Genomic DNA, 71,444 nt, shown 5'->3' on the forward strand with positions numbered 1-71,444 from the left:
TGTCTTGGTAAATGTCCCCCAGTCACCAGTGGGCTCTGATCTCTCCAGCACCTAATAATTCAAACAGCCTGGGGCAGTGAGCAGCTAATCAGCTGGACAGGCCTTGCAGCTGCACGATGAGGTTGAGGGAAAAGGGGGTGCTTCTCTTCTTAGGGTCTCATTCCACAACCTGATGGCCGTGGCAGACGCCCCTGTCCGCCAGCCCAGGGGTGAGGTTAATTCTCTCAAGGACCCGTGTGGGGATGTGCCTGGCTGTGGTGGCCGTTACGCAGTTTGAATCATGGCTGTCCCGGCCAGGCCATCGGGTGGAAATTAAAATTTAATTTAGACAGTCCCGTCTCTGCGGCCCTGGTGGCCGTCGTCTGGGTGATTGACTGGCTGGTTTCTTTCACCTTTGCACGCCTTGGGTTTTTACTGGCGGAGGAAATGAAGGCTGAACTGGGGCAGGAAATTCCATGTACACAGGTGTTTCTGGTTAGCCCCATGCACCTCACCCAGGGGCACAACTGGGGGCCAGAGATGCCTGTGTGAGCCTGGGGGCCTCTGTGGTGCAGCAGCTGTGGCAGCTTCGCATCTAGAGAAGGCTGGGCAGGATGATCAGGGCCACAGGGCAGACAGAGGTATTCACAAATGGGCCCCCAACTGGTCCTAGGAGCCCAAAGACTGCCTGCCACTGCCATGAGATCGCATCAGCACCTTGGTGAGAGTCACCCCGGCCCCTGTGCCTGCAGTGGGTGGCTGGTGGCACCAGGCCCTGACCTGGGAGATTAGCAGTGCCCTGAGGTGGTGTTTACACGTTGTAGCCAGCACTTCATGTGGCTGACCTGCCCCCATTTTCACATCTTCTGAAGGGCTTAGAGATCCAAAAAGCATGCCTTCCCTTGCTTAAAGGGTCCCCGGAGGGATTGAGGAGGGCGGCCTTGGGCTTGGTCAGACACAGCCATCTGCAGGCTTCTTTCAGAGGCTGAAGAAGTGGTGTTCTTCGTCCCATAATTATCTCCATTCTGCCATCTGGACACTTCCACCATTACTCATTCATCACCCTGGGTAAAGGCACTCAGGGCTCCTGTTAAACTCAGAGTGCCCCAGGGGGGAGGAAAGCACATGCTGGGAAATGACACGGGGAGATACCCACCCTGCACCTCAGTTTTCACAACTGTAAAACGAGAATTAGACCCGGGGTCTTCTGCTGGGTTGGCACATAGATAAATAAGAGGCCATTCATAGAACATCAGGCCCACAGTGGGTAACTAGCGCACAGAGAATATTCACACCACTTTCAACTGGGCTCTAGCCCCTGGGAACATGTCCAAGGGAATCATTCAAAAGGAAAATTATTTTATAAATAGTTTAGGGTATTATCTTCTTAAGTCATGAAATTAAAAGACACTTGCTCCTTGAAAGAAAAGCTATGACAAACCTAGACAGCATATTAAAAAGCAGAGATATCATTTTCCCAGCAAAGGTCCATATAGTCAAAGCTGTGGTCTTTCCAGTAGTCATATATGGATGTGAGAGTTGGACCATAAAGAAGATTGAGCACTGAAGAATTTATGCTTTTGAACTGTGGAATTGGAGAAGACTCTTGAGTATCCCTTGGACAGCAAGGAGGTCAAACCAGTCAATCCTAAAGGAAATCAACCCTGAATATTTACTGGAAGAACTGATGCTGAAGGTCCAATACTTTGGCCACCTGATGCAAAGATGCAACTCATTGGAAAAATCCTGACGCTGGGAAAGATTGAGGGCAGGAGGAGAAGCGGACACCAGAGGATGAGATGGTTGGATGGCATCACCGACTCAGTAGACATGAATTTGAGCAAACTCAAGGAGACAGTGAAGGACTGGGAAGTCTGGCCTGCTGTAATTAATGGGGTTGCAAAGAGTTGGACATGATTTAGCAACTGAACAACAATACTTACTTTAAGCACACACACACACAAATGTAACCAATGAAAATACCCATCACTGGTTATACACTGAGGTATGTCATTAATGAACAGCCAATAAGATCAGTATGACAAGTATGAAGCCAAGTCAAATGCTCAGGAAATAGCTGAAGAAAGCAAATCTACACCGCTAATTATGACTGTGGGAAAATGCATGACAAGTATGAAGAAGACTGGAGGGAGATGTGAGTAATTGCTTATTTAAATATATTTAAGTCATTCAATATTTAAATGCATAATAAAAATGAAAATGAAATGAGAACAGAGATAGATATGAATGTGTCTACGTTATCGAGTTTCTTCTAGTATGAGAGCCCTCCTCAGGAGTCCAGGACACAAAGTATGTGATCACAAAGGCTGGAGAAAAGCTTGCAGCTGGGGTCTTGCCCACACAGAGGACACAAAAGCAGGTTCATCAGAATGTGTGTGGCCACCCGCATGAGCTTCCAGGGTTAGGCAGGGAGTCCTGAGGGAAATGGGGCTGAGCCCTCATCAGTCAGCCTCCTTTCACAGCCCAGGATCCCCACATACACCCCCTGCCCCTGTCGCTTAGAGAGGGTCCTGGGCCCGGTCCTCAAGATTCCGACCGACGCGCGGCTGCCCCTGGAGGTAGGGTGGGGGAACTGCATTTTCATTGCTTTTCGGCGTTCCCGGTCTGGGCACTATTATGGAAAGGACCTTGCTGTTTTGAGTGAAGCATAAATGAATGGCTGCTGTGTGGGACCAAGAGGATTGGAAGCTGGAGGGAGCCTAAACTGAGAGCTCCCTGCCTTATCTTCCGGCCCCTGCCTGGTGAGCTGCAAGGCACAGAGGGTGGGCGTCTCTCTATCTCAACAGACTTCCCGTAGTTCAAGTCACAGTTTCACCCTCCTAGCAGAAACCTGACCAGTCCAGTCCTTGTTGTCTGAGCTCAGAGCCCTTCTAGAATCTGGCTGTGGTCCTGGGTCCCTCACCCTTTCTCTGTTACACCTCCCTATCCCTCCAGGCTTTCATAATGGACTTCAGTTCATTCTTATTGAATTGCCTTGGATGCAAAATAATGGTTGGAATACCAGCAACCAGCAATGGTTGTGAATTTCAATTCCTCTTCTAAAACCACTTGTAAATATTTCTGCAGCTTTCCTCCCCTCTCCCTCCCACCCCTTCTTCCCCACCCCACTCCACCCCACCCAACAGACAGGAATTACAAGACAGTAATTCACAACCCCTCCCTTTGTATCTCCTGCTTCTTGTGGTTATCAGGATGGTTACTGCAGGGAGTAAGCCTGGCTCTGACCTACCTTCCAGACCTCAGACCCCACAAGCACCATCAGATAGGAGGCTTGTCATCTTGAAAAGAAAGGCAAAAAAAGATAACTTCCAAATGTTGAGCACTTGCTGTAAGTCAAGTATCTAAGTATGCTAAGTGCCACATCCACCCATTTCCTCCTCCCAAACACCTTAGGAGACAGGTATTTCTGCTTCACAGATGGAAGAAACTGAGGTTGGGAGAGGTAGTAAGTGGTAGAGCTGAGATCCATATGTTGGCTATCTGACTCCAGAGTCTAGGCTTTTCTTTGCTCTAAATCCCTTCACTGAACCTTCTCTTTTGTCTGTGGAATTCTAGGAAGTGTCGGTTCTGTTTCTCATCAGCAGGGCCTCCCGCTCCCCATGAAGCAGGGTCTCTGGGCATTTGCGCATCATCCCTAGAGGGGAACCTTGGGTGTGCAGAGCCTCGTCTCAGGATCCAAAATGTCCAGAACTAGCTGGAGTCAGAGGCCTTCTGGCCTCTCTCCCCACCACATGGAAATGTCATTTGTAGTCAGCGGCTGTAGTTGGAGAACTGCCTTTTAGGTGCAGTGAGTCAAAGGACCACATGGAATCACTTTAGCCTGAGCCGGCGCTGGAGAAGCCCTGGCTCATGGCCACGAGTGGCGGCATGTCCAATAATCCTGAACTCCAGGCGTGAGTGTTGCCAAGAAACCAGGGGGGGTTGGAGACTGACCAGCTCTCCCATTGCATGCCAAGGTCCTGCATGGTGCTGGGAGTGTAGGTACTCAGGAACATAGCTTCCTGTTCTCTGTTAGGGAAGGGCCTTGGTCCTGTGGGCTGAGGGTCTTCGTGATATTAATAAAATGCCCTGTACTATAACCATCTTGGGGGATGGAGGGTCTTAATCATGGACCATAGGCCTCTGTGACTGTATGGAGCTTTATGTAGGTTTCTGTGTCCGAAGAGGAGCCACAGCTTTCTCTGCATTTTCAGAGGTATCCAAGACCCACAAGAGGCCAAAGACCACACTGTCCAAAAAGACTGTAGTAGGAACAAGGGGATTACACCATTCAGCATGCTCAAATGTATAAGCCCATCCCCGGCACTGCTAGTGGGGGGAGATGTGCCAAGCTGGTGCAAGTATGTGAGGATGGGGAGTGGGTACCCAGGTCAGGTTGGCTCCCTGAGCAGAATGGAGCTCCTCCTGACTCCCTTCCCACGCTGACCACACAGGCTGCAGACAGCATACCCACCCCCCAGGCCTTTGGGGAAGATGGCCTCCCCCACCATCATCTGTGAACCTCATCTCCAAGCTTAGGGCTTCCTCCCCCGGTGGGGTTGCCCCCTCTCTGAGCTCCAATTTCCCCACCAGCCTGGGGCCGTATATCTTCTCCTCCTTTCTCCTGGCTGCTTTATAGCTTGCTGGAAACACCTTCCCTTAGCACTTCGAAATGTATCACTTGAAAGCATCTTAACGTTAACCAATGTGATTCTTTTTTAATTTGAAGGGGCTTATTTCTCCGAATGGCTTTCCTGATCATATAGGAGGGCATGCTCCCTAATATTAAACTTTTTCTTTATAAAGAGCAAAAAAATGACTCACATCTGTTTGATATTTAATTCAAATTGAATGGCAGGACAGGAACAAAATTACACTGCAAAAGGCCATAAAGCGTGATGTTTAAAAAGGCCAAACATACCAAACCTACATGTCAGAAAATTTGAAATGACACAGGATTGAGGGGATATGGCCTGGGCAATGGGGTGTCTCCTACCCAAAAGCCAGAGAGGTGGTAGCCAAGCTGGGAGAAGGTGAGAGGTGGGAGAAGCTCATGATGCACTGGAGGATTTTGTAGGGACAGGTTTCTAGCCACATATGAGTTTGGAGGTCTTGATGCCATCTCGAAACCACTGCTAGTTGTTCTGGGTTGACGGGTGGCCTGTCTGGAGCCTCCCAAGGGGCTGCTGGGTAATGCTCACACACTGCCTAGGGGACCAACCAGGCACTGCCCCACTGTCAGCATCCAGAAGGCCTTGGGGTTTGCCTACAGCTCAGAGACTGAGTGGGAAACCCCTATGCTGATCAGTAAACCAGAGGCTCCAGTATCCTTTGTCTAAAGGGGATGAGAAATGGGGTGGGGCCCAGAGAGCTGTGCTTTCCTTCCTCTAAATACCAGGCAATCTGTCACCACCCCAGACTCTTAAAGAGTTCCCAGGAAAGAAGTGAGCGTGGTCTCCTACTTATCACCCCCGTTGCAGAGCCCCAGCACAAGCAGTCCAGTTGTGAACCATCTGGTGACATCTGTGAGATGGGCATTGACAATGGGGCTCTGCTACCCGAGCTTGACCGGAGCAGATTTGGTGCCCCTTAATGAGTGTACACAGAGAAGGCAATGGCACCCCACTCCAGTACTCTTGCCTGGAAAATCCCATGGACGGAGGAGCCTGGTAGGCTGCAGTCCATGGGGTCACTAAGAGACGGACACAACTGAGCGACTTCACTTTCACTTTTCACTTTCATGCATCGGAGAAGGAAATGGCAACCCACTCCAGTATTCTTGCTTGGAGAATCCCAGGGACGGTGGAGCCTGTTGGGCTGCCAGTCTATGGGGTTGCACAGAGTCGGACATGACTGAAGCGACTTAGCAGCAGCAGCAGCAGCAGCAATGAGTGTACATGGAGGAAGGGGGTGGGGAGAAGAGTAAGGATCTAGAAGAAATCAGATGCTGGCTCCCTCACTGACCAGCTGAAGTCACTTGGGCATGCATCTCCTCTCTTAGCCTTGGTTTCTTAATCTGTTGCATGGAATGGTTTAACATCTTCATAAGGTTATTTTGAATATCTAATGTTTTAAATCTAAACACACATTCACTTTTTTTTGGGGGGGCAGCTGTATCTAAATCCTTCATTCTTTCTGTTTAGATTATTTCTTTGACTCTCACACAGAATCCAACAGTGCTGTACAGAAACTACACATTTTAAATCAATGAACAGATATTAAAGTTTTGCTCTTGTATTTTTTAACCTGTCTTTACAACCTGCATTTTACTGATTTTTTACTGATATATCTGTGGGTGTAGCTATAGTAGAAGCATCTATCTCTATGTTACCTTTTTTTCTTTGTTGTGTTTTCAAACATTCATGCTTTTAAGTACCAAAGCATTGTACGACTTTCTTAGAATAGTTACTCTAACCCCTCTACGGCTTTTGTACAGTAGCACCTTTATTTCCAAGGCGTTTTCACGTCAGTTATTTTGTGTCTCTGGCCCACAGTTGAGCACAAGAGGCTGGCACTTTTTTCACACAATGGTGTGCTGGAGCTGTCTCATGCTGTCTTCCAAGAGATAATTGTTACACAAGTCACTATTAAAAATTCAATTGTATGAACTCACAGTTAAATAAACCATATTATATACAAAGTTAATAAATAATGAAAACTCAGCTTCCTAATTATTTTACTGTATTTTAGTATACCTATGCTCTTGTAAATTGTATCTGTATGATGGAAATTCTATGAAAGGGTGTGCTCACTGTGCATCTCTTTCCAAATTCAAGTTCAGTGATGTCATCTTGATACCTTGAAACTGACCACAGTTGGAGAATGTACGCCATGGAAATCAGAGAGTGGTCAACACTATACCCAGACTTCACGAACCACTCAGAGAGCCGATTGTTGAACATTAACCAGCACATCCCCGATTGTTGAGATTGGCAAAGTGAGGCATGTGGAGCTTTTGGTGACTCTAACGGCCACAGTGAAAGTCCTCCTCTCAACCCACTGCTTTCTCCATCAGACTTAGCTCTTCAGCATTCCCAGGACCACGTATCCAGGGTGTACTGCTGCTGCTGCTGCTGCTGCTAAGTCGCTTCAGTCGTATCTGACTCTGTGCGACCCCATAGACCGGCAGCCCACCAGGCTCCCCTGTCCCTGGGATTCTCCAGGCAAGAACATTGGAGTGGGTTGCCATTTCCTTCTCCAATGCATGAAAGTGAAAAGTGAAAGTGAAGTCACTCAGTCGTGCCCGACTCTTAGCGACCCCATGGACTGCAGCCTACCAGGCTCCTCTGTCCATGGGATTTTCCAGGCAAGAGTACTGGAGTGGGGTCCCATTGCCTTCTCCGATCCAGGGCGTACAGCATTTCGTTATCCAGAACACTATGATCTTTTCCGAATGTCCCCTACCATTCCTCTTACGAGATCTCCTTGGCTTCTCAATTTCTCCTGAACTGAGCCAAAACATCCACTCTAGTTTGTAAAGCATGCTGAGACTCTCAAGTGAAGGCATTTTCTCTTTCTTTAACTGAAAGGAGCAAAACTCACAACTCATCATCACCCCCTCAGTTTTCTAACCAACACATTACCTGAAGCGCTTGACAAAGCCCAGAGGCAGGCGTATGCGTGTGAGTATATGTGCGTGCGTGCGTGTGTGTGTGTGTGTTGGGGAAGGAGAAGTCAGACCACAGGAGGCTTTCCTGATGATGCAGCTTGAAGTCTGCACAGCAACCGCAGACCCAGGGGAAGAGGAATGTAAAACCGAAAGATGAAGCCCCCTGACGACTAGCTTCCCTCTCTAGCCTCCAGCGAGTGCCACGGGGGACCATGTGTTCCTCAGTAATGAGGCCCAGCACTGGTTCTGGAAGCCTCCAACGTCAAGCGTCCAGCTTGCCTGCTTCCAGGGTTCCTGGGTCAGAGCTCCAGCGTGGGAGCCCTGCACTGTATGTGTATGTTTCCGAGAAGCAAAAGGCTTAGTGGTCTCTTTGCACCACAGACGCTTCTAGAAACAGAAAAACCTGTTGGACTCTTCTCATTCTGATCAATTAGTTGTTAAAATGCATGTTAACCTTTTAACCAGCATCTTTGTTGTGGTTTGACCTGTTTCTCAAAGCCTCATTCCCTAAAAGTCTGCTTTTACCCCATGCAAATTCTTGAAGTTTAAAGGCACTTACCAAGGACCTACTGTGTGCCAGTTGCTGTCAGGGCTCTGCTGGGGGTGGTGCCAGCATGTACACAGCAAGTACACATGCCCTGCTGAGGAAATACCTTTTGTTCAGTGGATCTCACCTGGAAATCCCCTCTGAGTGTCCCAACACTGTCTTGGAACTGGGAGGGAGCTGGCTTTTTGTGGAGAAAAGTCAAGGAGGCTTTTGGGAGGGAAGAATGTTTAGGGATCAGTGGTGGTTCATGTTGAATAAGAAATGGCTGGTATTTACTGAGCATTTCCAAGGAAGGTGTGAGATCTTGTACAGACTGTGTATCAGTCTTCACAGAGGTGGAGTAGGTACCAACAGTGTCCCCACGTTATACATGAAGGAAAATGGCCTGGGGAAGGAAGGCAGTTTCAGGGTCAGTAAGTGGAGGGCGTGGGGGTCTGGACCCTGCTCTACTGCCCTGCCTCTCAGGTGGGAGAGGAGGGGCATGTCAAACCAGACACCCCGGCAGGACTGTGTGCTCCAAGCCAGGCCACATCTGTTGCCCTGGACATGTCCTTTGTGCTTTCCACCTTCCTTTCTTGCAGACTCTGAAGGTCACACACATTGGGGTGACAGTGGTGGAGGGGGATTTGTATTTGCCAGTTGCCTTCAAGATGTCCCTGGGAGCCCTCTGTGCTGTGCCCCCACCCCCATCTCCTCTCCATTTTTGGTGGCCACCCTAGGGCTCTAGGGCTTCCCTGGTGGCTCACATAGTAAAGAATCTGCCTGCAAAGGGGGAGACCCACGTTCTATCCCTGGGTTGGGAAGATCCCCCTGGAGAAAGGAATGGTTACCCACTCCAGTATTCTTGCCTGGAGAATTCTACGAACAGAGGAGCCTGGTGGGCGTCCATGGGATTGCAGAGTTGGACACGACTGAGTGACTAACACTCTCACTTTCACTAGGGCTTCAGGGTGGGGGGCTGAGGGAACTGTGATGGGTACACTCCTTGATCGAGCTTTCTTGCTCCCCCTTCCCTCCTCTGCTCTGTCCTGCAGGGGAGCGGACCCTGCAGGCTGCAAATCCTAGGCTACTCATTAGCCTCTGGTCTCCCATAGGAGAGGGAGAAGCCCGCATGCTTTGCACTTTCTCTGGACACCTTGGGGAAGAGTATCTGGCGGGGGCTTCAGCTTCCTCTGGACAACTTCTGTCTCCAAGTTCCCAGCTTCTCGTGCAGTTCTAGCTCCGTGCTGCACGGCACCCTCTCTGGTAACACGGTCTCTTGCAGGTGACCATGCAGCCCCAGGATGGGGGCTAGCAGCAGTAGCACTTCCTGTTCCTGTTGATCTCTGAACTGCAGTGCCTATGTGGCATTTTGGCCATTCCACTCCCCGTGTGCCCAATGTCCTGATTCAATTCTTTTAAATACTCAAGAGTGTTTTTTGTTTTTTGTTACTATTTTCTTGACTGGATCCTGACTGATACCATCCCTAGCACTCTCTCCCCACCTCCCCCACAAGCAAGGTGAACATAAGGGTCCATCTTCCCAGCCCATGTGAGCAAGAGGCCAATGAATGAAAGAATATCACAGCATCCTCATCCCTCAGAGAAGCAATTACGGAAACCCTGTGGCTGGCTGCCTAGCTGAGCTTTCTCTCCAAAGGCCCCTGTCTCTGCTTTTATTCTGAAGATTCCCCACCCGCTACCCCCTGCCCCCACATCTTTAAAGGAAAGTGAGGCAGACAGCCCAGCTGGGGTTCCTTGCAGCAGTTGGAGCGCTTGGCTCAGAGCCGGGGCGTCCTGACGGCGTTGCCCAGTACCTGCTCTATGTAAGCTTTGTGTCAGGTAACACTGAGGGGATCAGATGACCAACAGAGGGGGAAGGAAAGCCCCCTCCACAACTCCAGATCCCACGGTTTCTCCCTCCCTTCCGGATTGTGGTTTGATTTTGACTCATAAGTGCCCTTTCTCGGATCTCTTCTTTCTTGTTCCCCAGTGACTGGCACTGAGCCCCTTAAACAAGCTGGCATCGTGGGGAAATGGAGGCAGAGATAGGAACAGCTCGATTGTGCTGACATTGCTGCAGGAACACACATTTTTGTGGCTCAAGCCCCCCTTGCCAAATGGCAATATAAAGCCCTTTCAACTCACGTGCGTAAAGAAGAAAATAATTAAACTCTTCTGTCGAGGATCACCTGGCTCCCCCCATCCATTCACTTAGGATGTTTTGTTCCCACTGGAGCGTATGATTGGAAAACAAAGGTAAATGAGAGCAATTTATTCCCGGATCACTCCCCCCCCCCCGCTGCAGGATTAAAGCTGCCTCAGCCATAAAGAGTTTACAAACTCTAAAGAAAGATAATAACTTCCCTTCTCACGGCCCGGTCACGGGGAGGTAACGCATGTTTCCAATCAGCTGAGAATGGAACTCAAATGGTAGATTTTATTTCACTTTAATCCGCCTGTGAGTTCACTTTCAAGGTAAGAGGGACCACAACCTGCAATGTGAACAGAGTTTATTAACTTCGAAGTCTCCTCCTAAAGGTGGAGGAGCCAGCTTAGTTTACTCCTCGCCCCAAAGCCTTGCCTGGCTTGGGGGCCTGGTGTGGTTGGTGCCTGCCTGGGGCACAGGGTGAGTGCTGAGCAGGTAGAGGGGCCTCAGCGATTCAGAGCCCAGCCTACCTGATGGCAGCATCAGCACCGCCAAAGGTCATGGAGGTGACAACAAGCCATTCCAGCGGCATGGAGCTTACTTGCTTCAGCACGTCTGTTTGCTGCCTACAGGACAGCCTGGCCGCTTGGTAGGCTGCTGTGGGAAGAAGCCATTCTCAGGTCCTGTCTCAACTCTCTCTGGTCACATGGCAAGCTTGACCTAGCCCCCTGCCCTGTCTTACTTCACACATTTACGAAGTCATCGTCCATTGGAAGGGAAAAGGAGCTGTTTCCTTGATTGGCCTACTGTGGAACCTTTAATGGGTAAGGTTACCACTGGAAAGCCCTGCCCTCCCCAATTCTTCCCTTGACAACGTAGATGCCTCCAGCAGGGAAAGATCTTAGGAGGCTTCCCTGACTCAGATGGTAAAGAATCTGCCTGCAATATGGGAGACCCGGGTTCCATCCCTGGATCAGGAAGATCCCCTGAAGAAGGAACTGGCAACCCACTCCAGTATTCTTGCCTGGAGACTCTCCATGGACAGAGGAGCCTGGAAGACTAGAGTCCATGGGGTCACAAAAAGTTGGGTACGACTGAGCAACTAACACACACTCAGACACACACACACACACACACACTACAGGGAATCTCTTTATGACACAATCTGGCCCGTGAGGAGTCTTGCTTCAGGGAGGCCGTGTTTCCTAGTGTATGTTTGGGGAAGGAGGTCTGTGTGGACCCCAGGCCCAGACTCAATCCAGCCTGCCCAACCCCTGACTGCTATGGTGCGGTGGTTGGGTGCCCACCCAGGGTGTCTCCTGGGGGCACCCACATGCCCTGTTTGGGGCAGGAAGTGCTAACTGAGAGCTATCTGCTGGTGATCTGGGGCCCTGTCAAATCAGTCAACTTTCTCTGTAGTCATCACACAGAGTTCCAACAACCCAGAGTCTGGGTTAAGTTTGGGCACAGAGGCTCAAGAACTAGGCAGAAGATCCAGCCTTGTCCTGTCCCAGCCAGAGGGTCTGGGCTGCCCAAGGCAGACCCTCTCACCAGCCTCGCAGGTGAGACTTACTGTCTGCTCTCAGCTTTGTGGCCTTCCTGCCCCAGCCCTACCCACTGCAGGCCTTGGGCCTGCCCTCCCTGGCCCTGAGAGGCTCAAGCCCTAGCACCGTCAAGGTGACTGCTTTCCTGACCACGTCTGCCTGTCTGCCCACACCTCCCTGCCTGGCTCTATGATGGCCATCAGGAAATCAGCAGCAACAACCCAGGGTTCTTGTCTGCACGGAGCTTGGGCTCTCACAGGAGAGAGAGCTGTGGACTCCGTGGGCACAGCACTCTGCTGCTGGGAGGGAATGGCCGTGCTGGGCCATGGCCGGGACCACACTGTCTGCTGCATTTGCTGCCACGACAACGTCCCAGGCTTCTTCGTGGCGCGGAGCCCCAGCCTGGGGCTGTTTATGGAGACTTCTGCTCCCTCTTGTGTCATCCCTCCTCGAGGCGGCGCAGTGACTCACAGATGGGTTGAGGAGACTCTCATTTTTGGAAAAGCAGAGGAATGTAGGGGTTACAGTGCCTGAAAGGGCACAAGGAATTATTTCTAAATTTCCAGATGTCTTAGAGAATTGTAGCACTCTGGGATACACCTGAATGTAATTGATGTAGCACTTTGTATGTGTGTGTGTGTGTGTGTGTGTGTGTGTAAGCTGAGTCCATGGTTCCACATGCATTCCATTCATTTCACTAGATCGAACGTTGAAAGCCATCTTATCGAGCACTTCCTGTGTGCCAGACACTGCCCTAGGTGCTTTGTATGCTGTGCCTCACTTTACCTTCTCAGAGCTGTCATTTTCCCCATCTTACAGAAAAAGAAACTGAGGTACCAGGCGATTCAGTCACTTGTTCACGATCACAGCGGTGGTAAGTGTGGAGCAAGAATTCTCACCCAGACAACAGCCTGACTGCAGAGCCCCAGCTTGGACCCAGCACAGTGTGAGTGTGTGTGTGTGTGTGTGCGCGCACGCTCATGCATGCCTCTGAGCCATGTGGGCTGCCCTGTGTATGGAAGATGAGAGAATGCAGAGGACACTGTTGAGAGGGACTCACCACCCTGCTCAGTCTGAGCAGCAAAGAGAAGGGGTATCACGTTCATGGACCAGGGCCTGAAGCCAACCTGATAGCTCTAACTAGTTGGATGAGATAGCTAGCTTAGATAGCTAGATGAGAAAGGGGGTGGGTGTCGGGCTCTAGTGATTGAAATGGTTTCTACCCAAGAAAAGTGGAGGCTTGCATGGAGTGGAGCTTTGCTGTCTTGGAAACATGCTAGGAGGCAGGCAGTTTCTGGAAGGGACTTCACGAACAGGTGGGGTCTGAAAACAACAAGCTGCATGTTTCTTGGCTCCCTTCCACCCTGTCTCTGGTCTTGCCCTCCTCCGGCCTGCTGTGTCATCTGTACTGGGGCCCAGAGGGCCTCACGGACTTCACTACAATTCAGAAACTCCTGAAGGGAGGAGGCAGGGGGACTCTGCTAGGCCTCCAGCTGCGATGGGTTCACTTCTTCCTGGAGGGCAGAGGACTCTCCATGTTCAGCAAAGGTTCCTTGGTGGAGCAGGGGAGCTGCACCCTGGGGCCTCTGGGGAGCCACCGGCCAGCTTCTGCTCTTCTTCCGCCTTTGATGTTCAGTCTCCAGGCAGTGGCTTCTCAGTTCTGCACAAGAGGGGCTGCTGCTCCCTAATGCATAGTTTGAGGGACACTTTGGTCTCCGGAGGGATTGTTGTGTAAAAAATAAAGGCAGCTCCAAAACAGTGGGCTTCGTCAGACCACACCACACATGGCTTCTGCTGCTCACCAGCCTTGACCCTTGTGTTTCCCATTCTACAAACTCCAAAGAGTGGGCCTTCTGGTGCCAACATTTATGATAGTCAACCCAGTCCTGACTGCCCACTAGTCCATGGCTAAGACAAAATTTTTCACTAGGGAATCACAGAATATGGATAAGTCCTCAGGCTCTGGTGCCAGTCTGCCCAGCTCCCAAATTTCTCCCACTCCATGTACCTATTTAAGTGAGCCCCGGGTCAGCACCTATGTTGCCCTCTCTCGGGTCTCGCAATAGAAGCTAATGCTTACTGAGCGCCCACTGTGTGCCCGGTGCTGCCCTAAAGGCTTTATGCATGCCACCTCCTAACACCTTCGCAACAGCTCCAGCAGGGAGGTGCTATCATCTTACCCATTTTCCAGGATAAATGGAGAGACAAAAGTAGGCTAAGTCATTTGCCTGAGATCACATAGCTTGTGAGTGGCGTGATGTTGAGCAAGATATTTCACCTTCCTGAGCTTCAGCTTCCTCATTTGTACAGTGTGTCTGTCTGGGTGTTGTGAAGATTGAATGGGGGAATGCACATAGCACCTAGCAGAGTGCTGAGCACATAGCAAGTACTCACCAGACACGGTCACTTAAGCGTAGAGCTGAGGTTAATAACCCCAGTGTGAAGAGAGAGAAAACACGATGTCTCTAGCATTGCCTACAGTGAGTTAACTCCAGAATGCATGTCTTTACTGAGTCCCCTGTAAACTCCTTGAGGGCAGGGGCTTGGTCAGCCTGTTCATCGCTGGTTCCTGGGGCTTTGCACAGCATCTGACGCAAGGTAGGTGCTTGGTGAAAGTCTGATGAATGACTGAGTGAAGGACTGCTTTGCGAGCCCCCTGGGCCATTCACAGCTTTGGACAGCCCCTTTCTCTTACACCACTCATCCTCTCCTGCTTTGTGGGTGTGACTTGAGTGTATCTGCCTCACTCCCTGTAAAATAGAATCTTCCCAAGTCAGAGCAGCCTGGGTCCTGCCCACTGCTATCTTTCCCAAGGAGACGATGTCAGACCTGGCAGTGCAGTGGAAATTCCTTGCAGCCTGGGTGCAAAAGGATCTCTCTTCTTGGGCAGGAAGTGGAGAATGTTGAAAACCTTGTTGAAGGTGGTTACAGACTTGGAATGTGAGCCAGCCAATGGGCAGCTTCAGGGCCTTGGATATCACAGAGCAGGGTCTAGGCTGATGGCAACCATCTGGGTCTGAGGCCCCTCCTTTCATTACACAGGTGAACATGGTTTCTAAACCACACTCCCCATCCCCATGGCATGGAGTGTGGCTGCTTATGCTCTGCTCCCCAGCACTTGCTTCCCAACATTTGCTGAGAAAATGAGCCCATGCTTGATCCCCTGCTAGTCCACCCGCATGGGCACATGAGCCACCCTTGAGTGAAGTAACCGCTGCACTGCATTCTACCAAAACCTCCCACCTCGCCTTCTCATAGAGTTAGTCCTGGAAGAGCCCATTGCTGTGTGAAGCCACCTTCCCCTGAAGACCTCTGCTCTCTGGTCCTCCAAGACTTCGATCCACAGGTGAGAGTGAGGGACCATGAGGATGAGGCGGTTACACTGACAGTGAATTCCCAAGCAGGCCCAGCCCCCAGCTCCCCATCCCCAGGAAACCCTGGACTCTACCTTCGTTCTTTCCAGAGATGTGAGCCCCCACCTCTCCAATTTCCTCTTACACCTCTTCTCTATTTCCCACCCCCACCTCTGCGTGACGATGTGGCGTGCATGCGGCCCATCTGGGGGATCAGGGAATCCTGTCGGGCATGCCAGCTTAATGAAATACTTGCAGTTTATTAAACACAGGCTTCCCTAAGCCCCGAGAGCCTGTGGGTATTTGAAAGCCCAAGGTAACCCCGAGCTACCACAAACGTAATTGTTACATGTGTCCCTGCATTCCTGGTGCAACCTCAAACTCCAACTCTTAAACAGCACACAAAATTAGCGACATAAAGTAACTCCTAGTCAGAGGAGAGGGGGAAATGTGGGGAAACACTGAGGGAGGCTCCCAGAATCCCTCAGGGCCTTTAAAAGTATATGAAGTTCCTGTTACCTCGCATAGCTGTGGCCATGAAGGGCGCTCCCCTCACCCCCGGCCATTCATGTTTGCAGAATCAGTTCATTATTATGTGGGCCTGGCCTGTCAACCTGGCATGATGTAGCTTGAATATTTCAAGTCCTGTTTCAGCCGAGGCGTGCTCCAGGGTGGCCGGCGGGGCTAGCTGAGCGAACCGTCTAGGGGCTCCCTCTGGAGCGGTATTTCTGGCACTCCTCCAGGGCTGGGCTGGAGAGGGCTGTGGAGAAACCCCAGGTGATCTGGAGCCCCATGCCCGGAACCTGGGGGAGGCTGCTCCTGGGGCACGCTTTCCCGTTCGTCCGTCTCCTCGGCGCGGAGCCTGTAAATCAGAGGCGAGGGGCTGAGATGGAAGCAGCAGACAAAGGCCTCCAGGGAGGTGCCTCCCTCGATGCGGACCACCATCTGGACGCCAGAGAAGGCCACTCTGTTGACGGCACCCAGGGGCACCTGCTCCAGGAACCTCAGCGTCAGCCCGTTGACCCACACGCTGCCCTTGCGGCTCAGGGCCTTCAAGCTGAAGGCCAGCCGGGTGCCGCCCTTCTCCAGGTAGGGCTCCAGTGACAGGTGCTGGCGGGAGAGGCGAGGGAGCTGCAGCCGGAGGTGGGCGTCCGGGCCCCTGCCCACCAGCAGTGGGCTGGCGTCGTGTTCCAGCTGAGGAGGGACATAAGCAAAGGTGGCAGAGCCCGGCGTGGGGTGGTGCAGGCTCACCCGAAGGACTGTGAGGGGCCTCTCCATGGACAGGAGCCTGGGAAAGATGGAACACAGATGCACAGGCCTGAGTGGTGGCAGTCACTCCCTCTGTGACTCCTTGAGCCTAGACATGCTTGCTGCCCTCAGGGATCCCTGGTCACCTCCAGCCAAGCAGAGCCGGGCACTGAACGTGGATGTGGTCACTCTGCTCCAGCCAGGCTGCAGCCATGGGCAGAGCTGGTGAAGCTCAGGCCCACTGTTTCTAGCCTCAACTTCATCCCTAACACACTCTGTGAGTTAGTGGGAAATGCCACTCACTCTCTAAATTTTAGTTCTCTTTAACATAACATAGGTACATCCATCCTTGTCTTTGCAAAGTCCAAGGCACACCAGCCTGTGTGGTGGGGTTTTGGTGGCATATTGGCATCTGGGGACAATTTGCCTGGCTTCCTGGGAAAGGAAGAATGGAAGACAGGACCCACCTTCCTTGTATCCGACAGTCACATGACAAACGCTTGCTGAGCCCTCCTCTGAGCCAGGCACTGACCAGCTGCTGGGACGAGCAAATCAACAGGAGCACCCAGCTGCATAAGGAGAAGGGGCTTCCAGTTCCCAGCATTAAGGAGGGACCCAGAAGAGGGAAGCCCTGCCCGCTTCTGGGAGATGGGAAAGGCTGCCTGGACACACCAAGGAAGAACAAAGACACCTAGCACATTCCAGAGGACGAGATGGTTGGGTGGCATCACTGAGTCAATGGATGTGAGTTTAAGCAGGCTCCGGGAATTGGTGAAGGACAGGGAAGCCTGATGTGCTGCAGTCCATGAGATCTCAAAGAGTTGGACAGGACTGAGCGCCTGAACAGCAGCAACAAGCACATTCCAAGTGCTCCTATGGATGCTAATGCTGCGAACATCTGCTCCTCACTGCCTAGGGCAGAAGACGGGTCCTGAGGATGCACTTGGCAAGAGCTGAGATCTCTCTCAGAACTGATAGGGGCTCCCTGGAGGTCGACTGGCCATACCCATGTGCAATGCACACGTCCCTTGCCCCAGCAACTTCATTGCCAGAAATTTGTCCTTCAGAATCTAACTGGAACATGCAGGGAGTCTCTGTTCCCCCATGGAGCTGAGGAACATAAACTCCCTGGCATGTGTACCAACCCCAGATGGCCCAGGACCTGCCACCACCTTCTGCAGGAACTGAGGGCTGAGTGGATCTGAATAGCTAACTGTATGCTTTTTCCAGCTCCAGGCTTTTGCTTACAGTACTTTCTTTCCTGAAAACGCATCTTCCATCCCAAACTGCTTATCTTTAAAGGCCTGGTTCATGTGTGACCTCTCCCATGCAGCTCTTTTCCTCTGTTTACACTCTGACCCTCAAACAAGAAGACTCCCCCGGGGCTGCCCCCTTTCCACTGTGTATCAGTGATGTGGGTCCTTGTCCCATCTTCTCTGTCGTTCCTGAGACCTCCTGAGGGTAGAATTGCCTCCACGCCCTGAGTCCCACTGCCCAGTACAGACAGGACCAGGCGACAGCAAGTGTCTGGAGGCACATTTGCCAAATAGCTAACTGAGAAGAGGCTCACACACATGAAAATCATGTGAAATCAAGTCCAGAGCAACCCCATGTGAGTCTGGTCCTTAAAAGCTGTGGGACAGGCTTCAGTCCCCTACACACTCTGGACGCCCTGTCTTTTGGTGAAGTAATGGTGAGAGCCTCTCAGTCTGACAGTGAGTGGTGAGCCCTTAAGAAACCCCATTTTCCCTCATGCATACACACACACCGCCCCCACACACCCCATTCACATTCCCTGTCTGGCCCCAGTATTCCTGCAGAAAGCCTCTCCCTCAGGTGTGTGTACACCAGCCCTATTTACTTTCATTTATATAAGTATAAGAACAGCTGAGCTGGACGTCCAAGTCCTCAGGCCTGGCCAGAAACTCGGGGTTCACTTCTAGGAACCAATCCCATGGCCTAGGGACCCTAAGAGAATCCCTTGGAAAGAAGGGTTCACCACTGTTCCTGTGACCTTACTCTGCTTCGCTGGGAACTCCAGAGCCCATAGCAATCCCCCTGGCCTTGCAGAGCTCTTCTCCTGTTTCCAGTTATTCTGGGGTATGTGCCTGGTGAGCAGCCTGCAGGGGCCCTGCTCCCTGCCCCGCCGCCCTCAAGTTTAAGTTCAAGCCCCTCTGATCTCCACCTACCTTACTTCCTGGGGTGCATCTAGCTCTGGGACAGCAGCTGTGAGCTCCCCGAGGTTGAGGGGCATGTGAGTCTGGGCTGGGCAGGCCTGGGGATGGCAATGACAACTGTGGTTTGGGGAGGTGATGCGTCACCATGCCCATCGACTTTGTTGCTCTCTTCCTTTTTCCCTTTAGGAAAGAAACTGGAAGTGTAATTTCCTATTGCAGAAGTGCAACCCTGCTGCCAAGAGGTTGAAAACCCCATGGGACTGTGGCTAGGAGAGGCCGCTGAGTTCCTTCCTGGGTTTCATCTCGGCAGGCCCGAGGACCTTGAGAATGTTTCCAGGGTGTCAGCTGAGTTCCTCTTCTCCCCTGGCAGGTGTGGGGTGTTGAGGGGGGGAAGGCATCCCAGACCTGTTAGAAAGGGGAGCCCTTTTGGACAGATGGCCAGTGAGGGGCATCCCCACTGCATGTGGGAGGCTGTGAGGAGGCCACTGTGGCTGGGCTGGTGGTGGCCGAGGGAGCTGCGAGGGACATGGTAGTCCACTGAGTGTCTCAGGAAAGGACAGGGCCTCCAGGGAAGGGGAAAACAGCTGCTCACAGCAGGTGGCCTCTCCCACAGTAGGACAGCAGGAGGGCCCCCCTATGTCCACCCATCTGGAGTCAGTCCCGCTGGCCTTTGGGAGCGGCCTGGACCAGACCAAGATGGACGTGTGCCCAGTGCTGTGGGGGCTGGCCATCCTGGAAGTGACCCAGCGTTACTACAGTGTAACCCTTCAGTTGGTGCAGTTCTACCTAGTCTGCCAGTGTGGCCTTCCTTCCATTGTACCCACAGACCAGCTAAGCTGGCAAGAGACATGGGCCCATCTTATACAGGGGGCGAACAAGGGGCCCAAGGTCCCAGAACAAGTAAACAACATCATCCTTTCACTTTTTCCCCATCAAACCCTGGCTATCCTGAGGATTCTTGGAGATTATACAGGTGAGTGTTGTAGGCTGGGCCACTCCTATCAGCCAGCGGGTGCCTCTCCAATCGGCCTCCTTGACCCCCAGGCCCACTGCTCACTTCCTCCTCATGTTACCCTTGTGGCCCCAGAGATTTCAGCAGGCCGCACACTGGGGCTAAGTCTCTGTGGGTACTATTCAGGATTCCTAGCCTGCACCCTCTATTCTCAGCAAGTTGTTTGCTTCATTTGTAGGAAGGAGAAACAGAGAGCTCTGAAAACAATCATCCATCCCTGCCCGCCCCAGCCTGTGACACAACCACTGGGGCTCGCCCAGAGATGGGAACTGTACCTGCCCCAGGAATGAACAAGCTCTCCCCCTGTACTCCATCCTCTCCACGTGCTCTTCTGGAACTGTAGCTGCCCCAGGAATGAACAAGCCCTCCCCCTGTACTCCACCTCTTCCACGTGCTCTCCCGGAACTGTACCTGCCCCAGGAATGAACAAGCTCTCCCTCTGTACTCCATCTCCTCCATGCGCTCTCCCTCTCTGAGCCCCAGTCTGCATCGGCTGTGCCAGGCGTGTGTGAGGCCCGCCCTCAGGGACTGTACCTTCAGGATACCCAGGGTGCCAACATTCTCAGTGGGAGCACATGGAGATCTTGGCATACACAGTCGTTGCAATAGAAGAGCAGAGGTGAGAGAGACACTTGGAGTATTCTAGGAGGGCTTCATGGAGAAAGGAGTCCCTAGAGCCAGCTCTTAACCTCAAAGCTAGACTGGAGAGGCTGGTTGTCTATCAGTTAAAGGTTGGCTTTGGTGTCAGTTATATCTGGATTCAAGTTCTGTATCTTTTTTATGATTGCCTGATCCTGGGCAAATCTTTTCACCTTTTCTGACTCAGGTTCTCCACCTATGAAATGGGGACAGCCATAGCACCTACCTCAATGGTCTGTTCTGAGGATTCCTTTTTTGAAAAGCATGAAAAAGCTTAGGTATGGTACCTGGAACGCAGAGCCAAACTCAACGAATGGGAGCTGAGACAAATAATCAATGATGAGACTTCAACTCCCACCATGAAATAGGTGGTGACAGACTAACCTTCCACTAAGAGCAATTATAAGTGGTAGGTTTTTTAAGATTTGTTTGAAGATATTGGAGAGCAACAAGGCAGCTAGACTCGAGGGTCCAGGACCCCACTGAGAAGAAAAGCCCATTTACTTTAATTTTTTTAAGATTTATTTTTGATGCAGACCATTTTTAAAGACTTTATTGAATTTGTTACAATGTTGCTTCTGTTTTATGTTCTGCCTGTTTTCTTCTTTTTGGCCATGATGCATGTGGAATCTTGGCTCTCGGACCAGTGATTGAACTCACACCTTATGCATTGGAAGGAGGTCCCAACTCCTGGATAGCCAGGGAAGTCCCAGGAAAGCCCATTTATTTAAGCCTGACTTGCTACCCCTCTTCCTTGTGAGACATTTGCTGGTTTGAAAGTGATCCAGGCCTTCAGGCTGAGCAAAGAGTGGCCACTGAGATTCTCAAGGATCTCCCCAGACAGGGGAGGCACAAACGGGGACTCAGCCCTTGAGAAGCCAAGTGAAAGTGAAAGTCTCTCAGTCGTGTCCGACTCTTTGCGACCCCATGGACTGTGCAGTCCATGGAATTCTCAAGCTGAGCACCTGGATAAAAGCGCACGCAGAGAAGTGAGCTCATATTCTGTTCAACCTTCAAGATGCCTTGCTGGTCTCAAAGCAGGAGGAATGAGAAACCAAGGAGCCAAATAAATGCAAGAGCTCAAAGGCTAAGAGGCTCAGCAGAGGGTGTGGCTGTCTCTTGGAGGTCAGGTCCAACCAGGGAAGAGGAGCACCCTGCTGAAAAATCCCCCAGACTTTCAAATGAGACCCTGTACAGTACATGGGGATTAAGGACAAACTAAATTAGACCAGGTCTTAAGAAGGTGGAAACCTGGCCCCGGATGATCCCAATCTCTCTTCTCTAACTGCCTTCTAGAAGAAAAAGAAATACTTGCTAGACCAAGTTAACATCATACAGAGCCTCTACAACTTCTCATTAACAGTGTTCTATGATGAACAACAACAAAAAGTACTAGGCATGCTAAGCTACAGGTTGTTCAGTCACTCAGTTGTGCCTGACTCTTTGTGACCCCATGGACTGCAGCACATCAGGACTCCCTGTCCACCACCATCTCCTGGAGCTTGCTCAAACTCATGTCCATTGAGTCTGTGATGCCATCCAACCATCTCATCCTCTGTCATCCCTTTCTCCTTCTACCTTCAATCTTTCCCAGCATCAGGGCCTTTTCCAATAAATCAGCTCTTCACATCAGGTGGCCAAAGTATTCAGCTTCAGCTTCAGCATCGCCCCTCCAATGAATATTCAGGATTGAGTTCCTTTATGACTAACTGGTTTGATCTCCTTGCAGTCCAAAGGACTCTCAAGAGTCTTCTCTAACACCACAGTTTAACTGTCAAAAAAAAAAAAAAAAAAAAAGAGAAAAACAGCAGAAACAATCTCACTACATATGCCACAAAAGACCTGGACAAGAATGTTCATAGCAGTTTTATCCTATTAACCCCAAACTGGAAACAGCCCAAAGGTCCATTAAAAAGGAAATGGATAAACAAATTGTATAATATGTATACAATGAAACACTACACAGCAGTAAAAGAAGAGACTGAGCCAGTGATACATACAACAATGGAGATGGATCTTAGGACCATTTTGGAGAGCAAAAGAAACCAGGCACAAATGATACAGACAGTATGATTACATGAAATGCAAGAACAGATAAAATAGCCTATGGTGATAGAGGCCAGACTATTGAATGATCTCTATGGAGAGGTACTCACTGGTGTATTTGTTTACTGGGACAGCCATAACAAAGAACCACAAATGGGGTGGCTCAAATAGAGAAATGTATTGTCTCAAAATCCTGGGGGCTAAAAGTCCAAGTCTGTTTCAACAGAACTAGTTTCTTTTAAGGGAGACTCTGTCCTTGGCCTCTCACCCAAGTGCTGAGCTTTGCTGGCAACCTTTGGCTTTGCTTGGCTAGTAGAAGCATCACCCTGATCTCTGTCTTCATCATCACGCAGCAGCCTCCTTGAATGCAGTGGTTCCAATGGCAGCGTTTCAGGCATGCTGATTGGCTTGTGAGGGAGAGGGACCAGGGGCAGGCAGTCAGGCTAGACTCAGGGCTCTTGCCAGCACCATAACCCTCAGTACAGCTTCACCTCCCGGGTGGATGGTTGGATAACCAGAAGTCCAGATGGCCACTCTGGGGTGCTTTAAGGTCTGCAGACACACCTGGGACTGAGCCTGCTGAGTGGAAGGTGGCTGGCCACGTTCCAGAGCCTTTCCTCTCAGCCTGTAGGTCTGCCTCGTCCAGACCACCAGCCAGCTGCATGTCTCTGAACCATGGCCTCCTCCCCATGGTTCCCCACACACACTGCCTTCCCGTCTTGGTGATGCTCAGGTATTTCTTCCCGCCAGCAGAGATGGGCTCCAGGAAGAAACCTGGAAGGGGCTGTGCTGTCCCTAGGTGTATGACCTCCGTTGAGTCCTACCCCCTCTCCACGCTTTAGTTTTTTCCTGGGGCATGGGACACCTCTCCTCGTTGCCCCCTGAAAACAGACTTCAGTGAGAAAAAGGCTGTGTCCACAATCCCAGCCCTGGCACGGGAGAGTGGGTGGAAGAGCTTGCTCATGGCCCCTGAGTTCCCTCAGTAACTCCGTTCAAAGCAGTTCCTGGCAAGACAGAGAACTGAAACAGCCAGGGAATTTATCGGACGAGAGGAAGAACTGGGGACTTCCCTGGTGGTCGAGTGGATAAGACTGTGCTCCCAGGGCAGGGGTCCTGGGCTCAGTCCTTGGTCAGGGAACAAGATCTCACATGCTGCAACTAAACCCCCGTGCAGCCAAATAAATAAAAAAAAATTTTTTAAAGGAAGAACTGCTCAGGCTACATCTCCTGAGGGCCAGCAGGAAGTCGTGCTGGTAACCGTCTGTCTGGCCTTTCCCCGGGGGGCAGGGTGAGAGCCAGGGAGGGTGAGAGTGGGGGAAGTGGAAGTGCTGGCTGCTCTCTGCTCGGCCCCCTTGGCTAGGATGGCCTCCCTCAGTTGGTGCTGTGGCCCTGGGGAGAGTACATTAGTGAGCAAATGTCCCTAGTTGTGCTCCTTGGAGAGCTCAGAGCTGGAAGGGCACCTTCCAGGGCTCCTACTGTGGTGGGCAGGAGAGGACTCTGGTGTCAGACTCGGGTCTGAGGCTTGGCTCCTTCTTGTGGCAACTGTGTGCGCTCAAACAAGTTACTCGACCCCTCTGAACCTGAATTCTGGCCTGTAAAATGAGGATAATCTGTTGCTGCATGAGGGCTAAATGAGATGTGTCCAAAATGCCAAGCACGTGGAGAGGGCTGGTAGAGGAGCAGAGTCCAGTGAAGGTGCATCCTGGGGAGAGGGGCTGGCAGACCCAACTCACAGCCTGTATGAACCCCAGGTTCTCAGAAGCCTTCAGGTTTTGCTTAAAACAACCATGATTTTTGAGTTGAATATATAATAGAAATTCCATTTTTAAATGATAATGAAGTAAAATGGATGCTCTAGAAAGAATCTCCAGGTTATGGCAGGGGCACACGGCTCTAACCCAGGAGGAGAAGGCTACTCATTATACAGACAAAGCTGAGGTTCACAGCAATTAGTTGATTAATTAAGATCATAGGTCTGGGAATGTCAGAAGCGGGATTTGGGCCCAGTCTGTTACACTCCAGCTTAAACATGAAGCCATTGTGCCTCATGGGTGGTGTTCTCTGGGGTCCAGCTGCCCTACCTTCTCTAAGTGTGTGCTCCAGCTGTCTGGCTGGCAGTGCACTCAGCCCGTCAAGTCAATGGGGCTGCTCACCGCCCCCACCTCCCAAACCCCGACCTCCACCCCACCTCCCCAACCCCGACCTCCACCCCACCTCCCCAACCCCGACCTCCACCCCACCTCATGTCCTTATAGCTTCTGGCCACCAGGGGGCAGCATCCCAAAACCCAAGTGACTGGCTCTTTTAGGCGGACCGGGTGGACAGTGCAAGTCCAGGGGAGCCATTTACGGGCCTGCTAGTCTTCAAGAAAATCAGAGATACCAAAGGAACATTTCATGCAAAGATGAGCTCGATAAAGGACAGAAATGGTATAGACCTAACAGAAACAGAAGATATTAAGAAGAGATGGCAAGAATACACAGAAGAACTGTACAAAAAAGATCTTCACGACCAAGATAATCACGATGGTGTGATCACTCACCTAGAGCCAGACATCCTGGAATGTGAAGTCAAGTGGGCCTTAGAAAGCATCATTATGAACAAAGCTAGTGGAGGCGATGGAATTCCAGTTGAGCTCTTTCAAATCCTGAAAGATGATGCTGTGAAAGTGCTGCACTCAATATGCCAGCAAATTTGGAAAACTCAGCAGTGGCCACAGGACTGGAAAAGGTCAGTTTTCATTCCAATCCCAAAGAAAGGCAATGCCAAAGAATGCTCAAACTACCGCACAGTTGCACTCATCTCACACACTAGTAAAGTAATGCTCAAAATTCTCCAAGCCAGGCCTCAGCAATATGTGAACGGTGAACTTCCTGATGTTCAAGCTGGTTTTAGAAAAGGCAGAGGAACCAGAGATCAAATTGTCAACATCCGCTGGATCATGGAAAAACCTAGAGAGTTCCAGAAAAAACATCTATTTCTGCTTTATTGACTATGCCAAAGCCTTTGACTACGTGGATCACAATAAACTGTGGAAAAATCTGAAAGAGATGGGAATACCAGACCACCTGATCTGCCTCTTGAGAAATCTGTATGCAGGTCAGGAAGCAACAGTTAGAACTGGACATGGAACAACAGACTGGTTCCAAATAGGAAAAGGACTACGTTGAGGCTGTATATTGTCACCCTGTTTATTTAACTTCTATGCAGAGTACATCATGAGAAACGCTGGACTGGAAGAAACACAAGCTGGAATCAAGATTGCCGGGAGAAATATCAATAACCTCAGATATGCAGATGACACCACCCTTATGGCAGAAAGTGAAGAGGAACTCAAAAGCCTCTTGATGAAAGTAAAAGTGGAGAGTGAAAAAGTTAGCTTAAAGCTCAACATTCAGAAAATGAAGATCATGGCATCCGGTCCCATCACTTCATGGGAAATAGATGGGGAAACAGTGGAAACAGTGTCAGACTTTATTTTGGGGGGCTCCAAAATCACTGCAGATGGTGACTGCAGCCATGAAATTAAAAGATGCTTACTCCTTGGAAGGAAAGTTATGACCAACCTAGATAGCATATTGAAAAGCAGAGACATTACTTTGCCAACAAAGGTCCGTCTAGTCAAGGCTGTGGTTTTTCCTGTGGTCATGTATGGATGTGAGAGTTGGACTGTGAAGAAGGCTGAGCGCCGAAGAATTGATGCTTTTGAACTGTGGTGTTGGAGAAGACTCTTGAGAGTCCCCTGGACTGCAGGGAGAACCAACCAGTCCATTCTGAAGGAGATCAGCCCTGGGATTTCTTTGGAAGGAATGATGCTAAAGCTGAAACTCCAGTACTTTGGCCACCTCATGCAAAGAGTTGACTCATTGGAAAAGACTCTGACGCTGGGAGGGATTGCGGCAGGAGGAGAAGGGGACGACAGAGGATGAGATGGCTGGATGGCATCACTGACTCAATGGACGTGAGTTTGCGTGAACTCCGGGAGTTGGTGATGGACAGGGAGGCCTGGCGTGCTGCGATGCATGGGGTCGCAAAGAGTCGGACACGACTGAGCGACTGAACTGAACTGAACTGAATGTACTGTTCAAGATTCTTAATACATGTCAGTTTTCCTTAGCACTAAATCCAACAACGGAGCCCTGAGCAATGCCTGAGGCAGGCCCTCGGGACAGGATGTCTGGGAGTTCTGAGGCTTTCTGGGCTCTCACCTTGGGGTGGGACAGTCAGGCCACTTAGAGCCAGTACCAGCGAGCCTAGCAATTACCTCTGCTTTTACTTCCTTTTTTCCCGCTGGGCTACAGGACTGTCCCTTAGGCTGCTTGCAGAAGGAGGCCGTGTCTTGCATCCTGCCTAGTGCTGTCCCCTCCTGCTTCACCCAGAGCCTCCGAGGAGCAGCTGTGGGCCAGAGGGCAGGGAAGGAGCGCTATCTGGGAGCCCAGCCTTGACTCTGCCGCGGACATGCTTTGTAGCACATTGCTTTTCCTCTCTGGGCCTCGGAGTCCTCATCTGTAGAAAGAGGATAATCATCCCTGTGCAACCCCCGGGCCCTATAGCCAGTGTCTTTAACTTTTGGAGAGGGCTCCGCTTTCACCTGGTCAAAAGGTTTTGCCAAGGGCTTCTTTCTTTCTCAGTCAAGAACCCATATTGAAGAAACGCAGCTTGGTCTCATTTAGACAGTGCGTCTGGCCAGGAAAGATGGCCTTAAACGCAGCACACCACACATCAAACAGGGGCTTTTTGTTTTTAATTAAGTGAGGTAAAAGCCTAGCATAAATACTTTGCCTAAATTTTAGAAATAAAACGTATTCTGAAATTAGCATGTCTTCAAAGGCAGATTTTTAACACACCATGAAAAAAACTCTGTGTGGCAATTTAGACGGTTCCTGGTGCCTAGAAGTACTCCATGTAGATCTGATAACAGGAGGACAAAGAAAACAAACAACGACAACAACGATAAAAACGTTCCTCTGCAAACAGTTCTCTCTCTTTAAATTGTGGTCAAACACACAGAACGCAGTTTCCCATTTTAGCCATCGTAAGTACACAGTGCACTGGTGTTAAGCACATTCACATTTTTGTACAATCTCCAGAACCTTTTCATCTTGCAAAGCTGAAACTTTAAACCCATTAAACAGCAACACTCCATTCCTCTTTCCCTCAAGCCCCTGGCAACCACCATTGTACTTGTTTCTGTGGGTTGGACTATTCTAGATACCTCATATAAGGGGAATCACACAGTATTTGTCCTTTTGTGTGATCCGCATATGTCACTTGACGTAATATCTTTAAGGTTCACTCATGTTGTAGCATGTGTCTGAATTCACTCATTTTAAGACTGAATAATAGTTCACTGTATGCATATACCACATTTTGCTTATTAATCTGTCAATGGACATTTGGGTTGCTTCCACTTTAGGCTGTTGTTAACCATGTTGCTGGGAACAATATGCATAAATACCTGTTTGATACCCTGTTTTCAGTTCTTTAGGATATATAAAGCAGTGGAATTTCTGCATCATATGTTAATTCTGTGTTTAATATGTTGAGGATCTGCCCTAGTGTTTTTCCATAGCGGCCACACCATTTTACATTCCTACCAACAGTGCAGAAGGGTTGCAATTTTTCCACCTCCTTGACAACACTTGTTATTTTCTGTTGTTGTGTGGTTTTTATTATTTTTATTTTATAGTAGCTATTCTAATGGGGGTGAGGGAATATATCATTGTGGTTTTGATTTGCATTTCCCCAATTAGTGATGTTGAATATCTTTGATATGCTGTTGTCCATTTATTTATTGTCTTTGCAGAAATGTCTACTTTAAGTCCTTTGCCCATTTTTTAGTCAGGTTATTTGTTATTAAGTTATAGGAGTTCTTTACAGATTCTGGATATTAACCCCTTGTTAGATATGGAATACACAAATATTTTCTTCCATTCTATGGGTTGCCTTTTCTCTCTGTTGTGTCCTTTGAGGCACAGAAATTTAAGATTTTGATGTAGTCCAATGTACCTGTTTTTTCTTTTGTTGCCTGGGCTTCCCTGGTGGCTTAGACGGTAAAAGCGTCTGCCTATGATGCAGGAGACCTGGGTTCAATCCCTGGGTGGGGCAGATCTTCTGGAGAAGGAAATGGCAACCCACTCCAGTACTCTTGCCTGGAAAATCCCATGGATAGAAGAGCCTGATTGGCTACAGTCCATGGGGTCGTGAAGAGTCGGACACGACTGAGCGACTTCATTTCACTTCCAAGAAGTTATTGCCCAATCCAATGTAATGAAGCTCATCCTCTAAGAGTTGTATAGTTTGGGTTATTCCATTTAGGTCTTTATTTTGAGGTAATTTTATTTTTTAAATTAACCATCACAGATGTTTATTTTATTTATTTTTGGCTGCACTGGATCTTCGTTGCAGCTCACAGGCTTTCCCTAGTTGCGTCAAGCTGAGGTTACTCTTCACTGCGATGCGTGGGCTTCTCACTGAGGTGGCTTCTCTTGTCGCGGAGCATGGTCTCTAGGACACATGGGCTTTGGTCGTGTGTCACACAGGCTTCATTGCTCTGAAGCATGTGGAATCTTCCTGGACCAGGGATCAAACCCGTGTCCCCCTCATTGGCAGGTGATTCTTAAAAGACTGGACCACCAGGGAAGGCCTTGAGGTAACTTTTATATACTGGATACTGTAGGAGCCCAGAGTCCAGCTTCATGTGGTTATCCAGTTTTCTTTGAAATAGTTATCTGAAAACAAGATGTATGGTTGATGGTGACAGTTCATCGGATTTGACCATATTTGGTTGAATAAAATAAGTTACTTTACCTTGGCTACAATGCAAAACAAAAAGCATTCAAATTCACCTTGTAGGTTTCATTAATTTCACGTTCCCATCTTTATATTGTTTAACAGAAATACTCTTCATTTAAAATAACACGCTGCACTCTCAGCAGTGTGGATTGTTTTCTAACAATATAACTCTCAGGGAGGTGTTAGTGGGCGGATCCATGAACCACTGGCTGTTTTCTGCCTGTGAGTGGGTCCTGTGCTCCTGCTCTCTGCACTTTCCCAGTGTTCCCGATGTCGCAGATTTTAAGAGTAAGGGTTGTTGTCACTGTTACGTTTTTGCTACCTTGGGTTTCTAAATAAACCTGCGGCCAGACTGCCACCACCGAGCACTGTGTTTTGCGGATTTGGACCCCAGACTCAGAGCCCATGAGCAGAGTTCTGAACCCCTGATGCAGGAGACACACAAAACCCAGAGGTTCAAAGCACTTCCGAACTTTTGATTTGCTCCTAATTTAGAGCTTTTCCTAGAAGACTGATTCTTCACACTGGTGGATAATACCCACAGGGAAAACTACTCTCTAGGATGCAGAGTGCCACTGGTAGAGGGCGTCTGGGGGAGGCCTGTGCTCAATGTCAACTTGCTCCCTCTGCCGCTTACACCTCAAGCTACCTCCCGCATCTGGAATAGTCATCAGGAGCTGAAGAAGGACCCGAATTTCCTGGGAAGAATGCTAAATCACGGGAGGTGTCTGGTGCCAAGAAAAATAGCCTGGCCCAGCTTTGGGGCTGGGAGCCTCAATTGCCACCTCGGGAAGCTGCCGTCACCACACATACAGAGTGCAACGTGGCCTGATTTTGCCAAAACAAAGGGAAGGCCCTCTGGCAATTTCTGTGGCTTTGTGTTGCAAATTTAAATTGTCTGCTTTTAATTCTCCTTTACCAGCTTAATACAAATTGGAATTTCAAAACCAGTGAAAGACAGAAACCTCACTTTGGAGTGGAAGACAGACCCCACGTGACCTGCATTTCAGTCTGGGACAAATAGATGGATCCTGGAAACTTCTGGGGAGTGAAGGCTTTGGTGGTAGTAGGATCCCTAGGCTGTGGGGCTCCTGGGCCACCCCCGTGTATGCATGTACTCTGAGCCCATGGGGGCCAACAGTTGTTTCCACACACAGAACAGAAGCTTGCCAGACTTCCCCGCTCAGGACACTACCCCGGCATGCGTCTAGAGCCAAGTGCCAGCTCATTGATGTGTATTTCCACATGGGGCTCCTGGACCTCTTCCCAAGGAGCAGGGAGGACTCAAAGGAAACTGGCCTCCTCTGCACCCAGCCCTGGATAGGCTCTGCAGTGATCAAGCACATGAAGACAAGCTCTGCCCTCAAGGAGGTCCAGGTGCATGCAGAAGACAGACTCTCAGACAGGTACCACCCAGTAGGACCCAGGAGGGAAGCATGAGGACAGGGGAGTCCCAGCAATGTGCCAAGACCAGCCTAGGGGGATTAGGAGGGTTTCCTTGAGATGATGGCAGGGCCAATCTTGAAGAACCAGTAGGAGTTGACTAAGTTAATGAGGAGGAAGGGGCATCTCAAGATGGGGACATACATGAACAAAGCCTCACTCAAGCTCAAGGGAGCCAGACGTCAGAAAACCAGAGAAGGAGGAGGCTGCTGCTTCCTCAGCCTCAGCACGTGTGCCAAGGTTCTGCCGTAATCATTACCTCCAGGTCCCCCTGGCCCTTCCCCTCCAGTCTCTCCCTTGACCCTGTCAAAGCCCCAAAGTTTATTGGGGTTGATGGGGCATCATTTAGCTTGTTTTCCTGTCTCTGCTGTCCTATTGAGTACCCCAAGCCACAGCCCCTCATAAAGAAAGTAGTCTCTGCCCCCAGAATGCGGGAGATCACCAGAGAAGGAAGGTTCCGCATACAGTCTGCATGGTGCCATGCCCAGAGAACCTGCATTCTGGGTCTCTGGAAGGCAGTGTGGCTTGGGGGTCAGGTGGACTGAATCCTAATCCCATATCCACCACTAATGAATCAAGGGACTTGGGCAAGTTCTGTAAGCTCTCCAATCCTCGGTTTCCCACTGATGAAATAGCGAGGAAGGAAATGAGGAGGAGGAAATGAGATTGAGGTCAGGTATGTAAGGCATCGGGGTTTCCCTGGTAGCTCTGTTGGTAAAGAATCTGCCTGCAATGTAGGAGACCCCAGTTCAATTCCTGGGTCAGGAAGATCCCCTGAAGAAGGGATAGGCTACCCACTATATTCTTGGGCTTCCCCGATGGTTCAGTTAGTAGAGAATCTGCCTGCAATATGGGAGACCTGGGTTTGGTCCCTGGATTGGGAAGATCCGCCGGAGGAGGGCATGGCAACCCACTCCAGTATTCTTCCCTGGAGAATCCCCATGGCCAGAGGAGCCTGGGGGGCTGCAGTGCATGGAGTTGCAGAGTTGGTCATGACTGAGTGACTTTCACATGTAAGGCATCAGAGTGTGACTGTATTGATTGCCAAAACCTAGATGAAGACAGGCAAAGTGGTGATGTCCTATCTCATCTTCTCCAGACTTCCCACACTAAGTTTTTCTCTACATTTTCCCTCTCTCTCTTCTCTTTCCGGCATAATGAAAGTTTGGTTGGTTTAACACAGATCTAAAGCAATGGTTCCAGGACTTGCCTGGTGGCCCAGTGGCTAAAACTGTGTGTTTCCAGTGTAGGGGAGGCCTGGGTTTGATTCCTGGTTAGGGAGCTTGATCCCACATGCCACAATAAAAGCTTCCAAGTGCTACAACTAAGACCTGTTGCAACCAAATAAATAAGTAAATCAATTTTTAAAATAAAAATAAATAAAGCAGAGGCTTCAACAAGACACATATTTGTCTCTTACCTAACAGGCCAGGTATAAGCAGCTGAGGTCTCCTAATGATTGTTCCATGATGTCAACAACCTGAGTTCTTTCCAACCTGTCACTCGATCAGTTGCAAGTATTGTCCTCATCCGTGTCGCTCCAGATGGCTCTCGCCGCCCAGGTCTGCATCCCAGCCAGCTCGGGTAGGGCAGAGGGAAAAGCACATGGCAAGTCCTCTCCCTTTAAGTCATATCCTGAAAATTGCCCGCATCACTTCTACTCACATCCTTGTGGCCTGGCCTTAGCCAGGGGCTAGACCTGGCTGGGTAGCAGTGTGCTCAGGGGCCAAATGACAGCTCTCTTATCATAGGAAAAAGGGAGACCAGATATTGGGAGACCATTGAGTCATCTTTCTTCAGCCCCGTTAGCCTACTCCTCAAGGGTATGAAAGCTCAGAGCTGGGCTCCACTGCTACAGATTTATTCCCAGGGAGGGAGACTGACTGCTAACCTGCTACAGTGAAAAGCCCCATGATCAGCCCTCTGCCTCCTTAGAAAGCAGAACAAGGGGGCGGTCTAAAACAGCAGCAGGAGAACTGCAGTTTATTTGGGGAAAGGCTTCCCTGAGAGAGGGGGGTGGTCACTGTGGCAGCTGCTGGCCTGCTGCATACAGCGTGGTACTGTGCACTGGAGGGTGGCGGACAGCCAGTCGCTGGGCACAGAGAAAGGAGCGAGGAAGTTCCCGGGTGAAGAATCCGCCTGCAATGCAGGAGACCCCGGTTCAATTCCTGGGTCGGGAAGATCCACTGGAGAAGGGATAGGCTACCCACTCCAGTATTCTTGGACTTTCCTCATGGTTCAGCTGGTGAAGAATCTGCCTGAAATGTGGGAGACCTGGGTTCACTCCCTGGGTTGGGAAGATCCCCTGGAGAAGGGAATGGCTACCCACTCCAGTATTCTGGAGAATTCTATAGAATCTATGGCGTCTATAGAGCCTGGAGTCTATAGATTCCAGAACTATACAGTCCACGGGGTCACAAACTGAGCGACTTTCATTTCCCTGGTGGTCCAGTGGCTGAGACTCCAAACTTGCAATATAAGTGGCCTGGCTTTGACCCCTGGTCAGGGAACTAGATCCCACATGCCAAAACTAAAGGTCCCGAGTGCTCTAACTAAGACCTGGTGCAATCAAATAAATAACAAATATTTTTAAAAATAAAGATGCCGTTTTTCTCTGAAGGTTCTGGTCTGTTCTGAGATGGAGGCACAAAGTGAAAAAGCCTTTTGTTTTATTTTTATGTAATGTTTTGAAAAGGTTATACACTCACATTATTCACAATCTTTGAAAAGATAAAAAGGAGTAGCTTTCAGGGTCCCTCACCCCTCTTCCCAACAGGTAAGTGCTCTAATGAGTGTCCTACCTGCCTTCCAATCCTCCTTCTGCAAGGACAGCAAACATGAAAACACGCTGCAGCCACGCCCACCTACCTCTTTCCCCAGCACTGTCCACTGCCCGGCTCCGTGGACACAGCCTCAAGGCCAGCAGCTCACGTTCTCCCCAGTGGCCTTGCTCTCCTTGTCCTATGGTGTTTCACAAAACTAGCCTGAGCCACGACGACATATATTTCATACCTCCCATGCATGACATTTTTCACATATGCTTTACAAATGTGCGTCTTCACCCCGAGTCCAATGTCCCGGGAAATATGTCTTTTCCACATGGCTGCTGCTATAATATAAAAAGCATTTTCCCCTTCCCTTGGCCCCAGGAGGGAGTTATATCATGAAAATGGAAAAGTGATGAGAAAATGAGAAATCCTGCCTCCAGAGCTCTCTCTCCAAGTGGTTTTCCAGAGGCTCCCTGGGACTGCATCACCTTGAGAAGCATAAATCACCAGTGAGGCTGGGTGACACTGTCACCCACTGGTCCTGTGCATAACTGTTTCTGCTTGGTGGCCACTGACCCAGCGCATGCCTGCTGTGTAGGTGTGGTCCTCTGCCTGTCCACCCACCTGCCTGATGTGAGCAGGCCTGGCATTGGGATGGGCACACAGTCCCTGGTGGGCCCATATCGTGCAGAGCTGCAGATTGTCTAGGTGAGGCCCACAGCCATCGCGGTTCAACCATTTGGAGGGAAACCTTACTGTGGGTGGTCTTTCCACAGACCATGGGGATGCCTCCAACACCTTCCAATAAAACCCCAGCGAGCTCTGAGCTCAAGTGTGGCAGACTTCGTGAGCCTTCAGTACAAGCCATGGCTTGGAAACCTGGCGAAAACACCAGATCCAGGGCTTGGTAAATCCAGGGCTCAGCCTGCCTATCCTTCCTTCACCCTGCCCTTCCCTCTAACCCCCAACATGCCCAAGTTATCAATAAGTGAAGCTCAGAGAAGCAAGGGAGAAGGCAATGGCGACCCACTCCAGTACTCTTGCCTGGAAAATTCCATGGACGGAGGATCCGGGTAGGCTGCAGTCCATGGGGTCGCGAAGAGTCAACAGGACTGAACGACTTCACTTTCACTTTTCAGTTTCATGCATTGGAGAAGGAAATGGCAACCCACTCTGTGTTCTTGCCTGGAGAATCCCAGGGACGGAGGAGCCTGGTAGGCTGCCGTCTATGGGGTCGCACAGAGTCAGACACGACTGAAGCGACTTAGCAGCAGCAGCAGCAGCAGCAGCCGAGGAACAAAATCTCTAGTCTCCAAGCCCTACTCTCTGTAAGAAAGATCACAGCTTGTGCTGCTAGGGGGCGCTGTTGGGCAACTTTTCTGTGCGCAAAGGTCTTGCCTGCATTAAAAAAAAAAAAACAAAAAAACAAAAAAAAAACAGGTATTATTTTTTAGAACAATTTGAGGTTCAGAGCATAAATGAGCAGGAAGTACAGACAATTTTCATATACCCCCCCTGGCCCCTCAACACACAGCTGCCTCCACTTCCAAGATTCTTCACCAGAGGGGTACCTGTGTTATAGTCTATGAGTCTACATTGACACATTATTGTCACTCCAATTCCATAGTTTACTTAGGGTTCACTTTTGCTGTTGTACGCCCCAGGGATTTTTGGAAAATGTATAATGACAGGTGTCACCATTGTGGTATCATCAGAATAGTTTCACTCCCCTAAAACTCCTCTGTGCTCTGTCTATTCATCCCCGTCTCCCCTGTCTCTGGAGACTACCAATCTTTTTAAAGTTTCCACAGTTGGTGCCTTTTCCAGAATGCCATATAGTTGGAATCCCACAGTATGTAGCCTTTTCAAATTGGCTTCTTTCACTTACTTACATGCATTTAAGTTTCCTCCATGTCTTTTCATTTGCTTTTAGTGCTGAATAAAATTCTATTGCCTGGATGTATCACAAGTTTATTTATCCATTCACCTTTGGAAGGACATCTTGGTTGCTTTCAATCTGAGGCAACTATGAGTAAAGCTGGGCTTCCCTGGTGGTTCAGAAGGTAAAGAATCTGCCTGCAATGCTGGAGACGTAAGAGACTCGGGTTTGATCCCTGGGTCGGGAAGATGCCCAGAAGGAGGGCATGGCAACCCATTTACAGTATTCTTGCCTGGAGAATACCATGGACAGAGGAGCATAGGGAGCTAGAGTCCATAGAATTCCACAGAGTCAGACACAACTGAAGTGACTTAGAACGCACCCACACCTGAGTAAAGCTGCTGTAAATATCTATGAGCAGTTTTTTGTGTGGACATATGTTTTTAATGGAGAAGGCAATGGTACCCCACTGCAGTACTCTTGCCTGGAAAACCCCATGGACGGAGGAGCTTGGAAGGCTACAGTCCATGGGGTTGCTGAGGGTCAGACACGACTGAGCGGCTTCACTTTCACTTTTCACTTTCATGCATTGGAGAAGGAAATGGTAACCTACTCCAATGTTCTTTCCTGGAGAATCCCAGGGACGGGGGATCCTGGTGGGCTGCCGTCTATGGGGTCGCACAGAGTCGGACACGACTGAAGCGACTTAGTGTGTGTGTGTGTATGTTTTTAACTCATTTGAGTGAATTCCAAGGAGCACAGCTGCTGGATTCCTACCTGTGTATTTAGAGGCAGAATGCTCAGTGGGATAGGCTGTCTCATGTCCGTTCCCTGGGACCCCTGCAGTCTCGTGTCCTTCTATGCCATAGCACCCACCTCAGTCTTCCAGAGATTCTGCTCCCTCCTGCTGGCAGAGACACCCTGACAGGTGTGAGTGGTAGGCCTGCCTCTTCCCTCCTCTCTCTGTTTCATTCTTTATTCCACAAAGATGAGGGCCAGAAGATTTTTCATTACAAACTGAATAATTTTTTTCAACACCAGTATTTAATAAAATCAACTACGCAGCTTTTCATTCATTACTGATATTTTGCAGTCACTGTTGGAGTGATTCATGTCACACCTCTTATTTGTTCTAAGTATTTGTTGCAAACATACAGCTGCACTGGCATTCAAACTTTTTATGAGACAAACTGATGAAGATGTGATATACATATATATTTAAAAAGTAAATATACATACATATATGGGGCTTCCCTGGTGGCTCAGATGGTAAAGAATTTGTCTTCAATGTGGGAGACCTGGGTTCGGTCCCTGGGTCAGGAAGGTCCCCTGGAGAAGGAAATGGCAACCCACTCCAGTATTCTCATCTGAACAATTCCATGGACTGAGGACCCTGGTGGGCTACATACACATACATATATATGCATGTGTGTGTGTGCGATAGAATACTACTCAGCCATAAAAAGCAATGAAATTTTTGCCATTTGCAGCAACATGAATGGACCTGAAGGTTATTACGCTTAGTGAAATAAGTCAGACAAAGAAAGACAAATACTGTCTGTTATCACTTATATATGAAATCCAAAAGCATAAAATAAATGAATATGATTAAAAAAAGAAACAGATTCGTCGATATTGAGAACAAACTAGTGGTTACCAGTGGGGAGAGGGGTAGAGGATTAGGCAAGATAGGGGTAGGGGATTAAATACAAACTGCTACAAGCATATAACTTACAAGGATATATTATACAGCACAGGGAATATAGCCAATTTTTCATAATAACGATAAATGAATACAATCTATAAAACATTTTGAATCACTATGTTGTACACCTGAAACTAATATAATATTGTAAGTCAGCTATATCTTAGTAGAAAAAAATGGTTATGGTGTTTTGCCCCAGGGACTCTAATTCCTCCATGAATTTTCAAGGAAAACGGTCCTAACTTTCAGGCATCCCAGTCTAACCTGGGAGCCACCAGGACTTGGGATCTCCTCTTCATGGATTCTTTGTTGTCAAACAAGAAACTGGTGGTTGGTTTGGGCTAGTATTTTTAACACTTAATCTAGGTTGTCAATGTTTTGAAATCACGACCTTGGAAATATAAACCTTGTTTGCAGCTTCTCTTAAAAAGTCGGAAAATGAGGCCAGCCTGTGCTTCTGTCCCTACAGGGGACCAGTCTGCACCCTCAAGGTGAGTGGGACACTCAGTCCCTTCCAGCCTGTCTCACCTGTCTTGCTCCTGTAAGCCTTTGAGTTTGCAGCCCTTGTGTGAGATATTTCTTATTGCTACTATAAGAAACTGCTACAAACTTCAGCCTGTGTTGTTCTGGAAACCAGGAGTCTGAAATCAGTATCACAGGGCTTAAACCAAGGTGTCAGCAGAGCCATGCTCCTCTCAGAAGCTGTAGGGGAAGCAGCCTTGCCTTGCCTTTTCCGGCTCCTGGTAGCTGCCAGCATTTCATGGCTTGTGGCTTCACCACTCAGTTTTCAAGGCCAGAATCTTCAAGCCTTGCTCACTCTACATGGGGCCCCTCCTCTATGTGTGTGAAACCTCTCTATGCCTGCCTTTTGTGAGGATATCTGTGATTGCATTTACTCCCACATAGATAATCTAGGGTATTTTGTCTCAATAGCCTTAATTTAATCACACCCTTTACCATATAAGTTATTGTTCTTTCTTTTGCCATATCAAGGTACCATTCACAGGTTTCAAGATTAAGAAGCAGATATGTTTGGGGACCATTATTCAGCCTTCCACAGTCAAGAATCCTTCCTTTGGGGAGCTAGCATTCTAGAGAGTCAGGAAAGGAAGGAGTGATGGGATGGGAGCAGCGCCACGCCATTAGAAAACCAGAGAGACTCTAGTTCACAAGGGACTGAATTGGGACTTCCCTGGTGGCCCAGTGGTTAAGAATCCACTCTGCAATGCAGGGGATTTGATCCCTGGGCAGGGGACTAAGATCCCATGTGCCATGGAGCAACTTAGCTCATGCACCCCAACTAAAGAATCAGTGTACCACCATGAAAGATCCTGTGTGATACAATAAACATCCTGCATCCCGCAACTAAAGCTTGATGCAGTTAAACAAATAAATATATATATATATATGTGTGTGTGTGTGTTAGTCGCTCAGTTGTGTCCGACTCTTTGCGACCCCACGGACTATAGCCCACCAGGCTTCTCTGCCCATGGAATTCTCCAGGCAAGAATACTGGAGTGTATATTTTAAATGAGAGCGAGACTGAAGTGAAGCATGAGGCCTTCAGGGCAAATGCCCTGAGGCAGCAACTTGCGGGTCAAGCACTGTCTGTGAGCTCAGGAGGGGACACAGGGGAGGAGGCTGGAAGACCAGGAGCGGAGCAGACAGTCCCTGAAGGGCTTTGTAAGCCATAGTGGAGGGTTTGGCTTGTGTCCCTAGGCAACAGTGAGCTGTGGGAGAACTTCCATCCATGAAGGGAAGTGAGCTATTGAGTTGCACAGGGCTAACAGGTGAGCCTTCTGCAGGCACCCTCCCCTGGGCCAGTAGGGGATGACACCGGGGGCCCCTTTCAGGCCACAGCACTGCCCAGCTACAAGCCTTTCAGGCCCCATCGACTGTCCCTTATGCTGGGCACCTCCATGCTCCAGACGTTCCGCTGAGCACTCGCCACCCACGTTTGTGACAGGGCGCTCCAGGTGACACTGGACTCCAGCACTTTTGAAATCTCAGATGACTAGAAGTGGATAGGGAAGGGGGAGACTTCAGATCTCATGCTCTGACCTTGAGGCAGTGCTGCCCACTTGAAGCTTTAAGAAGCCAGACTGTCTGGATTTGAATCTGAATTCAGACACTTACTAACTGTGGGACCCTGGGGGAGTCCCATAACCTCCTTAAGCTTATTTTCCTCCTCTGTAAAATGGAGATCAAATGCCTTCCAGTGTTGGGGTGAAGAGTCAAAGAGATAAAACAGGAAAAAGGACTTAAAGCTGGAGCTTAGATTAGGAAACACAGAATAAATGTTAACTGTTGTTATTTGATTTTTAGTTCCTGTAGGAGACAATTTTGAGAGCAAGCTCTTCCTTTGTTTTCTGAGAAGTGCAGTGTGGGGGGAGCAGGGAATAACTAACAGAGCATTTGATTTTATATAGAAAAAAGCCAAGATGTTCTTCTGGGATGGAGAGCTTCCAGGCAACAAAATAAAAACACTTGAGAGTTTTGTATAACTGCATGAAAGCTTGTCTTCATTCAAGGCAGAACTGTGCCTCTTGCCAGTTGCTTGTAGAAATAAAAATGATGAGATTTTGCTCTCAGGGCTTCAGAAAGCTGGGGGTTCCTGGAGGTGGGGGTGCAACATGGCTAGGGCTTTCCTGTGTGGAGGAGGGTGCCAACCAGGGACCTCACAGACCCCAGTGCATCAGGAGGGGCCTGAGGCTACTATGGCTTTAGGACTTTGAACCTGGTCACACCTAGGAGCTAGTCTGAGGTTTTCCATTTTGCTCTGTGGTTCTTTCCTGTTCTTCTTCCAGGCAAATCTGGTCCTTGTTGGGCTTGGGGGCCTTGTTGAAGTATCCCTGGCCACAGTTGGGGTGCGGGAGTCTGGAGCTCAGCAGGGCCTGGAAAGGCTTGTAATGTGGTGGCAAGAGGTCTTTGGAGAACAGGAGTGCGGGGCACTGGAGTCGGGAGGTGAAATAAGGGAATAGCAGCAGCCAGGGTTTGAGGCAAGAGCAAACTCAACCTGCAGGATCCCAGCAACCCTGGGGAGAGGATCCTGATAAATGCAGTCTTGCTACGGCCAAGAAGGTGGATGGTTGGTTCTCTCATGCTGGGTGGGCATGAAAGGGCAGCCTGACCCTTGGGAACAGTGAGGCTCTGGGCATCTGGGTTACAGATAATTTTTCATCTTTGTAGTCACCATGTGGGGCAGGTGCTGTCATGTGGCTTGTTTCTCAGGTGGGGGACTGAGCACAGAAAGGGTGAGGTACCCAGTCCTCAGTCACACAGCTAGTAAGGAGCAGAGTTAGAATTCATATTGGTCTGTCTGACCCCCAGACCTGCTGGTTCCCCCAGGCAGCAGGCCCTTACCTGAACTCTACAGTAACTGTAGTCATTGAATTCCGCTCAAAATGAGAGAGTGTCTGGGAAAATACTGCCCCAGAGGAGCTGGTGGAAGAGAAGCCCTTTCTGGGGTATTCTCAACACAGTTCATGACCTCCAACTCAATCCCGGGCCCCACCCTTATTTTTCCGAGGAGGCCACTCTTGCTGGTGATTGCGAGGCAGTGTGTAGAGTGTCTAGAGCGTGGACCTGGGAGCAGCGTTGCAAACAGCGGTTGACATTACAGGTGCCTGGTCAACCTGACGGTAGCCGGGATTCCCCTGGAGTCAGCCCTTTCCTGCCGGTCTGCGAAGCTTCCGGTAGATGGCGCTCCGACCCCGCTCCTTGCTCTGAGATCTGCACTTCGTGCTTCAGGTTCCCAACGTCCTCCCTCCAGTTCCGGGCTTGCCTGGCTGCGCAGGCACTTCCAGATCAATAACTGCTTCTTTACTGTTTTCCTCTTTAACAGACTCTGAGGCGACGCTTGCTGAGTCCCGGGCCTGTTCTCTGTGTTGTGTTCGGCGTTCACGGTCCAATGTGGGGGACAGATGCTGCTAAGTCCCTTCAGTCGTCTCCGACTCTGTGCTATCCCATAGACGGCAGCCCACCAGGCTCCCCCGTCCCTGGGATTCTCCAGGCAAGAACACTGGAGTGGGTTGCCATTTCCTTCTCCAGGGGGACAGATGAGGCCACTGCAATTCAGTGCGACCACCTCTAGGACAGGAGAGGTCTGGGCAGGAGCTTGAGGGCTGAGAGAGCGCTGGACTCCTGGACTGGGGGGCCTCACGCTGTCTCCGTGGCAGGCTGGAGCTAGCGTTCTCAGAGAGCTGTGCCGAGGGGAATGCCTGGGTGACCTGGGACCCACCTCCACCCCTACCCAGGCACACAGCTGGTGCCCAAGAAATGAAGGGGAGTACAGGAGAACGTTGTGGAGGCTGTGCAGATCGGCCGTCAGGGCTCCCGCAGGCCCTGCCATGCAGCAGCACCCATGGTGGCAGTAGCAGCAGTGTGTTCATTCCCTGGGGACTTCTCAGCTCCTCATAGCTTCACAGGGGACTCTGGGCACCGTCGCGGAAGCTGCTGTCTCCGAGGGTTCCAGGGTATCCACCCACCACAGCTAGGCCTCAGGGCTGCACCCAGCCTTGAAGAGAGATCCAGCCGCAGGGCACCAAGGGGAGCAGGGAATGAGTGAAAGGGGTCGAGCTGACAGAAAAAGGAGATACTACCCTGCATTCAGTTCCTTTTTATACTGTTCCTGAAGATCAACCCTGAATGCTCATTGGAAGGACTGATGCTGAAGCTGAAGCTCCAATACTTTGGCCACTTGATCCAAAGAGCTGACACATTGGAAAAGACCCTGATGCTGGCAAAGATAGAAGGCAAAAGGAGAAGGGGACGACAGAGGATGGGATGGTTGAATGGCATCGCCGACTCAGTGGACATGAATTTGAGAAAACCCCAAGAGATAGTGAGGGACAGGGAAGCCGGCCTGCTGCAGTCCCTGGGGTTGAAAAGAGTCAGACACGGCTGAAGAGCAACAACAATTCAATTCCTGTCGTGTAACGGCACTGTTCTGGGCACTGCATCTTCCATTATCCTCACAGCAACCTTTTCAGGAGACATAATCTTCCCTGCTAGGTAGATGGATCATGGAAGTTCAGGGAACGAAAAGCTCAGGTCCAGGTGTACACAAGGCGAGGGCTGGATGAAAAGCTATGCTGTTGACACATGGCGTCAGGGGCTTTGGGGAGACGAGTGCCAGCCCCCCCACCATGGTGTTGGGAAGGGGCCTGTTAGTGAGTATCTGAGTATAGAGCTGGTGAGTGCCTCTTTCCGAGTCAGGCTGACTCCAGACTAATGCCCCCAGTTTAGCTCTGGTTTCTCACCTGGGGGCACAGCCACCACAGCACACAGCCCTTGCTGTCCTCATACAAGACCTAGGTCACCTGGGCCATCTTCAGGGACTCTTATGTGTTCACTTGCCTGGCCCTGATTCCTGGTTGAAGTTTCACGTACAGCCTGAATTCTGAGCCCAAGTCAACCAGTAATGATGACAACCCATGACGTCTCTCACCCCTCCTCCCAAAGCGACTTCTCAAAACCAGCCCCTTGAACACTCTCTCAGCCGTGCTGAGTCCTCAGTCTTTCTTTTCTCTTCCTTCAAACAGTTCACTATTTGCACGGAGATTTCGCTTTTCTTTGACTTTTTTTTTCTTCATATATAACCTGATAAAAGGGCTCCCGTTATTTCAGAATATATTCTGGGTCCTATTCTGTGCTCAATTACACACCATCTATAGTTGATTTTCATGAAATTTAAATAACAAAGAGGGACGCTTATGTCATTTCTCCCTTATAAAAATACACCCTTGAAATCCTCTCTTATTGGAAAGCTGCAGCGTGTCCGCAGTTTAACAGCTTGTGAGAGTGTGCGTGTATGTGCTGCCTCATTAGAAGTGCACACAGAGTGAGGTGCGTCCTGGTAACAAGAGCTAAATTTCCACTCACTGTCCCCAAATCGAAATAGACTGTCCGGACCGCCGGGACGTGCCAACATCTGCCAGGCTCGGCCACAGCATCAGGCCAGGGCAACCTGCCACAGGGAGGTCAGAAATCCTGTCCTGTCAGCTGGGGATCCAAGGGGGGCGTGTGTCGGCAGAGACATAGTGGGACCACAAGTGGACAGGCAGGATGTCTCAGTGGCAAGATGTTAAATACCCAAATCGGGCTGACCCCTCTGGAGCCCCAGATGGGGGGTCTGTGTGTCGCTCTGGGTCTAAAGGGCCTCATTGCCCAGACAGAAGAAGGGTCGTATCCTTGAAGGCTTGACCCAGGTCCTGGAGCCCAAGGTGGTGGCTGAGACCAGAGGGCTTGACAGGACCCTTGTGATGGGGCCACCCTGTTGAACTAAGGGGTGATGATAGTTGACCTCCAGTTTTAAGCTTCCCTCTTTTGGACTGAATTCATCATGTGGGGCCCGGTAGAGAGGAGCAAAGGGACTTAACCCCTGGATGGGGGGCTGTCAAAGGCTGGTAATTGCAGGGGAGTCTGGACTTGTGGAAGAGGGGGTTCCACCCATTCCTTACATCCCAAAGCCTACTGCCACAGCCTAGGTCTCCCTTCAAGGAAGCTGAACTGGAGCAGCAGGGCGCCCACAATCACAGGAGCCATTCCAGGTGGCACTCAGTGATCTGGAGATGACCTTCATGGGCCCGGCCTGTCAGCCTAACCGGTTTGGAGTGGCACTCGGGCTCGGCCTTAAATACTTTGATGCCTGAGAGAACGGGCAGAGGATATCTGAGAGGAGGAAAGGCATAGACAAACGCCAGGAGCAGGCAAGTGCAACTCAGGTTTGGAAGGAGAGAAGAGCTGTTATGTTTGGAAAAGATAGTTAGGAAGTCTCCCATAAAAGTAAATAAAAATAGGTGTTGTTGTAGGATAGAAAAACAAAACACAGAACTGCACCCCAAACCCCCTGTTATCGAGACCCACCCCTGAAATAGAAATGCAGCAATGGTTAGTGCTTAAGGGTCCAGTCACTCTTCTGTGCTGTGCTCAGTCATGTCCGACTCTTTGCAACCTCATGGGCTGTAGCCCACCAGGTTCCTCTGTCCATAGGATTTCCCAGGCAAGAGTACTGGAGTGGGTTGCCATTTCTTTTTCCAGGGCATCTTCCCAATCCAGAGAATCAAATTTGTGTCTCCTGCATTGGCAGGTGGGTTCAGGTATCAATACATAAAATATTATGTATATATAAAATATCTGTACAACAAACAGTCTAGAAGCAAAAACACCCAGTTGCAATGAGCACATTTAATATCCAGATCTTGGTTTCTAAAAACAACAATAACAACAAAACCAGCTCTCCTTGGAGGATAGCTATTTCCAAGGCTGGGGAAGGAAAAATACAAGATGAGCCTGGAACATCTCTTTATGTCAAAAAGTAAGGAAGTCTTCAAAGAATGATGGGGATGTATCAAAATGACTCAGAAGCCAGCCTGAAGAGTCTCCACAAATCATACACGGATTAATCTGAACATCAAGCAAATAAGGACAGTGAAAGATAATAAACCACTAAATGACTCCATGAGTCTAAACTGGTATGAATAAATGAGTGAGCAAATGAATGAATAATAAATGAGGTAGAAGGAAAAATGTTTTCTTTAAAGAAATGCCACCTAATGAATGTAGAAAAAGTTATGGAGTTAGAAAATTTTGTTTTGAGAACATTATGTAATCATCAATGGATGCTAAAACTAATGGGTGAAGTTTGATGAGGATCTGGTTATTTACAGTCTCAAGGAATCTCCCCATAAAAGAAAAAGGGCTTCCCAAGTGGTGCAATGGTAAACAATCCGCCTACCGATACAAGAGACGAGGGTTTGATCCCTGGGTCAGGAATATCCCCGGGAGGAGGAAATAGCAACCCATTCCAGTACTCTTGCCTGGAGTACTGGACAGAGGGGCCCGGTGAGCTGGAGTCCTTGGGATAGCAAAGAATCAGACACCACTGAGCACACACAAACATAAAGGAAAACACATTAACAGTTACTTTATAGTGGAAAGTCCTGGCAGACGTCACCTTAACCAAAAGCCTCAAGTTAACATCACCAGTATTAACATGACCAAGGTGGCCCCTGGTGGGAGAGGTCAGCGTCAAGTACTTCCGTCATATAATATGTGGGAAGAAGATGTCACCTCCATGGTGCTTCTTCCAAAATGTTGATCCTCAATCTGATTATGAGGAAACATCAGAAAAGTCTACATTGAAAGACATTATACGAAATAGTTGGCCTTTAACCCCCCCAAATGTCAAGGTCAAATAAAATAATGGGGGAAGAACCATTCCAGATCTAAAACAGATGAAAGAGACATGACAACCAAAAGCAATGTATGATTCTAGATTGGACGCTGGCTTTGAGAGATGATAGGTAAAGAGGACTCAACTGGAACAACTGGAGGAATTGAATATGGACTGGGCAGTAGATATTAGCATATATCAATATTAACTTTCTTAATTTTGATGGTTGTATTGAGACTATGTTTTTAAATGTTCTTTTTTTCAATAAATACACACTGAAGTGTGTTCATAGGGTTCTCAAGGCGAGAATGCTGAAGTGGTTTGTCATTCCCTTCAGTGGACCACGTTTTGTCAGAACTCTCCACCATTACCCCCCGTCTTGGGTCATGTCAGAACCGGTCAGGTCTTGGGTTTGTCAGAACTGGACATGGAACAACTGACTGGTTCCAAATTGGGAAAGGAGCATGTCAAAGCTGTATATTTCCATCCTGCTTATTTAACTTAATATACAGAGTACATCATGCGAAATGCCAAGCTGGATGAAACACAAACTGGAATCAAGATTGCTGGGAGAAATGTCAATAACCTCAGATGGTATGCAGGTGGTATGCAGATGACACCACCCTTATGGCAGAAAGTGGAGAGGAACTAAAGAGCCTCTTGATGAATGTGAAAGAGAAGAGTGAAAAAGCTGGCTTAAAACTCAACATTCAAAAAACGAAGATCATGGCATCCAGTCTCATCACTTCATGGCAAATAGGTGGGGAAACAATGGAAACAGTGACAGAACTTTCTTTAGTTGGGCTCCAAAATCACTGCAGATGGTGACTGCAGCCATGAAATTAAAAGACGCTTACTCCTTGGAAGAAAAGCTATGACCAACCTAGACAGCATATTAAAAAGCAGAGACATTACTTTGCCGACAAAAATCTGTCTAGTCAAAGCTATGGTTTTTCCAATAGTCATGGAAGGATGTGAGAATTGGACCATAAAGAAAGCTGATCAACGAAGAATTGATGCTTTTGAACTGTAATGTTGGAGAAGACTCTTGAGAGTCCCTTGGACTGCAAGGATATCAAACCAGTCAATCCTAAAGGAAATCAGTCCTGAATATTCATTGGAAGGACTGATGCTGAAGCTGAAGCTCCAATATTTTGGCCACCTGATGCGAAGAACTGACTCCTTTGAAAAGACCCTGATGCTGGGAAAGATTGAAGGCAGGAGGAGAAGGGGATGACAGAGGATGAGATGGTTGGATGGTATCACTGACTCAATGGACGTGAGTTTGAACAAGTTCCAGGAGTTGGTGATGGACAGGGAAGCCTGGCATGCTGCAGTCCCTGAGGTCACAAGGAGTCGGACACGACTGAATGACTGAACTGGGCTGAGCTGAACAGAACTGAAGTATGTAGAGCTAAAAGATTATGCTGTCTGCAACTTGCCCTCAAATGATTCAGCTAAGAAAGAGTATTTCTGTCTATCTATCTATCTGGAGCCTGGTAGAATCCCATGGACGGAGGAGCCTGGTAGGCTGCGGTCCATGGGGTCGCTAAGAGTCAGACACGACTGAGCGACTTCACTTTCACTTTTCACTTTAATGCATTGGAGAAGGAAATGGCAACCCGCTCCAGTGTTCTTGCCTGGAGAATCCTAGGGATGGGGGAACCCGGTTAGGCTGCCGTCTATGGGGTCACACAGAGTCGGACACGACTGAAGTGACTTAGCAGCAGCAGCAGAATGATAAAGCAAACAAGAGAAAATATTAACCATTGGTGAATCTATGTATTCAAGAGTTTTTGCAACTGTTTTGTGTATAAAATTATATTAAACTGAAAAAGTTACCCTCAAAAGGAAAAAATGTAGTTCTTACACCCAAGAGCATAAGCTCTTTAACTGTTAAATGGAAATAATATCTGACTCTGAAGTAGGCTGGGAGGAATGCATGCCTTTTTGTGAGAACTTAACAAATGAAAGAGATTCTTATTAATAATACCTACTTTTACTTACAGTTATTTACAAGGAGGGCTCATCCTTGTTCCCTCACATGGCATGCAGGGATTTGTGTGCTATTCCTGGTCTTATATCTGGACAGCCATAGAAATGTCCTAGTTCTTCACTATTGTTGGTCCTAAAGTTCTTAGAATCTTTGGTATTTTAGAACCTCCAGGGCATATGCCAGGAATAAGGCCAAATTTCTCCCTGATTGGTCCTTTGCAGATGCCATGGGGTGAGTCCAGGGGCATTTACCTTTGGCTAAGACCTTAGCACCTGATGACTAACTTACAAATAAATGGTGTGAAGGTGCTCAATGAGAAGATTGTCTTAAACACCAGTTCCTGCTCTGTCTACTCATTCCTCAGAGTGGGAGGCTGGTGTCAGAAGCCCAGATGACCCTGCCTCTGCTCCACTGGTTGCTAGCTGTAGAAACTCAGGCCCATCACTGGCCTCTTACCTTCTTGTCTGGCAGACTCTCCAAAGAACCAGGCCAGTAGCTTCAACCTGCAAGTCCATCCTCTCTTGCCCCACCCATTTTCAGTCCACCCTAACCTCTGGACTGGACAATCCCACTCCAGCTGCCAGTACTCTCAGCATGCTCTGGCCCCAGTGGTTCTCAAAATGTGTTCCAAGGACCTGTGGGATCCCTGAGACCTTTCCATGGAGTCTTCAAAGTCTTTGCTTTTCTAGTTACATATTTGTTTGAGAGTACATTTTCATACTTCAACAATGTACCAGACCAGCTTCAATGCAGAAGTAGAGATGTGAATCTGTGTGTGCCAAGTTGCTTTAGTCTTGTCCAACTCTTTGTGACCCCATGGACTGTAGCCAGCCAGGCTCCTCTGTCTAAGGGATCTCCAGGCAAGAATACTAGAGTGGATTGCCATGCCCTCCTCCAGGAGATCTTCCTGACCCAGGGACAGAACCCACGTCTCTTACGTCTCCTGCATTGGCAGGCCGGTTCTTTACCACTAACACCAACTGGGAAGCCTAGAGATGTGAGTCTGGTTGTCTTCTACTAAGCCAGATATTAGAGAGACTTGCAAAAATGTAAAGTACCATTACCCTTCTTTATAATTTTTTGTCTTGAAAAATACAGTTATTTTTCATAAAAATGTTCTGTGTTAACATGAAATGGGTTTATTATTGTTATTTCTTTTTTGTATTAATTTCAGCCTTATTGAGGTATAATTGACAAAATTGTAATATATTTTTTTATTATACAAAGTTAATTTCTTTAATTTGATGAATGTTCTTTTTTTTGAGTTCTACTTTTTTAATATAAATTTATTTATTTTAATTGGAGGCTAAGTACTCTACAATATGCAACTTTAAAGTATTGATTTGATACATGTATACATTGTGAAAGAATTCTCACTATGGAGTTTATATATCCATCACTATACATTTGTAAGAAAACTTAAGTTCTACTCTCTTAGCAAATTTCAATTATTTAACTGAAAGTTTATTTTCTTTTTACTACCCTCTCCCTACACATCCTCCAGCCCATGGCAACCACCATTCCACAATCCCACGAGTTCAGTTTATTTTTTTAGATTGCACATATAGTGATATTGCAATATTTATCTTTTTCTGTCTGGTTTATTTCACTTAGCATATTGCCCTCCAGGTACATCCATATTGTCACACAGGATTCCCTTCTTTTTTAATGGCTGAATAATATTCTGTTATATATACACTTACACACATATGTATCATATTTTCTTTCTTCATTCATCTGTTGATGGGAACTTAAGTTCTTTCTGTATCTTGGCTATTGTGAATAATATTGCAGTGAATGTGGGAATACAGATATCTCTTGGAGAAAGCAATTTCATTTCTTTTGAATGTATACCCAGAAGTAGGATTCCTGGATCATATGGTAGTTCTATTTTTAGTTTCTTGAGGAAACTCCTATGTCTCCATTTTCCTACCAACAGTACATAAGTGTTCTCTTTTCTTCATATTCTCCTCATGATTTGTTATCTTTCTCTCTTTTTTTTGCAATAGATATTCTAACAAGTATGAAGTGATATTTCATTGTGGTTCTGATTTATATTTTTCTGATGACTAGTGACATTGAGCATATTTTTGTGTATGTGCTGGCCATCAGTATGTCTTCTTTGGGAAAAAGTCTATTTGGGTCCTTTGCTCATTTTATTAATAAAATTAGGTTAATAGGTTATTGGAGAAGGAAATGGCAACCCACTCCAGTGTTCTTGCATGGAGAATCCCAGGGATGGGGGAGCCTGGTGGGCTGCCGTCTTTGGGGTTGCACAGAGTCAGCCACGACTGAAGCGCCTTAGCAGCAACAGGTTCATTGGCTTTTTTGCTGTTGAATTATATGAGTTCCTTGCATGTTTTAAATATTAACCCCTTATCAGACACATGGTTTGCAAATGTTCTCTCCCATTCCACAGGCTATCTTTTCAGTGTGCTTTTGATTTCCTTGCTGTGCAGAAGCTTTTTAGTTTGCTGTAGTCCAACTTGTTTATTTTTGATTTTGTTGCCTTTGCTTTTGGTGTCAAATCCAAAAGCATATATCATCAAGACCAATGCCAAGGTAACTACTCCTCATGTTTTCCTCTAGGAGTCTTATGTTTTCAGATCTTATGTTTAAGTCTTTAGTCATTTTGAGTTGATTTTTGTGTATGGTGTAAGATACTGGTCCAGTTTTATTCTTTTGCATGTGGATATCCAGTTTTTCCAATATCATTTATTAAAGGGACTGTCCTTTCCCCATTGTTTATCCTTGGCTTCTTGGTTGAAAATTAATTGACCGTATGTGCATAGATTTATTCTGGGGGGTTTATTCTGCTCCACTGATCTGTATGTTTATCTCATGGCAATACTATACAGTTCTGATTTCTATAGCTTTGTAACATGGTTTGACACTGATGCCTCCAGTGTCCTTCTTCTTTTTCAAGATTGCTTTGGCTATTTGAGGTTTATGGGGTTGTCCACACAGCCTACTTTTTTCTTGGTGGCTCCTAGTAGTTGACATCATGCCAGGATACAGCGGTGTCCCAGTGGGGAGGAAGATCACAGTCAGCCCTTAGATGGAGGCAGGTTTGAAGTTGCACCCTCAGGAAACAGCTTGTAAAATACGTAGTCAAACCATCCATCAGGCAGAACTCTTAAAAGTTGGGACACTAGATGTGGAGTCCCAACCTTTCGTTCCTGAGGGAGAAGTTGTAATTGGGGAGTTCCCTCTTGGTTATATGGCACTGTGCTGGGAGTGGGATTCATCTTGAGGTGTGTCTCAGTTTTTCCTACCCATTTCTATGTGGGTATTTTCTCATTCAGCCTATGTGTAGGAGTCACTGAGCTAGTCTCTGGTTTTCCCTCAGAGGAAATCGCTCCACATGTAGCTCTACATTTGATGTGTCTAGTTAAGGAGGGAAGTCCAGGAGCCTCTGGTATCTTAATCTCTCCTCTATTATTGTTCCTTTAGAATGAATTAAGTATTTCCTTTTTGGTTTCTATAAAGATAAGCATCAATAGATGTAATTCACATAAGCAAAAGCTGTCTAGAATTCTGAATTATTTTTCAGAAATCAAAACATGTGAGAACCACTGTTCTAGCCCCTGACTGTGTTTTAGCAAGGATCCTTGGTCTAGGCTCTATGGTGATCATAACTTGTCATCCCTCAGGGAATAGGCTGACCTCAGCATCCTGGATCTCTGTGATGGAAGAAAAGAGGGCTAGAGAGCCTTGAACTAGCAACTAAATGCTGTGGCCCAGAATGGCATGTATCGATTCCACTCATAGCTCATTGGCCAGTACTAGTTTCATGGCTCCACCCACTTGCAAGGGGAGGGGAAATGTGAGCCTCTCCTGTGTCCAGTGCCCTGAAACAGAACTGGCAGTGGCTGAGCACCAGGAGTCTCCACCATGCCCTGCTTCATTCTTCTGTACAGCAGGTATCACTACTTGATAGTCCTATTGGATATTTATTTGCTTATTGATGCTTGGGTTTCCCTGGTGACTCAGTGGTGAGGAATACACCTGCAATGCAAGAGACTTGGGTTCAATCCATGGATCAGGAAGATCCCTTGGAGAAGGAAATGGCAACCCACCCCAGTGTTCTTGCCTGGGAAATCCCATGGACAGAGGAGTCTGGTGGGCTACAGTCCATGGGGTCTCAAAGGAGTCAGACATGACTGTGACTAAACCATAACAACACTGACTCTTTGCCCTCTAAGAGGAGGGTAAGCTCTTTACCCGAGATCCCTTGTCTTGCTTTGTTCACTGCTCCATCTTCAGTCTGAATCTGGCATATTGTATGACCTTGATAACGGGAAGAAATGGATGAATGGGGTAAGAGTGTTGGGACTTTCCTGGTGGTCCAGTGGTTAAGACTCCACGTTGCCAATGCAGGGGGTGTATGTTTGATCCCTGGTTGGGGAACTAGGTCCCATGTGCCACAACTAAGAGTTCATATGCTGCAACTAAAGGATCCTGCGTGCCACAACTAAAGGTCCTGAGGGCCGCAACTAAGACCTGGAACAGCCAAACAAACAGACAAATATTAAAGAGAGCGGTGGGGGAGAGACTGCTGACTGTCCTCCCAGGCTGTCTGACTGGCTGGAGTTTGAAATGGGGACTGCATCTCAAAGTGCTTCCTGAGCCTGAAAATGCTGGAGAGGCTTGAGCTGAACTTGCACTTGGGGCTCCTTGTCTCTAAACATAACATACACAATTCTAGGTGCTGGTGCTGAACAAAGCCTGTGCAGCGTGTGCCTGGAGGTGGGGCCTTGTTCCAGGTGAATGGGTGAAAGATTCCCACAATGAAGACCTGGGGTGCAGTTCACTCACAGAGAAAGGATGGCTGTATCTGGTCAGGGCTCCCTTTTCTCCTGGCCAGTCCCAGCTGTGGGCAAGGCCTGGGCAGCCCCTTCTATGAGGGACACTCCAGAACCAGCCCTGGGGATTCTTGCAGATTTGGCCCCACATGCATGCCCTTAGGTAAAGTCTGTTAGGTATACAGGTTTGCGTTTTCCCTCCAGATCGCTGGTCTCATCAGCCAATCCCACTGGATCCTTACATCTGACTTGGGTCGAGTCAGGCTGTCATTCCAAATAGAGCTTATTAGCCTTCCTGGGGAGTAGGGGGAGGGACCAGGCTGTGTGGTAGGGACAGTTGGCACTTGGAAGGGAGCTCAGTGCCAGGCCCTGAGCATAGGCATAGTGTTGTTGCTTGACTGACATGTTCTAGGAGGCCCTGAGTCACAGCTTGTTTGGGGATTGTCATGCCCTCACTGGAGGACCTGGCTCAGATTTGGGAGAAGATTCCTACAAGGGGGCCATCCCCTCACATCCATCAGGTGTTTGTGACTCCCACACTTTCAGGTTCGGCAACTTCTTTTTTCAAACTCTGGAGCTTGTCGTAAGATTTCTGTCCTACTTCCAGCGTGGGAGAGGGAGTTTGGATGATGAAACACTAGGATTTCTGGACTGGGCAGTAGGTCCATGGGGATGACATATGGAGTAGAGTACTTAAAATCAAGGTCATCCAAGGAAATCAGGGATTCCTTGCCACTTCAGGGATTCAGGAGTGGGAAAGACATGAATGTCCATGGGAGAAATACTGGGAGTTCTCAGGAAGATAGTCAGGAAAACACAGACAATGCATTTCTGCCTGGCTTCCTTGATTGACCAAATAGCACTCAGTTCAGTTCAGTTCAGTTGCTCAGTCGTGTCTGACTCTTTGCGACACCATGAATTGCAGCACGCCAGGCCTTCCTGTCCATCACCAACTCCCTCAAACTCACGTCCATTGAGTCGGTGATGCCATCCAGCCATATCATCCTCTGTCGTCCCCTTCTCCTCCTGCCCCCAATCCCTCCTAGCATCAGAGTCGAAGAAAACTGAGCACCGAAGAATTGATGCTTTTGAACTGTGGTGTGGGAGAAGACTCTTGAGAGTCCCTTGGACTGCAAGGAAATCCAACCAGTCCATTCTGAAGGAGATTAGCCCTGGGTGTTCTTTGGAAGGAATGATGCTAAAGCTGAAACTCCAGTACTTTGGCCACCTCATGCAAAGAGTTTATTCAAATAGCACTAGATGCTGACTAATTAGGAAACCCTGAATCTCAGAGCATTTGGCTAGTGAAACTTTAGAAAATTAAGTCCAAACATCTAGGACTTTGTCTAAACACCATGAGAATGATGACAAAAACAATGACAAAAACCTCCAAACACTTGAATGTCTACTACACCGCTTGCCTGACCTGGGAAGAGAAAGGGCCTGGAGTGAGCAGGCCTTGATGGAGCCCTGAATCAAGAAATGTGACCCCAAACCAGTTTCAATGACTAGCTGAGTCTTCAGGGAACCCTGGAGCTTGGATCACATGCAATTCTAAACCAGAACAAACTGTTAATAAAACACCCAGGGCTTATGAATCATCAGTTCCAAAGGCTGTTAGATGTCATCATCAACATGGTCTTTAAACCACATCTTCCTGGGACTGAAATGAGATTTCCTTTCTCTGGAGCTTTCTTTTTGGAATAAAAAGGGAAAACAAAAGGAAAATAAAGCAAAATTCAATATAGAATTACCATGTGATCCAGCAATGCCACTTCTAGGTGTGCTGCTGCTGCTGCTGCTAAGTCACTTCAGTCGTGTCCGACTCTGTGTGACCCCATAGACGGCAGCCCACCAGGCTCCCCCATCCCTGGGATTCTGCAGGCAAGAACACTGGAGTGGGTTGCCTTTATACCCTCAAAAGAACTGAAAGCAGCAATTCAAACAGATATTTACCTGCACGTGTTCACAGCAGCGTTTTCCACAATAGCCAAAATATGGAAACAATGCAAATGTTTATCCACGGATGGAAGGTGAAATGTGATATGGACATACACAATAGAATAGTATTGAGCCTTAAAAAGGAAGTAAGTTCTGGCTGAGGTTACAACAGGAACGTGAACCATGAGGACCTTGTGTTAAACGAAAGAAGTCAGCCCAAAAGGACAAATACTGGATGCTTTCATTTGTGCGCGGTACCAAGAGTAGTCAAATTCACAGAGACAGAAAGTAGAAGGGAGGTGGCTAGAGGGTGGGGAGAGGGAGAGAGGGAGCGGTATAGAGCACCTATTTAGTGGTACAGAGTTTCTATTTGGAATAATGATGGTTGTAAACAGTGTAAATGTACTTAATGCCATTGAACTGTATACTTAAAAGTAGTAAATCTTATGTATATGTACCATAGTGAAGTGAGTGAAGCTCGCTCAACCATGTCCAACTTTTTGCGACCCCGTGGACTGTAGCCTACCATGCTCCTCTGTCCGTGGGATTCTCCAGGCAAGAATACTGGAGTGGGTTGCCATTTCCTTCTCCAGGAGATCTTCCCAACCCAGGGATCGAACCCCGGTCTCCCGCATTGCAGGCAGACAAGACAGGAGCATGCCCACTTGGCTCATGGTCCGCAGAGGTTCTTGTCCATAAAGGCAGTGCTGAGCTGCTGGGTACATGTATGGAGAGGTGCCTGTGACTTGGGCTTGCCACTGATGGCTCAAAGTGAGCATGGACAGCAGACACCCATGAGGCAGGAGTCCAGAATGTGGACTTTCTTTCACCTGTTGGGCGGAGCTGCCACCTCCTGGATGGGCCATCAGAGAGCTGGGGGAACAAAGCCGGGAGGGTAATTTAAAGGTACTCTGGCCCCTGGGCCACTATTGTACTGGGCTTTCCCACTTTTATGCCAGGCACCACCAATCATGTACGTGCTTGAACAAAGGATCCTGTCCACTTGGGCTCCCGAGAGTGGGGAAGAGGCAGGTCTTCAGAGGAGCCAGGCAGAGTGCACGTGTCCAACTGCACAGCATAGATCCCTGGGACTCACAGTGACTATTACAATGATCAAGTACAGAAGGGTCTTATCACAGAACAACTTTCTCACCCCTCAGGGGGTGGGGGCAGTGAGGGGGTGCTTCTCAGCCACAGGGACTCACATCTTCATTCATTATTTTTCAAACAAGTCAGTCGAAAATTAAGGTGTCTGAGCAATGTGCAGATTAAGAACCACTCAAGATGTGAGTCCACATAGCCCCTCAAGCCAAAAATTAAGACCCTCCCCTCCCACATTCTCTTTCATAAGAACCTACAGTAGATATATTGAGAAGCAAAAGAAAAAAAAACGAGAAAAGCAGAAACGTCAGTAACCTTTCCTTTCCAGCATAGCAACTCTCCTTGCAGCCACACCGCCCGGCAACTCCTGGATTAATCTTTCTTTCTTTCTTTCTTTTCTTTTTTTCCTTTTTCTGTTCAATGGATTGTGGTCAAGGCCATTGTAACGTGAGCAGTGCCTCGGAGGGGATTGGCCGAGGGGGCTGCGAGGGGCCCCTTTCACAGAGGGCTAATTGCGTTTCAGACCACCAGTATTCGGGAGCTACAGATGTCTTCCTTCATTTGCTTGGGTAGCACAATTGGACCCATCTGTTGCATTTATTCCGCTGGCTCCCCTGCCCGCCCCCGCCCGCCCCCACCCCCTCACCCCCATCCCCTCCCTTCCCTTGTCTGCGGGCCTAAATTGAAAACTCATCAAAATGTAATCCAAGAGCAGTTTGGCTGCCGAGCTGCTGAGAAGGGGCTCAGTGGGAATAAAGGCCCCCCGCCACTTTACACGCGGGCCGGAGCCTGGGGAGCCGGGTCACAGGCAGCCTTAGGGGGGAAAGTGAGAAGTTAGTCGGCAGATGGGCTGCTCCACGCGGCCCTATAACCTGATGCCTGCAAAGAGGGGCCCTAGCAACGGGCCAGCCCAGGCTGGAGGATGCCTCTGGCCCGGAGGTGGTGACCCCACCTCGCAGGCCTCGCCCCTGGCCCAGGATGCTTCGATTTCAAACGAGGCTGGGGCCAGGGCTCAGCACTCTCTGACCCCCATCTGCCCTCTCCAGCTCAAAGGGATTTCCAAGGCAGAGAGGGCAGGGATGGGTGGCTTTGCGAGGCCTGGGGAATGTGGCACTAAGGGAGACAGCCTGCCTGCCCACCCCAGCCTCCTGCAGATCCAGGCCTCCTCCATCCATTGCTCCCTCTGCTCTGCACCTTGCCATGTGCTCAAGCCCTTCCCTGTGCTGACTTCTCTTTCTCCCAAGCAGGCAGTGAGTTCTGGAAGGTATGGAGGTGGCCACTGACTCCTGGTGTTGCCCCAGGCTTGGACACTGGCTGAGGAGCTGACCGGGGGGATCTAGGCTTATATTCAATACAAACCCCCATGTGTATTGAATCCGTTTCCAACACCTGCCCCATCCTGGTCCAGAATAGGGCCATTACCCCCAGGAGCAGCTCAGAGCAGCTCCCTCCCACTGCGTGCCGGTGACTTCCCAGGGAGGGGGTACCTGCCCTGCAGAATGTTTCAGATCAATAGGCTTGGAGAACAGCTGTGATAAGATCTCACTGCTGGGCACATCTGTGAATCTAGAGCTGGCACCTCTTTGCTGCTGAAGAGTTGTGGGTGCAAGGTTTTTAAACTCATTTTTTTTTAAAAAACTGAAACCCATAGTAACACATATATACAGCTGACCCTTGAACAACGTGGGGTTTAGGGGTGCTGACCCTGAGCAGTCAAAATCCATGTTTAACTTTACAGTTGGCTCTCTGTATGTGAGGTTCTGAGGACTCAACCAACCTTGATCCACTTCTATGTGGGTTTTTTTCAATAAATACCTATCACAATACTATACAACCCGAGGTTGGTTGAATCCTTAGACCCTCGGATATAGAGGTAAGGCATGGCATGTGAATGCCATGCAAATCCACATAGTTGTGGACCCACAAGGTTCCAACCTGTGTTGTACAGGGGTAAACTATATGTATGTATGTATGTATATGGGCTTCCCTGGTAGCTCAGCTGGTAAAGAATCTGCCTTCAATGCAAGAGACCCCAGTTCAATTCCTGGGTCAGGAAGATCCCCTGGAGAAGGGATAGCTTACCCTACCCACTCCAGTATTCTTGGGGTTCCCTGGTGGCTCAGATAGTAAAGAATCCTCCTGCAATGTGGGGGGAGACCTGGATTCAATCCCTGGGTTGGGAAGAGCCCCTGGAGGTGGGCATGACAACCCACTTCAGTATTCTTTGCCTGGAGAATCCCCATGGACAGAGGAGCCTGGAGGGGCTATAGTCCATGGGGTCGGTTGGACACGACTGATCGACTTTGCACAGCACAACATATATGTGTGTGCGTGTGTGTGTGTGTGTGTGTGTGTGTGTATTTATAGCAACCCAGCACACACACATATATAACTAAAACAAAAGTTTCTCAAAATAATACTTCCTCCCGCTCTATGCAATGCCCTCTGATATTTTCTGTTCTGATGTTATATTTCACTCCACTGTTAAAAATGCCAATCATCTTGTCCACTCCATTGCTTTCACAACCTACCTAGCAGTAGTTCTCCGACCCTTGGCATCAGCACCTACCCTTGGAACGTGTGCAAAGGCAGGTCCCTGAGTCCATCTGCAAGTGTCAGGTTCCGTGGCACTGGAGTAGGGCCCAGGAGTGGGCATTTCTGACAAGCCACCTCCCCGTTGAAGGGGATTCTGTTGCATCTTGAGAAACCCTGCTGCTCCCAGTGTGCTCAGTGGTCTCAAGCCCGTGGTCTGAGCTGGCAACAATAGGTTGACCTCGAGGTTGATCAGCTCAAGGTGGGGCCTCCCAAGGTCACCTCCTGCCTGGCCACCTCCCCACCATGTCTTAATTAAATCCTCACCCAGTGAGAGTGTAGATGTCAGGTCTCTCTTGAATGGCTTTTAATTGAAGTGTTAATTTGTGGCTGCAGAGAGAGGGCCCTGCAATTCTGGAGCCTTCATTAGCTGCCATCCTAAGCTGATTAGCCTTAGGGGGGAGCCAGGACACAAGTCATCAGCAGGGAGCTGGCTGGGCCAGAATCAGGCCTTGGAGCTGCCTTTGCTGAAAGAGGGGCGGGCCGGGGCCAAAGCTTTCGGCACCTGCCTCATCCGTCCCTCCAGATGCCAGGCAGGCACCTGCCTCCATGGGCCTCCAAGGCATTGACCTGGTTTCTGCTCTCCCTCCCTCAGTTCTCCTTAATGATAAGGAGGCACCTTTATCCTGTGAGTCTTGTGCTCACACACCATTGTCTATGGGATGAACAATAGCTCCTTAGCCTGATACTCAAGGCCCCCCAGGAATGTGCACCAAGACCATCTCCCACAACCTTCTCCTGCCTGCCCTTCATCCTTGCTGAGCCAGGCTGCTCCCCATTCCTGATCCTGCTCTGCAGTTCCCATACCTGCCTCCAGCCCTTTGATCTGATGAGCCTTCACCTGGAATGCTCTTGGCAACTCTTGCCCATCCTTCAAGGCTCAGCACCACTGACACTTCCTCCCAGAAGCCTTCTGTTTTGTCAGGTGTCAGGGGCAGGACTCCCTGTGGAACAGCTTGGGCTGGGAAGAGAAGGAACTGGAAGGATACTCTCCTGGGAACCCCGGGCAGCCGATTAGTCAGATCTTGGGAAGGGTGGTGTAGTCGGCTCTGGGATAAGCCTGGTCCTTCTCTCCCCGACCCCTTTTCTTCTCAGACTCTCTGGTCCTCCTTGGGCATCTGCCCCTCCTTGCTGGTGTGAGTCTGCCTCAGTGGCTGTAGGGTCTGGAAGTGAGCAATCTGGGCTCACGGCCTGCCCTGGCCACTCACCAGCTAAGTATGTGTGCATGCTCAGTGGTATCCTACTCTTTGCGACCCCGTGGACTGTAGCCCACCAGATTGCTCTATCCGTGGAATTTTCCAGGCAAGGATACTCGAGTGGGTTGCCATTTCCTTCTCCAGGAGATCTTCCCCACACAGGGATCAAACCTGCATGTCCTGTGGCTCCTGCATTGGCAGGCAGATTCTTTGCCACTGTGCCACCTGGGAAACCCCTAGTATGACACACTTATCTCCTAACAACAGGGCATTTGCACATACCATTCCTGCTGAGCAGAACACCTTTTTATCCCCTCTTCCCAAATGAGCTCCCACATATCCTTCCTCCAAGTCACCTTTCCCTTTGACCAGGTGAGAATTCCTCCACCCACAGCAGTCTCAGCACTTTCGTGGCCCTTGTACTAGTAAGACATTCACCAAAAAATCCACACAGTCTGTTGAAAATCTCTCTCCCTACCAGACTCTAAGTTCCATGAGGGCAAGGCTTATGTTGTGTTTTTCTCACTGCTCTATTTCCAGGACTTAGCACCCTGCCTGGCACAGAGGAGGTGCTCAATTAATGCTTAATGAAGGAATACCCACAGGAAATGGTGGACCTGGCTTTTGATGCCAGATCTCAGAAGCCAAACCTGGGCTTTCAGCCTGTCCATGCTGGGCTTCCTGGGAAGGCGTGCCTTGGGAGCAGAAGTTGGAGTTGCCAAGCATTCAGAGGTCATCCCCAAGTTGGGGCTAAAGGCCTGTTGGGGGCAGGGGCAGCCCACATTGTCCCTGAGTGAGTGAAATGAAAACCTCTGTGGGGGAGGGGCCAGTTCAAGCAAATCCTGCCCAAAAAGAGATAAAGGAAGTCTGTGGAGGGCTCCCCACCAACCCCCCACCACCATCTCCCACGCCCTCACAGGGCTGACTGCCTACCTGCACACAAGAGGGCCCTGGGCTCAGAGATAACCCCAAGACAGTCCCAGCTCACAACGCCCAGCAGGCAGTTTATGAGAGCATGATGAGAGCAGGCTGCACCCTGCACAACCAGGTCTCAATCCTCCAGTGGCTAGGTCACTGGGGCAACATCAGGGCCTCCAGGGAGCCTCTCATCATTTGAGAGGCCCCCCAGGGCATAGTCCTGGGAAATGAGATTTAAAATCAAGGGCCTAGTCCTGGGAACAAGGCCTGGGCTTATGCCCCTTTCGAGGAGGGCCAGTGTGGCGGACACCCTGCTGGACGTCTGTGGCTGTGTCACTCATAGCAAGGACTCCAAGCTGGGCCAACCCTGCCCTGGGGGCTTCAAATGCCCTCTGACTCCTTGGACCTAGCGACTGGAGGCTGACTTCCTTGAGACTGAGTGGCGATCAGCTGGCCCTGCCTGCTTGGACAAGAGAGAGGGTGGGCAGCCCATGAGCTCAGGCCCAGCACAGGCGGATGCAAGGTCCATGGGGACTCGGGCCTCTGCTGTGACCTTCAGGTTCCTGTCCGAGGCACAGTGCTGTTCCCTCAGCCACGCCAGCTTGTTCTGGCTGCTGCATCCCACAGAGGGACTGCCAAATGTCATCTCCAGGCTTTTCTCTCATTATTTTGTCCTGTGCATGTGTGACTTCTATGATTAAATGAGTCAGATGGAAGGAAACAATGGGAAAAGAGTGAGCCACCCTTCCTGATGTGTGTGCCCACTGCCTATAGGTGACCAGCAAGCTGAGCCGGTGAAGGGCCGGGTATTTGGGTATCTTACTACCTGGGTAACTTTGGTCTATGTGCGAAGCTCTCTGTGCCTCAATTTCCCCGTTATAAAATGGGACTAATAATAGTATCCGTCTCTTTGGAATGGTGTGAGAACAAAATGAGATAGTATACAAGGAGTTCTCAGAATAGTGTATTTACTGAGCATATTCCAAATATACGTACACAAAAGCTATTTGAGTAACAAACTTTTATGTGTAGTGTGACCTTCAGAAAATTGCATTCAAATCCAAGCAAATGTGTGTACAAGGGTGCCTCTGTGTATGTGTGTCCACCCTTTAAAAATCATAAACTTATTGGGAAGTAGTATTCTACAACTAGCTATTTTTGGACTTCCCTGGTGGCTCCGTGGTAAAGAATCTGCCTGTAATGCAGGAGCTACAGGGGACAAGGGTTTGATCCCTGGGTTGGGAAGATTCCCTGGAGCAGGAAATGACAACCCGGTTCAGTATTCTTGCCTAGAGAATCCCATGGACGGAGGAGCCTGGCAGGCTACAGTCCATAGGGTCACAAAGAGTCAGACATGACTGAGGTGACTGAGAATGCATGCACTATCTATTCTACTCATTGTCTTCTTCACTTAATAATCTATCGTGGGTGTCTTTCCATGTGGGCAAAGACACGATCCTTAGTAATGGCTACATAGTCCCATTATGTGCATAATTTTTCCTGTCGTTCAATCGCTCAGTTGTATCTGACTCTTTGCAACCCTATGGACTGCAGCACAACTGGCTTCCCTGTCCTTCACCATCTCTCGGAGCTTGCTCAAACTCATGTCCATTGAGTCAGTGATGCCATCCAACCATCTTGTCCTTTGTCATCCCTTCTCCTCCTGCCTTCAGTCTTTCCCAGCAGCAGGGCCTTTTCCAATGAGTTGACTCTTTGAATCAGGTGGCTAAAGTACTGGAGCTTCAGCTTCAGCATCAGTCCCTCCAATGAATATTCAGGGTTGACTTCCATTAGGATGGACTGATTTGCTCTCCTTGCAGTCCAAGGGACTCTCAAGAGTCTTCTCCAACACCACAATTTGAAAATATCAGTTCTTCGGCACTCGGTCTTCCTTATGGTCCAATGCTCACATCCATACATGACAACTGGAAAAACCATAGCTTTGACTAGACAGACCTTGGTTGGCAAAGTAATGTCTCTGCTTTTTAATATGCTGTCTAGGTTGGTCACGGTTTTCCTTCCAAAGAGCAAGCGTCTTTTACTTTCACGGCTGCAGCCACCATCTGCAGGGATTCTGGAGCCCAAGAAAATAGTCCCTCACTGTTGCCACTGTTTCCCCATCTATTTGCCATGAAGGGATGGGACTGGATGCCATGATCTTCGTTGTTTGAATGTTGAGTTTTAAGCCAGCTTTTTTTACTTTTCTCTTTCACTTTCATCAAGAGGCTCTTTCGTTCCTCTTTGCTTTCTGTCGTAAGGGTGGTGTCATCTGTATATCTCTGAGGTTATTGACATATCTCTTGGAAATCTTGATTCAAGATTATTATTTAAGTAAGGTACTATAAAGGGCATTTATGTAGTGCCACAGTTTGCTATTACAACAACACTGTCATAAATATCCTTGAACATTGAACTAATGAGTGCATTTTCCTTTGCAAGTAAAAGACCTCATGCAAACTGGCTTCATTAAAAAGGGGAATGCATTAGTTCATGTAGCTGAAAAGTATATATGTGGCTTTGACTTCAACAGTAGAATCATGGTGTTCCCACGATGGCTTCAGCCATCTCTCTTTCTCTCCCTGTTTCTTGGCTTTGCTGTTCTCTGTATGGTTTTATTCTCAGACAGCCTCTTCCCAGGTAAAGACAAGACAGCCACCATCTCTTTTGGGCTTACATCCTGTATGTTCAACCATCCCATCAAAAAGAGGTTGTCAATTTCTCGTTAACTCCAGCAGAGGTCCTAGAGTGGAATCTATTAATAATTGGTCTGGCTTGAGTCTCTTTACATTCAACTTTGCACATGTGAGGGTAGACCTGTAGTATATTTTCTTGAAAGTGAAATGGTAGGCCAAAGGGAACGCTCATTTGTGGCATATCCAATCTTCTCTGCCCACACTTGTGCATCATGAGAGTCCTTGGAGTCATGGCAGGAGAGGAGATAAGGGAAGCTTCTGGCCAGGTTGTGGTAGGGACAAGGCAGGCATCTACCTGGTGATGGCTGTCATGGTCCGCATGGCACCCAAGGGGCTGCAAAAAGAAGCAGACGCCTCACCTGGTAACCAATCACTGCTGGGCACCTCCCCCAGCACAAACTGACTTTACCAGTCATATCATGTCACTCCTCTGCTTTCTGACAACAACGGATCCCTCACTGTCCCCAAGTGTGATACCTGTGGGTATCCTTAGGAAATAGAACACAAAACTCAAGTGCTGGGGACTTCCTTGGTGGTCCAGTGGCTAATACTCCATGCTTCCACTGCAGGGGACATGAGTCCAATCCCTGTTCAGAAAACTAAGATCCCACATGCCTCATGGCATAGCCAAAACAAAAAAACCCCTCAAGTGCTGACATTTCCTGGGAGAGCAGGAGTAAGGGGGAAGGGAGTGAGTGTGGGAAGGAGGAGAACAAACATAAAGAAAAGTGTTAGGAGTTGGCTATGACCTGTTCCCAGCACAGCTGGCTGCTTGCTCTTGTGAGACATCTTCAGGAAGGTTGTATGAGGCTACTGGATGTCCAAAAAGTCCTGAGGAGGTAGGGAGAAGAAGAATTTATCCACTGGCTTCTGTCTCTCATTGATAGCGTTCACTCCCACAGAGCACTCGTGTCCTTTGGGGCTCTGCTCCCTGACCCTTGGCAGTCACCAAGGAAGCCACATCCCAGGACAGCAGCAGTGACATCTGCATTTGACGCATGCCTGTGGGGTGAGCTGGTGAGCAGGCCCAGAGCAGCAGCACTCCCTGTGCGCCTACCTGTAGCCTGCAACCTCACAGGCCTGGAGGAATGCCCTGGTTAGTGTACGTACCTGTGTGTGAAGTTCCTAGATGAGTGATGAGGTCCAATCATGCTGTGAGTGACAGGAGGGACCAGAAACAGCCATCGGAACAAGGCAAGCCAGAAAGTAAGGCAAGTGGGCAGAGCTACGCTGGTGCATAAACTGAAGCTAGAAGCAGTTCCTCTGTACTACTGCACTGAGCAGTTACCTTCCCTAGACAAGGCTTTCCTTCCGAATCTCCCTATCTAATCATCAAGCATCCATTTGCTCATCCACACATTATTTCAGGCCCACCATCCTCTGGAGTGTGCAGATAGGGTGTTGCTGTAGATACAACCGCTGGACTCAGGCAGCTCAGTGCCTAGTGGTAGGGGGAGATCCATGAAAATAACTGTATCACAGTGTGAGGGCTACAGTGATAGAAATAGGCCTGTGATATCAAGTGAGCGCCATAGAAAGACACTGTGTGGAATGACACAAAACCCCAAACAGGAGTTGCTTAAACAAGGTAAAAAATTACTTTTCTCTCTAGGTTTTCCATCCATGACTAGTGTGGCAGCTCTGTTCCATGAAACCCTCAGGGACCAGGTTCCTTCCATTCTTAGCCTGTGGCTTTCATCCCTTTATTTAAGAGGGTACCACTCTTCCAGGTGGCAGGATGCAAGAAGAGATGAAGAGACAAAGGTCACGCTCCAGTGCTGTCTTAAAAAAGGTTCCTGGAGGCTGCCATATGCCCCTTTTGCCTACATTCCACTGGCTAGAATTTAGTCACATGACACATGGAGCGGCAATGGAGGCTGGGAAATGTAGTTTTTCTCTTGACTATTTACTGAGCTAAAAATTCTATTACTGTGGGAGAAGAAAAGACAACCAGCAAAGACACATGATACAAGGAGGTGGTAGTGGGTATTGGAGAAGTTTCTTGAGGAAGGTGGCACCTGATGTGTCTTAAAAGATGGATTAGGGTTGGTGATTCACAGAGTAAGGGAAGGACCTTCCACACAGAGGAGACTGTGTGGGCAGAGGACAGGGTGGAAGTTCAGCAGCTTGCCTATGTTCGTGTGCACAGGTATGTGTGGTGCACCTGCAGGGGTCAAAGTCAAGAGCTGGCACTGGAAAGATAGACAGTCTCATGTTGTGTGCCTGGGCACCTCAAAAAAAGGCATTTTGTCTTTATCTCCAAGTGCATTGTGGAGTCTGAACTAGTTCAGTTTCTAGACTGAAATGCTGAGCAAGTCAAATCTGCCAGGGGAGAGGAGAGGGAGAGGAGAGGAGGAGGCCTCCGAGTTCCAGGGCTGGTGAGTGGTGGGTGGAAGAGGACCAGGTTGGAGCGGGAGAGTGGGTTCACTTGGCTGAGTCTGAGGAAGTTGGCCAGGGGTGTGGAAAGCAGCAGGGATGGAAGAGCGTCCAGGGGAGGGAGGGTATAGGAGCTGGCCAGAGAGGAGGCTGGAGACGATCTTTGGGTTGTGTGTGTACTTGTGGTAGTGTGTATGTTGGTATGCATATGTGTAAATGTACACATGAGGTTCAGAGGTAGAGCAGTCACAGTCAATGACTGCATCTAGAGTGTGGCTATGAGGTGGACAGCTCACCTGGCAAGAGGTGAAGGTAGCTGGAATCACTTAGGCAGACATGGAGCTGTGATCAGTAGCTTGGGGTAATTCTGACTAGGCATTGAGATCTTCCAAGGTAAGGCCAAGTGGAAAGGAAGACAGTGCTTGGAGTGTCACACTGATCAAGAAGTAGCTGCTCTGTTATTACCATGGCTGTTATTATCCTTGTCACCATCTTCAGGCAGCTGGGGTGAGGGATGTGTGTGCGGGTGAGGGGCATCTGGTAGCTTAGAGAGCTGTAGCTCCATGTTATCTGCTCCTGGATGTGGAAACAAGTCCCTGGGCAGATCAAGGATGGGCCGGGCCTGCTCCAGGCCACAGTCAAGAGCTGTGGGTCAAGATGCCACTGCCTGCAATCCAGTGGGGTGCAGGTCGCTAGGAGACCAAGCAGGCCTCTCCCCTGGCGGAAAGCTCCCGGCATGGTGGACTGGGCGCTGGGGCCCACTCGGCCGGTGCCCCAGGGATAATAAGGACTTCAGAAAGGACAGCCCTGACTCAGGGCTGAAAGAGGCTTTAGTTTCTTGTTTGGCGGCTTAAAAAAGGCAAATAGAAGCTTTTCTCCTTTGGGGATCAATGTGAATCCCAGAAAATCCCATTATTTTCCTTTTGAGATCAGTGGCCTGCTCTTGAGGGCTTTCTCTTCCCCAAGGCAACAGCCCTCTCCATGCACTGTGTGAGCATCCTGCCCCTGTGTGGCCCCAGAATGGGCCGAAGTAAGGTGGGGGCAGGGGAGGGGGCACAGGTGAGCCCCAGCTTACAGCTGTTTCCTCCTGCTGGCTACCCACCCCTTGTTCCAATCTGATCCCTCTCCCCACTGTAAGAGTAAGGGAGGTGGTGGGCCAACAGAGCCACCAGAAAAAAAAAAAAAAATGTTTTTCCATGCTCTTCTCTTCCATGAAGCCACGTATGAGCCCAGAGGCCTGAGAGGTCATGATGCTCTAGACTGCTGCTTCATGTGGGGCTTGCACCGGGGTTGTCACCTCCCACTGAAACGATAGTGCACCTGGGGTAGATCATCAGGGACAGACGATCATGATGGTGATAGAGAACAGGTACGAACCTCTACCATGGTGCCTGGTACCAGGCCTAGCTCCTTCCATGTGTCTAACAGCTCCATGAAGAAGGTGTTATTACTACCCCTCTTCACAGACGAAGAGACTGAGGCCAGGGGAGGCCAAGCATGTTAGCCAACGCTGGCTGCCGTAACAAAATATTACTGACTGGGTGAGTGACACAGCAGAAGTTCATCTTCTCACAGTCTGGAGGCTGGAGGTCTGAGATTAGGGTGTTGGCATGGTTGGGTCCTGGTGAAAGCTGCCTTCTGGCTGGGTCACCACATGGCAGACAGAGAGAGATTATTCTCTCTTCTTAGAAGGCCGCCAATCCTATCTGATTAGAGCCCCACCCCTGAAAGTGAAAGTGAAGCAACTCAGTTGTATCCTCTCTTTGTGACCCCATGGACTATGGCCTACCAGTCTCCTCCGTCCATGGGATTTTCCAGGCAAGAGTACTGGAGTGAGTTGCCATTTCCTTCTCCAGGGGATCTTCCCGACCTAGGGATCCAACCCCGGTCTTCCGCATTGCAGACGCTTTACTGTCTGAGCCACCAGGGAAGCCCATAACCTCAATTACCTCCTAAAAGCCCTATCTCCAATGGAGGTTAGAGCTTTAACATTTGAATCTGGAGGGTGTGGCTGACACAATTTAGTTCTTAGGACCAAATCAGTCATCCGTCGGCATGCATGCTAAGTGATAGAGCCCTGCCTGGTTCAGAATGAAGTGAGGAATCTACTCTGCACTCTTTTTTCAAACTTTTCCTTTTATATCAGAGCACAGTCAATTAACAATGTTGTAATAGTTTCAGGTGGACAGAAAAGAGACTCAGCCATACATATACTGCCCTGTACTCTTAAGCTTTCTGAGAAGTTGCCCCTACTGGGCCTTCTGGTCAGATGAAAAATCTCCAGTCTAACTTTTCCAAGAAGGAAATCTATGGAGCATGCCTGAGCGCTTGTCCAAACTGATCACCAAGAGCCAGCCACACATCCAGTTTAACCCAGGGGCCTCCTTTCCAAACCTGCCCATCCACTGGCTGTGTGTTGGGCCAGACCCACCACAGGGGAGACCCGTCCCGAGGGCACACTTGCTGGGTGAAGACCCCCTGCCAAATGCTTTTGCAAGTATCTAGCCTCTACAAGAATCCTCACCAGTTGACAGATGAGGAAACAGAGGCTCAGGACAGGGTTAGGTGTCCTGCCTTGTGAGTGCAGCCAAGACTGGAACCAGGGCTCTATTTGACAGCCCCCTCCCCCGGGGCTCACTCTGTGATCCACCAGGTCCCAGGCATAGTTTGGTAACATACCCTATGCAACCTGGAACTTTTTTCCCTGCTGGCTGCTTCTCAGAGGTGCTCCCATAAAGAACACATTTCTTTGAAGTGACTTTTAAATAGGTAAGTTGTCGGTGACAGTCCTTTTCCAGTCCTAATTTGGGTGGGTATGGGAAGCAAAAGCTCTCTTTCTGGAGTCCCCATTTGATTCTTAAGATACACACAAAAGCACGTGGACACTCAGTAGCTACAAGGAGGTCTTTTGGAGATGTGCTCTAATGAATAGAGAAGAAAGATCTTTCATTAGCATAAGAAGAGTTTGCAATAAAATAGGTGCTCCAGAGAGTACTTGAGAGTTGTTTGTTCAAGTAGGCTGAAAGTCTCTAGCTCTTCCATGGCCTCTTGGGCTTTGAGCTCTCCTGGAGGTGTCTGCTCTAGCCTGTGGGGTTTTTAAGCACAGCTTCTTTCCTCCATGTCCTGGGAGCAGTCTGCACATCCCAGCAGTGGCCTTTGGTCTGGGAATGTGCCCAGAGAGGCCCTTATAGGAGACTGGGTCTGACCCAGCTCTTCCTTCGTGTGGCAATTATCCTATAGGGGAGGCTACCTTGCTCCCTCGGGGTTCCCTTCACTGGGGCAAGGCTGATCAGCTTAAAGGGGCTCTGTCCCTGCTGGGCCTCTTGGCCTCTCTGTCCCCCCAGGTGGCCTCTGAGCAGACCGATGCCAGATTTGTACTCACTTAGCCTGGGAGAAGGAGTTGAGGCCAAAAGGGGACTGATGGCCAGAGATCAAAGGTTAAGAGGGGTTAAGCCTTCACCCTAGAAGGTCACCCATCACCCTTGAGACAAGTACCTCACCGGTATTTTCCTGAAACCTAGAGCAGAGGTAGGCCTGGAGGGAATATCCATTCATTTATTAAGGAAGCACTATTTTCCTAGTGTGGATGGTCCATACTCCAGTTTCTCATTAACTGTCTGGCTCAGATTTTGGACAAGTCACTGCCTCTCTGGGCCTCCCTTTCCCCATCTTTCCAATAAAGAGCTTAATTGACAGTCAAAGGCAGAACAGTGGTTCATTGTCGTGAAACACTGGAGTCCTTAAATTGTATTTCTGCTCTTGTACAATGAGAGAAACTTAGGTTAGACAAGGTGGATAACAGGGAAGATGGTAGGCCCTGACCAACATTCTTGCAGGGGCTGTAACATGTTTCCGAGGTATCTCGATGATCAAGGCAGACCCTGCTGGACTGTGACAGAAAAATGAGGGCGATGAACCCCAGGCTGAATCACAGCCTCTCCCACCTGTCTGCTAGGAGGGCTCTGAGTCAGCGGGGCTGGAGTCCATCAGGTCCCACTAATGAGGTGAGATCACAGCTTGATGGGGATGGTTTGTCCTGAGAACACGGAAGGCCCTCCAGTGGAGATGAAGGGGAATTCTTCCTGCTGCCTCTGATCGGTTAGGTGCAGTGCCAAGCCAGATCTATCAGGACGGTGGTATCTTTGCCAGGCCTAGAGGTGGTCTGGGGGGCTGTAGAAAGCATCACCTGGGCCACACTTGTGATGAGCATCCTAGGAGTGCCTGGTAGAGAAGGAAATAGAGGGAAGACAAAGGACTCCTCTGGTCCTTCCCCTCAGGGGACTTTCTGTTCCCCTTCGGAGGAACACTCATACCTCTCCAGGGGGCTTGGGCCCCGGCCTCAGCCTCCTCCCGGCCCGCCCATTCCCATCTTGGTGGGTAGGAGGGAGGCAGCTGGCCGAGGAAGGACACCAGATATGAACGTGGGGATGACCAGGGACCTGGTGGGCTTCACAGCACAGCTCTGGAAGCAGCAGGAATAGGGGGACCAATCCCAGGCTTCATCCCTGGGTGTGAAATGTGGGCAGGTCACTCGGCCTTTCTGTGCTGCTCTGTGGGCTCTCCGGGCCTACACTGGGGTAGTAATGAAGCATCAATAAGGTAAGCATGTGAAAGTACTTAAGCAGTGTCTGCAACGTGCTAAGTCCTTGATGAAAGTGAAAGTATTAGTCACTCAGTTGTGTCCAACTCTTTGTGACTGGATGGACTTAAGCTCACCAGGCTCCTCTGTCCATGGAATTCTCCAAGCCAGAATACTGGAGTGAGTAGACATTCCCTTCTCCAGGGGATTGTCCCAACCCAGGGACCAAACCTGGGTCTCCAGTATCGCAGGCAGATTCTTTACCATCTGAGCCTCCAGGGAAGCCCTGAAGCCCTAGGGTGGCCACCAAAAATGGAGAAGAGATGGGGGTGAGAGCATAGCACAGAAGGTTCCACTGCCCAGGGATGTCTTGAAGGCATCGGAAAATACAAATCCTCCTCCTCCACTGTCACCCCAACCTGTGTGCCCTTCAGAGTCTGCAAGAAAGGAAGGTGGAGGGCACAAAGGACATGGGTATTGAACCTGGGTCTCCTGCATTGCAGGCAGACTCTTTACCATCTGAGCCACCATGGAAGCAGTAAGTCCTCCATAAAGCACTATAAAAACACCAAGGAGAAGAGAATATGGCACATGGAGGGTGATGTTCAAAGTTCTTGGCAAAGTCCCTTTCCAACTCAATGCTAAATAATTATTAGACATTTGTGGAGTGGCTACACCTATGCAGGTGACCACAGGTAATACTTTTTATGGCATTTACTCCTATGCACAACCCTACAGGAAAGGGCTGCTACTATCTCCATTTTACAGTGGAATACACTGAGGTCGGAGATTGGGCTAAGTTTGAGCCAGATATTGAATTCAAACACTGAGCTTTTAAACAATAGCTCCTGTAACTGTGGGAGGCTTCCCTGGTGGCTCAGAGAGTAAAGCGTCTGCCTGCAATGAGGTAGACCTGGTTTCGATCTCTGGGTCAGGAAGATCCCCTGGAGAAGGAAATGGTACCCCACTCCAGTATTCTTGCCTGGAGAATTCCATGGACGGAGAAGCCTGGTAGTTAGGCTATAGTCCATGGGGTCGCAAAGAGGCTGACATGACTGAGCGACTTCACTTTCTTTCCTGTAACTGTAAGATAGCTATCCTCTGCAATCTCAAGCCATTTCAGAAAGTGATTTGGGGGACTTCTCTGGGGAGTCTAGTGGTGACACTCTGCGCTCCCAACATAGGGGATCTGAGTTCGATCCTGGTCAGGGAACTAGACCCCACATGCCGAAAGCTGAGAGTTCGCTTGCCACAACTAAAGATCTCACATGCCTTAATGAAGATCGAAGATCCTGCATGTTGTAACTAAGATCTGGTGCAGCCAAATAAATAAATATTTAATTTAAAAACAGAAAAAAAAAAAGAAAGTGATTTGAGACCAGGCAGAGAAGAGGGATTCTAGCATCTCCTTGGTTCTGTGGAGAGGGTTATAGAAAGGAGAGCCTAGTTGGCTTTCCCCAAGAGGAGGGGGTCTGAAGCTTCCCAAATTCCAGGTGCTGGGGCAGAAGGCTGTGAAGGAGTGTGGCTGCTTCATGCTCTACGCTCCCCTGGCCTTGGGCCCTGAGCTTGATACTCCACAAGAGTTCCAAAACTGTACCTCCATCCCCCTTATATTCTTCTGTGAAGAAGAGTGGGAGGGGGCGAGGAAAGCCTGCATCCCCAGGAGAAGATATAGGAGGTGTGAAAATAGATTTTTAAAGGCAGAAGGAGAGGTTACTCTGATGGCTTGGTTCCTGGCTATATTTTGTCCCAGACACAAAGAGAGTCCCAGAATTTGGCAAGGCCCAGCACACAAACCAGAGAAAGAGAATCCAGTGGCTGGATTGAACAGCATCCCTGATAGAGGTTTTTGAGACTGAGTGGGTGGGGATGGGCCCCATGCTGTGCGTGCCCACTCCCAGGTGGGGCTCATCACCCCCTCCTCCTCCCTAGCAGTGATGGATGTGGCAATCAGGGACAGATGGCAGTCCCAGAGAGGGAAATGGGAAGAGAGGAGAAACCTCTGCCTCATTGAAGGGATTGGGGTCAGACTAGGAGCAAAGCTCACCAAGAACAAAACTTCCCTCCCTGGCATTTTTATTATTGGAGGCCTTGCCAGAAAGGACAAATGGTTGTGTGCAAGGGCTGGGCATGGCAGATCTTTCTCACCCTGGGTGACCTCACAATGTCCCAGCTGTAAAATGAAGGTAGTACCATTGC

General features: G+C 49.1%; 1 protein-coding gene across 1 annotated transcript; it reads right to left on the reverse strand.

Annotated features, from left to right (window-relative positions):
- Positions 1-15,497: 15,497 nt before the first annotated feature.
- Positions 15,498-18,673, reverse strand: TIFAB (TIFA inhibitor). The gene is made up of 2 exons (XM_005890425.3): positions 18,598-18,673; positions 15,498-16,448 (listed from the first exon to the last, which is right to left on the reverse strand). The coding sequence occupies exons 1-2, from the start codon at positions 18,660-18,662 to the stop codon at positions 15,845-15,847; spliced, it is 669 nt and encodes a 222-aa protein (XP_005890487.2). The 5' UTR covers positions 18,663-18,673; the 3' UTR covers positions 15,498-15,844.
- Between the last annotated feature and the right edge of the window lie 52,771 nt (positions 18,674-71,444).

Source organism: Bos mutus, chromosome 7 (assembly GCF_027580195.1).
Source record: "Bos mutus isolate GX-2022 chromosome 7, NWIPB_WYAK_1.1, whole genome shotgun sequence".
NCBI lineage: Eukaryota > Metazoa > Chordata > Mammalia > Artiodactyla > Bovidae > Bos > Bos mutus.

Bases quoted from the DNA above. Each gene is read 5' to 3' on its own strand.
- TIFAB (XM_005890425.3), bottom strand. From the start codon at position 18,662: ATGCCCCTCAACCTCGGGGAGCTCACAGCTGCTGTCCCAGAGCTAGAT. The intron at 16,449-18,597 runs GTAGGTGGAGAT...CATCTTTCCCAG, and splicing joins GATGCACCCCAGGAAGTAAG to GCTCCTGTCCATGGAGAGGC.